This window comes from Pagrus major, chromosome 23, assembly GCF_040436345.1.
Source record: "Pagrus major chromosome 23, Pma_NU_1.0".
NCBI classification, from domain to species: Eukaryota; Metazoa; Chordata; class Actinopteri; order Spariformes; family Sparidae; genus Pagrus; species Pagrus major.
The window spans coordinates 28,669,155-28,741,243 of NC_133237.1; the positions used below are offsets into that span (position 1 = coordinate 28,669,155).

The 72,089-nt window shown below is 41.0% G+C and overlaps 1 protein-coding gene and 1 pseudogene across 1 annotated transcript; both read left to right on the plus strand.

Annotated features, from left to right (window-relative positions):
* The first annotated feature begins 40,450 nt into the window (after window positions 1-40,450).
* On the plus strand, window positions 40,451-45,171 carry LOC141020018 (uncharacterized). Its single transcript, XM_073495053.1, has 11 exons — window positions 40,451-40,559; window positions 40,688-40,791; window positions 40,872-41,144; window positions 41,292-41,385; window positions 41,551-41,618; window positions 41,723-41,941; window positions 42,050-42,109; window positions 42,210-42,350; window positions 42,662-42,742; window positions 42,843-45,068; window positions 45,163-45,171. The coding sequence occupies exons 1-11, from the start codon at window positions 40,451-40,453 to the stop codon at window positions 45,169-45,171; spliced, it is 3,384 nt and encodes a 1,127-aa protein (XP_073351154.1).
* Window positions 45,172-45,633: 462 nt separating this feature from the next.
* LOC141020019 (uncharacterized) lies at window positions 45,634-55,199 on the plus strand (annotated as a pseudogene).
* Window positions 55,200-72,089: the final 16,890 nt, after the last annotated feature.

A 72,089-nucleotide genomic window follows, 5' to 3' on the forward strand; every position in this document is an offset into this window, starting at 1 on the left:
CATAAAACTGACTCGTCTTGACTTTACAAAACTTCCTGCAGGTTTCTGCCTCTGCTGAGATTCTTCTGTCCCACTGAGAAACACACACAGCAACATGGACGAGAACACACTGATGTGTGAATCAGTACATCAGTGTTAGTCTGTCTCCATCAGTTGCAGAGCAGCACATACTGTGTGTGTTTGGGTGATGGAAACTGTGAGTAGGAAGTGAGCGGTGATCCAGTAAGATCACAGCCACACACCCACTGCTCTTATTAACATGGTGACAGCTCAGCCTGCTAATCTGTGTGAGGAGACTCATGAGGATTAGATGCAGACGAACATGATTATAATCATTATCCAGTCCTCTTAGATTTCTGTTAGGGATAATAAAACAAGGATTTTAATGTTTAATTCTGCTCCTTCTGTTCACACTAAGTGCTGATTCAGGTGAGCTGCTCTGTACAAACTCTTTAAACCCCAAAGGAATAAACTGAAGGTGTTTGAGCTCTCTGACTCTGATGTAGCTTCTGACACTACTGAGATGTTGCTGTGAATTCATATCAGTGGATACAGAAAGTGACTCAAGATCAACTGATTTGATCTGATTCATGAAGCTTTAATTTCACTGAAGATGAGAGAAGCAGCAGGCAAACAGGACACAGTGAGCTGGAAAATGTTGGTAAACAGGTAAAAAAGTGCAGAAATGACAATAAAGTGAAAGAAAGTGACAAAGTGCTGAAGGAAGAGCTGAGTACTGGGAGACTGACGAGCCAATCAGGTGCAGCTGGGGAGGCAGGTACTGTAACAGGTCACCAGGAGGCTGATGAGATGGTTGGGAACAGGTGTGCAGAGCAGCAGGAGGCCTGATGGACAGGTGAGACATGACTGATTCTGTCCAACAACACAAACATGAGACAGGAGGAGAGAGCAGCAGGAGCACGGCTTATATGATGTCCAACAAATATTAATCATCAGTAAACGTGTCAGATGGAAGAGACGATAAATATCTGAACTGAAGTCGTGACGTGAAACAAACCAAGAGCTTGTTTTGACGCCTCCAGCTGAAACATGTTCCTGCTCTGCTGACAGGAGGTTTTCAGCAACGTGCTGCAAAACATGAGTGATATTTAAAATGGAGGGTAGATTCTGGTGGATTGTTTGGTTGATCAATGTGGGTGGACAGTTTTCCTTTCAGATAAATCATTAAAATATCTCTCACTTTCTCTCTCTGTATCTCTCACATTCAGTTGTCATTCAGTCGGATAATTACAACAAGCAGAAAGGTGGAAGCAGAAAACCTCGACCGGCCTCCCTCATACCTCATCATAAATATTTATGAAGACATTTGAATAATGTGATTTTGTAACAACAAAATATCATTTGGAGGAAGGAAGAGTAGAGAGTGGGAAGGTGAAGAATGTCAACAAGCAGAGGAGGAAGAATCTGCCAGAGTCACAGTTTGGTCTTCTGGGGCTGATGAAGGAGACACAGCCTGGAGGTGAAAATCATTTGAGTTTTCCTGGTGACACACTTTGAAACCTGTTCCCATCTGATCTGCTCCTGACAGTCTGCTGTGTGCTTACAGCAGCTCTGCACTTCCACTGATACTGTAGTTTGAAGGTTTTAGACATTAACGCTCCACAACGAGCTCTTTTCCTCTGCATCAGCCTCAGGAAACTAAACAAAACTCTGATGCATGAGCTGGTGGTCAGTGGAGATCAGAACAGAACAAACAGGGTGTGAATGGTGATCATCACTGTCTGTTGTAGTTGTTGGGATAGAGCAAAAAGTGAATAGATAAATAAAATCATGACATTTTCTATGAGCTGATGTCCTGGTACAGAGGGTAAAAACAAATCGATTTTCAAAGCCAAGAGGACTGTCCTTTTTAAACATGTATTATATCTTCCCCCTGTTGAGAAGAGATATTCCTTTGTTTGTATTTGTTGATACCAGGTAGAGCTGAACATGGCGTGAGGCTGAGAGGACCTGAGATTCACTCTTTGTGAAACATTGAGAACAGCAGGAGGGCTGGAGATAAATCTGCTGTATGTACTGTATACAGAACAGGTCAGACAGGCTTAAAGTGGAAAAGGTGCATGACGCTGTGAATGTTACTGAGTTATGACCTGACAAAGAAAAGCCCATTTTCTTTATATGATAAACCAATAAACATCTAAAGAGATGATTCTCTGGTGGTTCAGGCTGTCACCACTCTCATTATTCAGGATATAATGACAGATGTGAGATTCAGTGTGTTCACTGACAGAATGTAAAATAGATGGTGGAGGAAAAAAGTTCTGACGGTGTCTTTGAAACATTCATTCCCAAGAAGAGCGAGGACAACCTTCATCACCATGACTCAGAGAGAGAGAGACACAGAGAGAGAGACAGAGAGACAGAGAGAGAGAGAGAGAGAGAGACACAGAGAGAGAGAGAGAGAGAGAGAGAGAGAACTGGACCTTTGTGGAGCTCTCTCTTCCTCTCTCTCTGTAGATATTATATTTCAAAAACAGCCCAAAGTATTTTGCTTCTTGTCTATATTGTGGTTTACATTAGTTATTGAGGCGTCACATAATCATGTGAATTGATGAAGTGCAGTAAGATTCATGCAGACTTCATTCAGGGTCTGTTTCATATCTCCAGGCCTGAACTTTCACCACAAATACAAGATTTAGACGCAGAATTTAAACAAAAACATAATAACAAGATTTACATTTGTATTATTCTATTCTATTCATATAAGGATGATTAGATAATAATGTGCGTGAATCTCTGCTCGAGTGAGTGGATGTGCTCGTTTCTCTAGTTTACCATCAGATATACAGGATGTTTGCTCTACTCTACTGAGTCTGATGTCTGCAGCATGTTCAACATTCACTCGTCTCTTTGTATTTTACACACATCTGCTTCACATCTGGAACTCAGGGAACTGTCAGTGAGATAAAATATTCCAGCTTTAATGGTAACAAATGATCATCAGTCTGAATGATTTCATCTGTACATTAATGTATCATTAACATGTTTGTTAATGTTAACATGTTTGATTCTGTGTGTTGTTGTGAATCCTGTATTTATTGTGTTATGATGAAGTGAAGTTTTGTGGTTTTTCTTCTTCATTGTGCTCATTTATGTCCCTCAAAGGTGTCAGGCTGTCATTTTTCCTCCTGTTCTGTGAGCTTGGCACATTTTGTAGATAAATATGTGTAATTTATGTATTAAAGAGAACCATTTGGATGATAGTGTTATCTTGGGAAAAGCACAGATACTAATTTCAGTGATTAAAATCATTTTAATTACTGGAGCTACTGGATAATACTCTGATGCAGTCATCCATTAAGCACAGTGAAATTCCCACAGAAACAAAATGTGGTTGTGGCCGTTACACAGAGCGGTTCTGCTTCTGCAACATGAAAGTGTTTGTTTCTGATCCATTTGGAGCTTTTAACAACATTTAGTTTGAGTCTTGTTGGACAGGGCAGTCTCAGTGGAGCGGTTTCATTTGATTTTCAGTGGTGGATTGATACAACAGAGAAGTGAATAATTAAATGTGTTTCTCAGTCACTAAGCTGATATTCTGTGTGCACACTCTATTGTCCATATAAGTAGGTGAAATGTAGATATGCTAGCAGTCAAAACATGTTCTGTTTGTTCAAACACATGCGTGCTGCAGATTCTGCTGGTGTGAATCAGATCGAGCACACAGGATGGTGTGTCGGTGAAGACTCATGGCAGCAGGATACAAACACTGGAGAAAGGAATACACCAATTCACAGCTGTTTGTTTCTGTAACATCTGTGACTCCAACAACACCAGCCTCCTACACATGTCAACAGTCGACGCTGCACTGAGACACCAGATGGACACAGTTTGATTTGTCACAGTGTTCAGAGGAGATCATTTCATGGTTTAGGTGACTGTGTGTGTGTGTGTGTGTGTGTGTGTGTGTGTACTATTGATCTTTTATGTTTCCGTCTCTCTTTCTCCACTACTGAACTCTGTGACTGGTTAAATTGCCTACAATGAGCCATGCTGATGTTTTCCTCTGGCAGTCATGTGACTAATATCTGTCCTGTGTAACACATGACGTTGCTTTGCTGTGAACAGACATCCAGCAGCTGTAATCTGTATTCACAGAGGAGGAGGAGGAAGGCAGAGATGATTGATAGACAGTTATCACAGAATAGTTGGATTTTCTCTGGACTTTGCTTTCAGTGTTTCACTGCCTGCAACAACAACAACAACAACAGAACAAGAAAAACAGCCACTAATGTGACGCTTCATTCATTTAAAAGCTGCACTCAGGAACTGGATGCTGTTACATTACAAACTCTGTCAGACTGTAATATGAAAATACATATCCAGGAGAAATTAAATGGCTCGAAGCCATTCATTATTTAGCAGCAGATCATTAAAATGTACAAACAGCACACGAGCCAGCCCACATGTATCAGTATTTACTGAACTGTGGTTCAGCTAACATCAGGGAAGATGTAGACGTTCCTGACAGAACGCTTTTAATAACCTTCTTCTAACTTACAAGTAACATCACCATTAAAACCTGAGTTTTACATGACATCATTCACATTGAACAGTTTGGCTTATTAACCTCAAACTCAGTGTTATTGCTGGAAAGAAAAATACAACTGTCTCATTTTCTGCAACATTGTGCCAGAAATGTTTGTGTGCTGAGTCGTCAAACCTGTAAATAAACAGATAAATAAATGAGTGCAGGTTTGTTTCAGTATTTGATGAGTCAGCTCCAGAGGTGAGATTTTCTAGGAGTGAACACTTTCTCATCATGACCTTTTGACACTGTTACTTATTTATGAGTCACTAAAAACTCTACATGTGTGTCGTTATGAACTTATACAATGAAATACTTCATGTGTTCATGCAGATTTCCTGAGCTGCTGGAAATCATATTTGACACTGGCTCCATTCAACCTCTGGATTATCACTGAATCCCATTTTCATTTTCATGATCTCTCTCTTTTTACTGCACTTGATAAACAGGATGGATGAGGAGTTAATAAAAGTGTTGGAGAGACAAAGACTAAACATGAAGAGGAAGAATTGAAGCACAGCTGAAGATAAATGCATAAACTCCATCCTCTGTGACAGAGACACGTCTCTGCTGTTCTCCATCACAGTGTCCCAGACACAGAGGTGGTACAGCTGAAGATTAGCCCAGAGTCTTCTCCTCCAGGACCAGAGTCAGTCCAGCAGGCCTCAGTGTGTCTCCTGGTTAAATGGCCACACAGCACTGTGACACACTCAGCCTTTAGTCCAGTCTCTGTGGAGGACAGTAAGCTATCAGCCAATATCTCAAGAGAGCTAAGAGAGGAAGCTGATAATAGACTTGGCTGATGGAGAGGACTGATGATGGAGGAGGAGAGATAACTGTGGAGAAAATGGTGAGATCCAGCTGTCTGCCAGTGGAGAGGAAGACGAGCCTGTGATTGTCTGAAAAATGAGTGAAAGGGTGGTGTGTCACACAATAGATGTCTTTCTCAGCCTCCTTCATCCACTGGTGCTGCCTGTCATCTCAGATGGATGCTGTCGAGCACAGTGACACACACACACACACACACACACACACACACACACACACACACACACACACACACACACACCTCTGTCAAACATGTGACTGTTGTATTTGTTCACTTGTTCATGTTGGTTTGGTGCAGTCCAACATAAAATGATGATCCCAGTGAGAGCTGCTGTTTAAACGCTGTGTTATCTCTGTCCTCTGTCACTGTTTCAGCCACTAAACTCTGATCAGATATTCTTTACGTGATGGCCACAGATGAGCGACGAGATAATTGCTTCCCTGATGGAACCAGGGGATTGTGGGTAATCAGATAAGTATTCTAATCAAAAGGTTTTAAAGGCTGACCACCTCATTACATGCTGGGTTACGACTCCATTATTGTCTATTAGCTTCTATTAGATTGTGTTCTGAATAACAAGCTGGTGGTGAACAGTGAGGATGAATACAGAGGCTTTAGTTTGAGTCGTGCACCAACACTCAGCAGTGTGAGTAGAACAGAGAGCAGCTCTTTATTTCACTGTACAGCAGGTTGGTTGTTGTTGAGTCATACAGTGGTTTGTGTTTGTGATCAGAGGCTGATTGATCGAGAGCAGATCTGCTGCTGTGTCCTCAAACAAGACGCATCATGAGGACATTAATAACATCAGAAAGAGCGTCTGTGTTGGGAATACATTATAGATTTAACATAAAAAGCACTGATCTCTATTATTCAGTGTGTGTGTGCTGCTGTAACATCCTGTCACACTCCATCTCTCTGTAGAATAAAACAGCAGGTGACACAGAGGATTAACTCGACTACATGAGTGTAGAAACCAGAGGAGCTCCGTCAGTGGAGCTGAGCCGAGCCTCATGTGGTCTTTCAGTCCAGGCTGGACTCGGTGCTCGTGTCCTCCGCTGGACTCTCGGCAGTCACATTGGTCTCAATAGCAGATGACAGCTGGCAGGGTCACAGTAGCTGTCTGTTTGTGTCTATAGCTGCACTTTGTTTCCCATCACACTTAAAGCTGTTTGACCCTTTTGACTTCCTCTTTACTTTTCTCAGTGTGACTCTTCTGTCTCACTGTTGGTCAAACTCCTTCATGAACCTTTCTTGGTTAAACACTCATGGGATCTACATGTTTTTGGGAAATCCAAAGGCTGCATTTATTTCCGTCCAGGTTTTTAAGTGACATTAGAAAGATGTGTCAGTAAGTCTTCATACTGTGTGTTTATATGTTGATCAGTCTGATCATGTTTCTGGTCCAAGAGGCCCTTGAATCATCCAAAGTGCCATTCAGCTGTGAGAAAGATGTTTTCTACACATCTGAGAATCTGTTCTCATCCCTGTTTCTCATCATTTTATTTGTCACATTAGTTTACAGTTTGACCAGTACCCTGCTGTTAATTCATGCTGAATTTAACAACAGTTTCAACACAACACTAATGCTCTAAAGTATGTGCAAAAACGTTATCATTTTGCTGATTTCACACATAAATATTAGATCAAAGCAAAGACAGAAGTTTCACCAGTTTCAACAGGAAGTTAATGTTTATCTCAGCGTGTGCAAAAATAGTTTAAAAACTTGGACTCATTTTACACATGTGCACACTCAACATGAAGACTAGATCCTCCTGTCTCATCTTACACACCATCGTATTTGACATGTACTGTGTCATGTATAATAATATTTCAGAGTATATTAGGTTTATATATCCTGTCCATTAAGAAGAGAGTGTACAACACCACATCTGACAGCTTCAGTGTCATTTTAATGAGCCAGCCACAGTGTGAAGCTCCCCTCTGTAACCTCTCCTGCCCTCATTTTATCTCTTATGTTTCAGTGAAGAGGAAAAAAAATGATGAAATGTTTTCTACAACATGAAATCATCTTGATTGTGTCCACTTTTATCTTTCCATGTCTACAGTAACTATTTCTTGACTAAGCTGCTCTCATGTGTCTTGTGTGGGCTCGGTGAGCAGTTCTCTGATCGTCATCACAGTATCTGAACACAACTGTGTTCAACATCAGGGACCAGTGAACATCTGACTCATTCTGCAGCTCATTTGGTTTGTACCAGACTGTGAAGCTGCAGCGCTCTAATTGAGACAAAAGGCCTGAAGTGAAACATCTTCACAAGAGATTCATTTAGAGTCTTTTTCACTTTCTTCAGACATCGTTCAAAACAGTTCAGCAAAATGCAGCGTATGTCACGGGTAAGGTGAGGACCCAAAAGCAGCACAGGCAGACAGGATGTCAGTCGGTAATGACTTTTATTTATCACTGGAGTCTTAAACAGTTTATACAGTGATGGGGAGAAAAGTCTTGGCTCACAGTGATCTGCGAGATCAGAGAAGGAGTGAGTCTGGTGTCGCTGACTGAAGGCAAAGCCGGCAACAGGTGGATTACCTAGCAGGCAGACAGGTCCAGTGGTGGGCTGTGTAGCCGCAGAGCCGAGCAGGTGTGTAACCAGGAGGGGATAGGCGAAACTCGTGGTCGAAGACAGAAGGCTGAGGTAATATCCAGGAGATCGGTCAGGCAGGATAGTCAGAGGCAAGCAGGGTCGGAACCGGGAGATCAGGCAGAAAAACGCTGGAGAGTCTGGTGCAAGCATCGAGAACAATCTGGCACTGAAGCAGAGACAGGAGCAGGCTTAAATGCAGCCAGGGCTGTCACAGGTGTGGAGAGTTGGCCTGATGAGGAGGTGTGGCTGACTGGCAGAGTGGAGCAGAGACAGGTGAGTGGAATAATACCAGGAGATGAGCAGACTGTGACAGCGTACCAATACTGAAAGGGTTGGATCTGTGAAACAGAATATACAGAGTAATATCAGTGTGAGGAGGTGGATCCTTCTGGGAAACACTTTGTTCAAAATGCATTAAGAGAAACTGCTGATCCTCTTAAACCAAGATTCATTTATAATGTGTAGGAACAGAAAAAAGAACAGAAAGTTGTCGACAGATTTAAACTTCACTGACAGAAAATCGTGAGTTGAACTTAAATGTACATCACCTTCAAATATTCTGTTTGTGTCACACTGGAGCCTGTTTTACATCATTAAAAATAATATATTTCTCTCACTTTGTGCATTGCATTTTATTTTGATTATTTCCTGAAACCAAGAAACTCTTTGTTATTTCCCTCCTCCGTGTTTTTCCACCTGTCAGCCTGTTTCCTCCTCTTTGGCCGTGGTTTCCCTCCAGTCACCATCACAGCTGCTTCCCAATGTAGTCCAATGATAATGAGACATAAAACTGGATTAAACAGCGCTCAGCATGTACAGTATGCATCCCACTGCTCCAGTCTCTGGAACACTAAATAGGATGTTTGTGTCTCTCGCCTGTAATTTGCTCTGTTGTGTGTTTTCTGTTATATTAATACAATGTTTTACTTTGTGCAGTCAACTGAGTGTCTTTATGAATAATATGCTTCATTACAGCTTTAGTGCGTGAGACAAACCTCTCCAGTCACTGTAAGAGCTGCTTGGCTGAATCTTTGTGTTTTACATTCTCACAAAGAGAATCAACTTAAGCAGGATTATAGTTTATGTTCTGTAATTATAAGTCATGAAGTGTCAGAAGCTTCTGCTAATGTTCTCTCTCTGGTCTCTGTTAGGAAATCTAATTAGAGCTTAATCTTGTAAATGATTGTCCTCATCAGAATGAGCTGATGTGATTACAGTGCAGGGGGCTCAGCAGGGTCCGGACCGGCTTTGGTTTGGTTTCCTAAGTCTCATGATGTCACCTCCGTCTGGTTAAAGCTCAGATGTGATTGGCTCATTTTGTCACACAGCTGCATTTCATTATTTGTCATAGAATAAACATATATAAGTGACTTGAGGCTTTGGAGCTTCTGTGTTTGTATCATAACGGTGTGTTTAAGTTGTTTCTGCTGCTGCTCGTCCTGCTGATGATGCATCTCACCTCCACCAACAACCAGCATCCATCTGTCAGCTGTTTGCACCTCATCTCTCTGTGCTGTCACTTCCTTTAAATTACAGCCTGTAGTTAATGAACTCAACATGTTGATCTCCAATATGTCAGCCATGCAGCTGTAATGTTGTCTATTAAAAACTAAACTAACAACTTGAACTCATTCATATCTGATGTTAAATCACAGTGTTTCATGCAGTCACACACTCGTCACAGAGCAGTTGTACCTCTGGAGATCTGCAGTGCTGTCACTGAGTAACAAGATGTTTTTGCTCCATTGATCTCAAGCTGTGTACTTCCACTGTCAGACGGGTCTGTGTTCAGCTTTAGCTGCAGTAATCCCTGTATTTACAGAGTCATTCTCATGTTGAGAGCTTTGCTCTGTTCAAGGCCACTGAGCTGTTGACTTCAGCCTGCAGGGACTCCACAGTGTCGTGTAATGTAAAGAAAACACATTCAGCTTCATTAGAGACTGACACAACTTGTAAAACCAAACTGTGAACTTGATTCCTACAAAAGTTCATCAGTTATCAAGATTTTTTTGTTGAGATTATCTTATTTGGGACTGCACTCCACCGTGTTTACCTGTTTGATGCTTATAAATAATCTACTTTATTTGTTGTTTGACACTTTTCTGTACAGCTACAAAGTTCTTTACCAAACAAAATAAATCCTATATTATTATATTATGTTATATTATTACTTAGAATTTAAAATATAACATTTAGTTTATATTAACTATTATAACTAGCATTTATACAGTAGATAAAGCTTTATAAGATATATTTATATTTAATCTAAAGAGAGAATATATTAAGAACAATAACTGTCTCCTCATCATAAAAGACAGGAAACTGTTCTGCCCTGTGAGCATGTTAAGATGATATTTTAAGAGCAGCCCTTTATATTCACTTAAGATTCAAATATTGAAATTTAAAGTCAAGCCTCGAGCTCAAAAGACAACTGAGAGATGAAGGTTACAGCAGCTCTACATTTCAATGAGGATTCCTCATTTCAAAGGTCAAAGTCAGACTTGAATGTAAATTAAGTTTTCCAACAGGGAGAACTCTGAAGAAGGAAACAGATTCCTCAAGTCCACAACAACATGAACGGACTGAAAGTTTCCTCCCTGGAGAAGATCGGAAGAGTCCGGTCAACACGTTCGGCTGCTGTTGATCAACTTTTCATTAAATCTCCACTCCAGATATTTTCTCTCTTTCAAAGCAGGTGTTGATTAAAGCAGCTGGACCTCTCAGGTAGCATATTCTCATTATTCAGAGTTTTGTTCAACAGCAAAGTAAACATGCTCTTATTGTATCAGAGAAACATCTGTAGACTCGTCCACCTCACATCTGTAACGTCCATCTGGAGCAGAGAGTCATTTATATGACAAAGGACGGACGGACAGTTTAACTTTTCATGCTGATATTGTGCTCATTGAAAAAAGTAAATAAGTGATAAACAGCACACTCCTACTGATACAGCCATATTCCCTCTGTTTATCACAGGTAGACACATGAAAGCTTCCCAGATGACCACACTGTATTCTTCCAACATATTAAACACTTGAGCACTCTTGAAGTAGATGAGACTGTATTCCTTAGAGTCCTCAAACTAATGTAATACTGAACTCTAATGAATAAAATATTCAGCTCACGTACTGTATATCACAACTGTCATCATGTTTATCTGTGAAGTCACTTTTCTGCAGGTGTTGAACTTATTTTCTCCTCATATTTGAAATGACTGTCAGACTGTTTGCAGGTTGATAATGACCCTCTCAGCTTGTTAAACCACGACTGTCACAGTGAATCACACGTCTTAATGGGAAATTAAAGTGGAGATCTCAGATTTAGCTTTAGCTGTGACTTCTGATTTGCATTTTATCTGCAGAGTCACACATACACATTTATACAGTATATTTGTGTCAGGTGGACTTTTTGTCAGTTTGGAAGATTTGTTTTCACTTTGTGGGGAAACGATGAAGGTTGTGCAGGATGTGTGTCTTTTATTAGATATTTGACCTCTGACACAAGACTTACAAGACTTCAACAATTAAAAACGTATTTTGCTTTCCTTCATTGGTGTCATCATACAGCTCTGTGAGCTTGTCATGCTAACATTTTGATAAGAGTTTGTCAGAGACGTGTTGACTCAACTTTAAGACACAGTTTTGAAGCCACATCTGTGTTGTTGAGTTCAGCAGTGTGATATCTCTTCTTCTATAACCTCGGCTGTGTGCAGCTGACAGATGTGTTTTCTGTAAGGCAGTGCTCAACTTAAATCTGAATGCATAGACCATATTCACAGTGTGTGAAACACAACAGACAGTGAACATCCTGAAGGACATCGAGCCAGACTTCTAGCTAAAACAACATATTTGATGACCTGTTAGCTTCTGCTTAACAACAGTTAGCATTCAATCACCTCCTAGCTAACATTACCATTAGTTAGTGTTACACAATATGATAGGAAAGGCGTAAATGAATTCTAAAATAATTAGTTAGCTAATGGATGATTAACTATGTTGTTTTACCTTGAAATATGTCTATATTCTCTGTGTTTATTCGACTTGCAGCACATTATACCAGCATTCAAGCTTCCCACCCTGAGCATGACTTTGGAGCAAAATGGCCGCAGTGCGATATATTATATTATATTATATTATATTATATTATATTATATTATATTATATTATATGTATGTGGTCTATTGCATGATATCTTGTCTTCTGGAGACTCCTGCTCAACCACACAGCTGAACCACAAACTGCTCACTCTCTGATGAAGTGATAACATGTTTTTTTTCTCCCCTTCTTTATTTTATCCCCTGAAACCTCTACTATCACTTTTTAAAAAATGTGTCTCATGTAAGATTTTACAGTTAAATCTCATCCCTCCAGCTACAGAGAAGCTTATTATTCTCAGCACTGAGACACATTACATTTATTTCTTGGCTTTCTGCAGACGTGCAGCAGCAGATGTGAGAAATGTGATTGGACTCCTGCTGCAGGGGGAAAGGCAAACAGGAAGCAGTGAAAAGCTTTGGCAGCAGAATGAGTCTGAGTGGAGGTCACATGTCACAGAGCAGAGGAGAGAGACAGCAGCAGGACCACCACTGTAGACCAACACGTCCTGTCTGCTCATATGAGAGGCTGCTAAACTGTCTGATGGACTATTGATGAGGATGAGAAGTAATACACATTTACACTGAGCTCAGCACAGAGCTGCAGCAAAACAAAATAGGATTTTTTTATGTGAAACAAAGAGGACAAGCTGAACCGAAACAACAACATAACATTTGGATAATTTTCTAAATAAAACACTCCGTGTTGATGCCAGCACAAAAACCTAAAAAAAGAGACAAATACAAGCTCTTCTTCTAATCCTTCGGTTGGGAACACTTTGTGTTGTTGTGTTTATAACACATATGTATAACTGCGGTTGCGCGTCATTATGTAATTATCGCGGGAACTCCTGGGTCTCGTAACTCCAGCTGTCCTGCGGTGCTGGACTCAAAATGCAGCCGGTGGGGGTTGACGGACGACGGAGCAGTTTAATTACCATCACCATAGACGGTACATTTACCAACCATTCATTTATAATGAGAACAATTCTGTGTTTAATTTTCCAGCTGAGCTGTTCCACATGCAGGAGGTACCTGAACGTTTCCATAATTTCAGCTTTTATTCAGACTGGAGTCAGTGAATCATCTCGGCCCTGACTGATAGCTGAATAAATAATAAGTCAGTGTTTAAAACAGGATGCTGGGAGCACAGCTCCACCTCTCTGCTGGAGTTGAATACAGGGAGGACAGAGGAGATGATAGACAGCTTGCAGTGACCGAACCTGTCCTCCAGCTGCAGGTGTTGAAGGAGCTCAGAGGACAGGCTGCTGTGGCTGCAGAGCAGACTGACAGAAGTGAAGTCAGAAACTGCAGAGAGACGAGGAAACAGACAAATAGTTCCCAAAGACACTTCAACAGAGACAGTGAGGAGATATTTAAAGGACAGCTGGTGCTGTTTGTTCAATTACCTCCATTTTCTGTTGTTATGAGTCACTGTCATGTTGTTAAATTCAGCCTCCATCTCACATTTCCAAGTCTCACAGTGGTTTAAAGTCAGCCTCATGGAGCTGAGCTGCTGAGATCTGTCTAGTGTATCAGACCTGCTGATTATTATCCAAAAGTACAACAATATTATAATCATCAGGTTTGTCATTTATCTTCCACTCTTTTTTTAAGTAGATGTTACAGTGTGTTATAGTATTCTCTTAAAAGAAAATATAAGATATGATAATGATAAGTGGGTGAAAGTGATGAACTAAGAGCACAGAGCAACATTTTGTGGGTTTTTTATGATCAGAATGACTTTTATTCAGTTTTTATATACAGCCTTGTGTAATCTAATGAGGACACAGGTCAAGGCTGAACTTTAAGGCTCCCTACCTTGAGATGTGAAGTCTTAATGTAGTTTGTTACTGTGAAGAAACATACAATAATCTGGAAGGTTTGACGTTCATTACTTTGACTCAACAATCAGACGAAGCATTTGTTTCCTGATGTGAGTGAATGTCAATGATGGTGATTCTTCAAATGGTCCCTCCTGTTTCTGCCTTCTGGTGTTGTTGGCTAATAGATGCTCTTCCACAGGACTGTCACCACCGGCCTCCCTTTAAAACCTCATCACAATTATTCATGAAGACATTTAGCAAAGAGTTTTTCTAATGACAAAAATGTATTTGGAATATAGAACAGCAGAGCGTAGAAAGACAAAACCGCTGAAGAAGAGCTGATCTTTTAGATGCACATATGAGTTCCTGGGGGCTGAACATTTGGTGCTTCACAGTGGTGTAAACAAAGCTCTCTGAAATGATCAGTCACTGTGACAACAGAGCCGGTAGAGTGTGAAAGAAAATGAGGAAAATGGAGAAAGGCAGTGCAAATAAGTAGAAAAGTGACAGAACCACAGGTGAGAGTTTCTCCTCCCATGAGAAGAAGAAGAAGAGAGATAGAAAAAGACAAACAGTGAGGCAGAGAGATGAAATGTAAACTGTGAGGAAGAGAGAGAGATGTGTGGTCCTCACACTGCGTCGCTGCATGTGGACAAAGTTGACTGTAAATCTACAGTGAAAAAACACAGACGTGTTCACACAGTTAAAATGGCTTCAGTTCACCAACAGACCAAAACAAGTTTGTCCTTTGATGAATTTCTTATAATATCTGAAATCTTAAACATTAAAAAACAAAAACATCCAGAACATCTGTCAGTAAGTCTGACCAACAGAACCACAGAGTTTCTCTTATTGAGTCATTGTCTTGGACTGTGTGTGAGGTGGAAACTGTTCAGGCTGTTTAGTTGTCCGATGCTGATCATCCTGCTGAAAGCCTCTCCACTCTTGTTCCGTCTTTGAGCCTCAGTTACACAGTTCAGGAGAGAAGATGACTTCATGGCTTTGTTGAAGGGTGGACGGAGAGAAAAAACCCACAGAGTCACAGCTTCTCTCTAAACCCAAAGCAGCAGTTAAATCCATTCAGAAAGGGAGATATCATCAGCTCTTTCTCATATCGACTGGATTTTCTGGGTTTTGGCCGGCTGAGTCTCACTAAAGACAAAATCATCTTTGTGTGAAAACCTTCACCTTCACCTGGACCTGTGAACAGAATCAGAACCTCACGAGTTTAACTTTAAAGACTTATGTGTGTGAACCACCGTGAGTGATCCCATGAGGGGGAGATGTGAGTCTGGACAGAGCTGGAAAATGTGTCTTATGAGCTCCGTCCTTCAGGGAAAATGATAAATGGGATCAACAGCAGTGTGTTGATGTTGTTCTGCCTCAGTGACACAGTGACTCAAGAGCTGCTTGTCTCGCTAAGAGCCTCTTATCAGGCTGACTGCCCTCCACATATTCACACGTGTGCACACACACATACACACATACATAAACTCACCCTGTCCAGACTCCCTGCAGAGGAAGCTCATGTTATCCAGAGTTTATGATCACTGATGAAGGTTTGAATGCAGATTTTGAGCTGAAGTCAACCTTTACGGCACTGGTTTAGCCACCCAGGAAGCTTGCAGACCAGTTGCTACTCAGGCACTAAAAATGGTGTATTCAGTCCAACTGTCCAACTGTTCAATTCTCCAGATTGTTATTTATGCATTTTGTTTTTTAAAGCGCATGCTAATAGGTGAACCGAAGCACCCGGTGAAAACCTGTACAAAAAAACAGCGACCATGGTCACTCCATTCAAGAGATCACTCACACAAGCATCATTAGTTCATTTCCTTGTGAAGCACAATCGTCTCCAAAATGACCTTGGTTGTCTAACCATCTCTTCTGACCTTCTTCGTGCAAGCGTTTCTCTATTGCACTCTCAAATCAAATTGACTCCTTCCTCTTCTATTTCCGTTAGCCTCTTAAGCAATGATTCTTTCTCTTTAGACCTTTCAATCATGATCTTCTTCTTTGACTCCCAAGCCTGTATTTCCTGGCGATTGTTCTCACACTTATCAAGGAGCTGCACTTGTTTTTCAATGCTCACCTTCAGCTTGATGGTTTCTCTAATGAGGCCTCTCAGTTTCTGGCATTTGTCTTTTAGCTCTTTATTTTCCTTTGCGGCCTTCCTATGTTTTAGGCTAAAACAAAGTGCAAACAAAAGCAAAGTACAAATCAAAAGAGAAACTAGACACAAAAACTACAAACATACCAAAACGGGAGACATGAGGAGTCACTGAAGGAAACACTGAGGAAGAAGCTGGTGGAGAACACAGGGTGACATCACGGAGAAACACGGATGAACACAGAGGAAGACGGACACAGGCTAACACAGGCTAACACAGGCTAAAACGGAGAAAGTCTAGAATGGGAAATCACGGAATGTCACGGAGGGGAAAGGAAACAAACTGACCAAGACATGAGGGAGGACAAAGACTAAATACCGACAACACTAATGAGGAACAGGTGGAGAGAGGAGGGAAACTGACAGGTGAGGGAAGTAGAGGAAAAACACCGGGAGGGAAAAACACAGGAACTGAAAAGCAAGACAAGACACATGAGGGCAACATTTCCAAAATAAAACAGGAAACCAGAAAACACAAACTAGGATCGTAACACCCAAGCCTGGGCTGCACGTGTTTTTCAATGCTCACCTTCAGCTTGATAGTTTCTCTAATGAGGCCTCTCAGTTTCTGGCATTTGTCTTTTAGCTCTTTATTTTCCTTTGTGGCCTTCCTATGTTTTTTCCAAAGAAGAAAAAATATGTTTCTCGGTGGGACTATGCGTGTCTTGTCGTCCCAAGCTCCAACTGAAGCTCTTGTATGTCTTGGGACAACACCTCTATGCGTTGGAGACAGGACTCTTTCTCTTCCTCCCAGGCCTCATATACTCTGTCCTTTTGCTCCTCCGGATCGTCTAAGGATTCAGTTAGCACTTCTATCTGCTCTGTCGATGACATTCTCGTTAAGTCAGATGACTCCATGATTTCTGAACCTGTGCACTGTGTATCATCTTCTTGGTACAAGTCACTATTTTCTTGTAAGAGGTTTTCCTCCTGGCTGGTTTGGCCCTGGCTGGTGCTAGCTTGGCTGGGCTCCTGGTTGTTTTCCTGGCTGTTCATGTCTCCGCGTTTGTTGAAGTCGGTCAATGAAAACGTTCCCCTGTAATGGAAATGTAACCAAAACGTGGCCTTTTTATAGCAGTAGATGTCATGAAGCCTCAAAAAGCTTTGATGTTTTCGAATATTGATGTATGTCCAGCACCATTCTAAAAGACAATGACATCACGATGACATCATTTATGATATTATTTTTTTGAAACTACTTTTAATAAAACAACATTCTGCTGGTGAAAACAATGTTTCCTGTGATGCTGCTTCATCAGAAAAGTGTTTCAATGACTAAATAATGGGGGCTTTTATTGTGGAGAAGTTACAAGAAAAAACTTATCGGTGTGAATGCTGTAGGCTGATGGTCTCGTTTTCTGTTACAGGTCATTTATAATCATCAGAGGAATCACAAGACTGTTTCATAAGCACTTAAAAGTTCCTCGCTGTTACGGCCTCCATTTTCAGAAGTCAAACTAAAGCTCAAAAGGGGTTGGAGGATGCAACATATAAAGGACACCAGTTAACAGTTAACTCAAAAGTTTTATTCAATTCAAATTATTGCCAACAAAGAAAGCGAATAACTGAACCACCGGTAACCTCCAGTCCAAACTAACACAATAAACTAAAATAACAAAACCCCAGCACCTAAATGTGTATGGAGGGTGAGAGACCAACCTGTTAGAGGAGAGGAGAAAAAGGTGAGGAGAAAACACTCCTCACAAGAGTGCTGCTGCTCATGTGTGCGTCTCCAGCTCACCTGTCCCTGCACTCTCTGCCCTCTTATCACCTCCCCCACTCCAGCCAAGCACTGATCACACTCAGGTGTGCTCAGGTAGAGAGGGAGGAGGGTGGAATAAGAATCAGGGAGAGAGAGAGAACAGAACACACACACAACAGAGGCACACGTAACACTCGTAGTGACTTTAAGTACAAGGGTCTGTTATATAAAGCAATATGTTAGAGCACTTTATTCATATAATATCAATTATTTCATGAGTTAAAGATTACTGACTCTTTTCTATTTCGATTTATTCCTTTTATTTACTGAGGTGAAGATGACTTTAGGAGACACAGGAATGTAAGTCGTTAATAATATTATCGGAGGTTTCATTATTATTAAATAAATTATTCTTCATGTTAGTTCATGTTGTTCTCAGTCTGTTGTATGTTTGTACTTGTTGCAGATGGCTGTAACTGGCAGAGGTGTGCTCATAATAATTAACAACATCAACTAAAATCTCTTGCGGATCTGAATGTATTAATTTACAATTTAAAGATGATGTCTCTCACTTATTCTATTGTTTTTCTACAGAGATGCAGGAGGCTGTAACATATAAATGTATGGAAATAGTTCATGACAACATTAACATGTGCCTCCTTTTAATGAAATAATTCCCTCTGTGGTGTTTTTATGTTCCCTAAGCTGCTGACAGTTGGAAGTGCAGAACAGAGAACTGAACATGTTTCTCAATTCAACAATGAACAATTTCATCTTGTTGTCTGCTGAAAAGACCGAGCTGGGCCTGGACCTGAAGAACACACTGCAAGAAAAGACGGAGCTGAGCCTGCTCTTGAAGGACACATTGCAAGAGAAGACACACCTGGAAGTTGAGAACAGAGCGTGACCTTAGCATGTCTCTAAATTCGGCACTGAACAACTTCACCTCATCTGTTGAAAAGACACAGCTGAGTCTGCTCCTAAAGAACACATTGCATGAAAAAACCCAGATGGAAGAGGAGAAGAAAGAGTTGGCCATGTTTCTACATTCAATGGAAAGCTGCAACCATGTCGAAGCAGAGAGCAGACAACTGCACCTCCATCTGAACACGTCTCGGCGCATCATCAGCCTGGTGTCTGCAGAGAGCGAACGTTGGTGCCAGCTGTTAGATATTGAACGGCAAACCACCATGCAGCTGGAAGAATTAAATAAAAGCCAGCATTCAGTCCTGTTCTCCAGCAAGCTGTCCCTTCTCTGGAGATTCTGCAACAGGAATACACTCCAGTTTTCACGCTGCCTGCCCGGCTGGGTCGAGCACCCTTCACGCAGCTTCTTCCTGTCCAAAGACTCAAAGAAGTGGGAAAAGGCTCGCAGGGAGTCTCTCGACATGGGGGCTGACATGGCAGTGGTTCTGAATGCCGAAGACCAGGCATTCTTGACCAACATGACTTTTCAGTTTGTACAGCAGCACCCTGAAGAGGGGTTCCCTTCGGCCTGGATCGGGTTGCAGGACATGGCAACGGAGAGTGACTACTTCTGGGCTACTGGCCAAAGAATCCATTCAGATGTGACTTATTGGAGGAGTCATGAGCCAAACAATGCCATGGCCTCCTGGGACAACAGCCAAGTGGGACAGGACTGTGTTGCAATTGAGTAATAATAAATAAATAAATAAATAGTAATAAATAAAACAGGGCACTAACAACAGGTATTGCTGAACTGAGGAAATGCTATCGTTGATGTATTTCACTGAGGCGACACTAGAGGCAGTAAAATAAAGATTAAAAAACTCTAAAACTAAGTGATAAAATACTAAAGGAGGTTAAAAGTCCTAAACTGCTTTTTAATCAATAAAATAAATAAGTAAAGAAATCATAAATAAAATATAAAACAAGATAAAACAAAATAATTAAAATAAATAAATGAATAGTAAGTGAATAGATAAATAGAATAAAGCCAGGTTTAAGCAGGATAACAAACAATAAATAAATAGAATTCAGCTAAAAGCCAGCCTAAAAAGGTAGGTCTTAAGGTTGCTCTTAAAAGTATCAACATTCTCCAGTGCCCTCAGGTCCTCTGGGAGGCTGTTCCACAAACGTGGACCGTGGTACTGAAAGGCGGCCTCACCGTGAGCGTCTGATTGATTGTCCATGTGCACATTAAAATCACCTGAGATAATGACCCTCTCATAGTTAGTGTAAATGATTGTGAGTAGTTCTGAAAAATCTGAAATAAAAAAGGTGCATCGTTTGGGTGGTCTGTAAACTGTCATGCAGAGTATGGGAGGGTTGCTGAAAACAAAAGAGTGATATTCAAAAGATGTGTAGTGTCCAAATGTAATGTCCTTAAAACCAACTGATGCTGAGTGGATGGTTGCCATGCTGCCACCTTTTCTGTCTATTCTGCTGGAGAATGAAAATTGTAATTTGGTGTGAGGCTTCAATGAGGGTTATTGGTCCATCAGTGTTAAGCCATGTTTCTGTTAAAAACATGCAGTCAATATTATTATCTAAAATCAGGTCATTAATAAGAAATGTCTTATTTAAAAGACATCTTACATTTAAAAGTGTCATATTCAGGGTCAGGGGTGGATTAGCAGACGACTGTGTGTGTGTGTGTGTGTGTGTGTGTGTGTGTGTGTGTGTGAGAGAGAGAGAGAGAGAGAGATTAATAAAATTCACCCCATGAGTTCATTTACTGTGGTGGTGTTTCATGCTAACTCTGTTAGTTATGTGGACAGGAACAGGAAAGGCTGCATTTTGATTCTTCCCCAAGGGGGAGCTAGTGGCATCAGGTGGGACATGGTTTGGTGTTGTTGACAGAGGAACCTCTTCCTCCCCTCCTTCAGGTGAAGGAGGGGAGGAAGAGGAAGAAGAAAAAGTAAATAGTAAGTCACGTGCAGCGGATTGTACAGCATACTGTAAATTAGCGTGTTGGGATGGTTGAACGCCCCTAAAACAGGTTAAAATTGTCAATAAAACCAATGTTGAGGGCTCTGCAGGCAGACTGGAGCCAGCTGTGGAGACTGAGTAATACACTTTGTGTTCTCTACAAACATTCCTTCATTTCACACCAACATGTTTACATTAATATTAACTGTCAATGCTCAGACCACAGAGAGACCTCATTAATCGGTCTCCATGTCTCAGTTACACACCCTCCTGTCTTTGCTTTCTACAGGAGCTCAGGAGGGTCATCAAATGGACCTGCCTGTATCTGAGAGGTCGGGGTGGCTCGCAGTATATAAGTCCTGCTCCTGAGGGTCCAGTCACCCCAGAAACCAGCAGAGAGGACGTCCTTCACATGTTGAAGCAGCTAAAGTTGACTGTGAGTCATGAGAGGAAGCTGGAGAGGAAAAACCTGCCGTCTCCTCTCTGGCAGATAGAAAAGTAAAGGGGCTGAAATGAAAAATTCATTTGTAGCCTCTTTTAGCTCATTGTTAGATTAGAAGGAACCAACTGTTTTATAGCCAGTGATGTGTCATCATGATGTCATCATGATGTCATCATGATGTCATCATTTTGGAATGTTGCCGGACAAACAGCAACATTTGAAAACATCAAAGCTTTTTGAGGCTTCGATCTAAAAGATCAAAGCCTTTTGAGGCTTCATGACATCTACTGCTATAAAAAGGCCACATTTTGGTTACATTTCCATTACAGGGAAACGTTTTCATTGACCGACTTCAACAAACGCAGAGACATGAACAGCCAGGAAAACAACCAGGAGCCCAGCCAAGCTAGCACCAGCCAGGGCCAAACCAGCCAGGAGGAAAACCTCTTACAAGAAAATAGTGACTTGTACCAAGAAGGTGATACACAGTGCACAGGTTCAGAAATCATGGAGTCATCTGACTTAACGAGAATGTCATCGACAGAGCAGATAGAAGTGCTAACTGAATCCTTAGGCGATCCGGAGGAGCAAAAGGACAGAGTATATGAGGCCTGGGAGGAAGAGAGAGAGTCCTGTCTCCAACGCATAGAGGTGTTGTCCCAAGACATACAAGAGCTTCAATTGGAGCTTGGGACGACAAATGCAAACATAGTAGTCCCACAGAAAAACAATTTTTTTTTTCCTTTGAAAAAAGATAGGAAGGCCACAAAGGAAAATAAAGAGCTCAAAGACCTATGCCAGAAACTGAGAGGCCTCATTAGAGAAACCATCAAGCTGAAGGTGAGCATTGAAAAACACGTGCAGCTCCTTGGTAAGTGTGAGGACAAACACCAGGAAATACAGGCTTGGGAGTCAAAGAAGAAGATCATGATTGAAAGGTCTAAAGAGAAAGAATCATTGCTTAAGAGGCTAACAGAAATAGAAGAGGAAGAAGTCAATGTGATGTTAGAGTGCAATAGATTAACGCTTGCACGAAGATGGCCAGAAGAGATAGTTGCTCAACCAAGACCATTTTGGAGACGATTGTGCTTCACAAGGAAATGAACTTATCATGCTTGTGTGAGTGATCTCTTGAGTGGAGTGACCATGGTCGCTGTTTTTTTGTACAGGTTTTCACCGGGTGCTCCGGTTCACCTATTAGCATGCGCTTTAAAAAAACAAAATGCATAAATAACAATCTGGAGAATTGAACAATTGAACAGTTGGACCCCTGAGCCGTCCATGGAGGGGGTATCTCTCTTTGAGCCACAATGTTCTCTGGATTTTTGTACGGGTTTTCTCCGGGTGCTTCGGTTCACCCACTGGCACTCGCCTTAAAAAAAAATAATAATAATGATAATCTGGAGAACTAGAAGTTTTTGCAGAAGCGGTTTTGTCATATGATCCCACTCGCCAATGCTTGTCTGAATACACAGATTTGAGTGCCTGAGTAGCAACTGGTCTGTGAGCTTCCTGGGTGGCTAAACCAGTGCCGTAAAGGAAACCTTATTAAAATTTTTGTTCAAAATGCTCTTTCAAAAAGTCATAATTCTCAATAGTTTAACCCTTTGATGCACAACATATGCACAGGCTATTTCATCCTGGCTGAGTTTTTCTTTGTTCTATCTTTTGAAATCAATTTATTTTATGATTGAATATTCCAAGTATTCTTTAAATATCTTGTTTTTGATTACAGCCGATCATTATTTCCATTTTTCTTCTCATACTTTATGAACAAACATATTTTTTGTATTACTACATCAAGTTTACACACATGGGTCATGACCCATTCATCCAAGTGTGATTTAAAATTAAATGACTTAATACTATAACAATAATTTGTTTCAAGTAATTGCTTCAGCAGTGAGTGGGGCCAAACACTTATGTTTTTAATATTTGCAACATGTTTATTTGTCATTTTGTCACACATACACATACCTCTGCTATTGAACTGAGCTGTATATGTAGTCTAACAACTGTAAACTGGTGAAATGTTACCAAACAAAATAAAATACAACTGAACACACCACTAGAGCACAAATTGCCATCTCAATTTTGACATGATCACAAAACGATCACTAAGTGTTTGTGCTCCTTGCACACAGGCCTGGTGCACTGCAAACAGGAAACACAGGAACAAACAGACACTGAACCATGACAATGCTAAGGTCTTTGTTCTCCACTTCCAGCTTTCTCTTCTCTTGTGACGCGTTCTCTTCCAACTGTGTCTCGTCTTGCAATGTCTTCTTGAGGAGCAGGCTCAGCTTGGTCTTTTCAGCAGACAACGAGGTGAAGTTGTACAGCACTGCGTCAATGAGCAGTATCATATGGCCACACTCGCTGGAGTTTTGATGAGTAGAGTTCAGGAGTGGCTTCAGGTGGCTGTTCTTTTTTGAAGCTCTTGAATGAAGAGGTAGCTGGTCACAACACAGAGGAGCATCGTCAGAACCCCAATCAGAATGGTATGCCAGCTGGATCGCAGTCTCTTCATGCAGTTGTTTTGTGTCTCTTCTTGGTCATTTTTATGTACAGCTTCTGAGGCACTTCTTTCTTGTTCCTCATTCAGAGTTTCACCTACAAAACGATGAGAAAAAAGCAAAGTATAAATCAAAAGAGAAATAAGAAACCAAAACCAGAAACATACCAAACGGGAGACACAAGGAGACACTGGAGGAAAATATACCGTGAAACCGTTAGAATTTTGAAAAATACCGTGATATACATTTTTGGTCATACCGCCCAGAACTAAAATATAGTATGTACAGTTTAATAAATTAGACTGTTTACAGTTAATGAACTTAAAACCTTTATATATATTTATCTTTTAAGTTTATAAAATATCTGTGATTTATCTGTGTTTACTTCTACTGAGGAAGGTGTAAACCCTGACTATATTTATCACAACTCCCCAAATTTTTACCCGATTTTCACACGGTTTGGTTTGTTACAAACGGCAGAGATTCAGTTATGATACAGGACGCTGTCACACATTAAAAACACATGCTTTTGTGCTGAAAGACTCTGTATTATGCTCTTTAAGACATATGGTATGGCATATTGATAAATGTATAAATTAATTAATTTTATATTTTAATAAAGTTTTTTTAATTAAACAAGTTTGATTGTGTGTGAGAGAGAAAAATAAATTCAAATGAACACACACACACACACTCTCTCTCTCTCACACACACACACACACTCCCTCTCTCTCTCAAACACACTCTCTCTCTCACACACACACATTCTCTCTCTCTCACACACGTTGATTACGTACAGTACTGTTGACTGTTGCCAGGCAAACTTCTGTAACACATATACATACATACATACATACATACATATATATATATTGTACCAGCTTTGTACATTTTTTTAAAGGCCTGGAAAAGTAAGCATTACATAATCCCAGGTCATTCCAGCACCTTACACTTCCCTGTTAGGCTTGCAACTGGGGCTGGGGAGCTAAAACCCTTGAAAAAGAACTGTTTTGCACAGCTTCTTGCGTGTGCTGGCACTCTAACTCCAGGGTAGTTGATTTTGCGATGTGGTGCAGCCTTACTTTGTGAAATACAGACACCACAAATGACACAAGCATGAAATGATGGTTCTCAATTCCAAATTGGGTTTCTGCAATGTGCTCCCTGAGTAAGAACACATCCTCTGAACCAATCTCTGCTCGAACGAAATGGTTGACAAAGGACACACTGACAACTTGTTCTTGTGAGTTTTGGCGAATCACACGCTCTGCTGCTCTGACTACCTTCACTCACCTTTCCCTCTGAGGGGATCATCAGCCCACCACTGTTTTTAAGTTCAAGCAGGTGGTAGCTCTGGTCAAAGGATGAGGGTACAGCAGCTGTGACAAGGCTTGCACGACACACCTCACAGGACAGTTTTTTCAGAACTTTTCTGACAACAAACCCTGAAATGTAGACCAGGGCATTGTCCACTAGACCACCAAAGCGGGTGGGCAGGTAACTGGTCACATATGACTGCAGAAATGTTTGCGAATGGGGACAGGATCTCTTCCTCTGCCATTAAAGCAGAGTACATGTCTGCAGCTGATAGGGACACAGTTTCATCTTGTGCTGCCACGTTGCCTGACCAATGTGGTGAGACACCACAACAGACCATCAGGCGGCCATATTTAGGCCATATTTAGCAGGGTCTTCTTCACGTCTTCTCTGCAACATGTCCATCATCATTGTGTTGAGCCCAGGCTTGGCATCAACTGATTGCATCCACCTTTACAAAAATAAAATAAAAAGCTATTTAAGTGCTTTAACCATTGGATCTCTATTTTGGGCACTTTTTAATTTTTTTTCTAAGATTGTTCTTTTTTCCAAGACTTTCAAAAAATAGTGAAAATAGCACATACACGCTCAAAACTTCTACATCAGTTCCCTGTTTGTTGTATATTATGTAGGGCTGAAGTGTTTTAAGTATTTTAACCCGTATGTTTAAAAAGTGTAATCAAAAAAACATGTACTACACCGTTGCAATGTATGTGGATGTGGCAGGGGAAGATGCAGAGAATCCCTCAGGTAGCTGTATGCTTTTGGACCATGGAGGTGCAGTGTCAGGGCAAACTCTCTCTGGTCCTTTGTGTATTCATGGCCCTGCTTTGAAAAGAGGTCTATCTGAAGTCTGAGTGTAAACAACATAACATTCAAGGTTGTATTATTAATTTATTTTACCTGAGTGGAAGTCCAGCCTTTCTTTCAAATCCTCATTGATAAGGTTCTCTTTCTTCAGATCTTCCAGAAGACTCTTTACAGTTTTCTTTGCTCTCTGTTCTCGGACCTTTGCATTTTGCTTCTCCCACTCTAGACTCTCCACTCTTGCCAAAGCTTCACTGAGTCTGGCCTTTAGACGAGTAGGAGAATTGGGCAATGCATAGGAGTGGTCCTAGTAGAAAGAAGGATCAAAATATTTTCCGTGATGTTTATATCATACCACTCGCAGGTGTTTGGTGCATAGCATTGCATATGTGCAGGCACAAATTCTTAATTTCATACCCGTAATATCACTGCCAGCACCATGAGTATGAGAAACAGAGAAATGGTGCGTGTGTGTGTGTGTGAGAGTGTCAGTGAAAATGGGTGTGTATGTGTTCACGTATTTATTTATTTATTTATAACATATAAAAAGTGTGTTATGCGAGTATGCCTGAGAAGAGTTAAAGAAAGCAAGGGAGAGATTTTGATATGACCAGAGCCATGATGCTCACAGCTGTATGAGACATATCAAATAGCCCACAAATACTCACATCATTGGGCTGAGGTTCACTTTCAGGGAAATGCTGAGAAAGGTCCACTGGTAGGCTCTCTTCAGCTTTCCTTGAAGTTTGTGTGTTCCTTGTCACTACAGGCTAAGATATAAGAAATGTAATACTTAAAAACAACTTCATCAAAAACACTTGAAAAGGTTTTAGTATCCCACAGTGTATTGTAGGAGGCTGACTTTGTGGCCTTTCTGCACCACTTTGCCAGGCACACCCGCATCACCCAGGAGTCGAAGGTGCTGCTGCTCCTGGACAATCATTCATCCCACCTGTCATTGGAGGCCATAACAGTCTGTAAGTCTTATGGCATTGTGCTGCTGTCTTTCCCACCGCACTGCTCCCACCGTCTCCAGCCATTTGACAGGAGTGTCTTTGGTCCTCTGAAGCACTACATTAATAGTGCAGCAGACACCTGGATGAGGTCAAATCCAGGAAAAACAGTATCAATTTACGATATCCCACAGCTTGTGGCCAAAGCACTCCCTCTCGCAGCAGCACCTGATAACATCATGGCTGGGTTTTCGTGCACTGGCATCTGGCCTTACAATCCGGACATTTTTCAAGATGTGCACTTCTCACCAGCATATGTCACAGACCGTCCTGCACCAACTATCCATGACCAGCCGGGTCCAGTTGAGGTCCCTTGCCAGTCAATAACAGCCCCACGACAAACGTCCAGGACCAGGAGTTCAGCCCAGAACTGGTGCGTCCTTTCCCAAAGGCTGGTCCTAGGAAGGATAGAAAAAGAGGAGGCAAGAAGAGGTGAGCAGAATTAGTTTTTTGCTTTGTCTTTATTTTCATGCTTGTCACATAAGTGTAGTCATTTAAAAAAAAAAAAAGATAACTGTGCCTGTAAATGTAAATAAATGTTGACAACCATTGTTCTCACATTCAATGTTGCAGGTCAACAGAAATACTTACAGACACACCAGTTAAGGCTGCTTTGGAGGAGGAGCAGCGCCAGAGGGCCCAGAAGAGCCAGAGATCAGCCACAGGCCCGAAGAAAAGGCTGTACCCCACCCCACAGCCTACTGCACCCACAGCTTCCCAGGGCAAGGATGAGGAATGTCTTGTGTGTGGGGAGACGTTCACCTCATCCTTGCCCGGGGAAGTGTGGGTGCAGTGTCTCTTCTGTCAGCACTGGTCTCATGAGGCCTGTACCGAGGGAGGCGAACACTATATATGTCATAACTGTTATATGGAGTAAAGAAAAAAAAAATAAAAATGTTACACATCATCACACACACCATCACACACTTGCACACATTGTTTAGAAAAAGTTAGAACTTTTACTGTTCACACTGTTTAAAAAAAGATTAAACGTTTTATTGTTTTCACACTGTCACACATTCACACAGTTTAAAAAAGTTGTAGCATTTACTATTATCTGTTCATATCACTGTCTCACTGTGGGGAAAAAAAGATGAAAATGTTTTATTATCACACAGTCACACCGCCACACACTCACACACACTATTTGAAGTGAAAGCTGTTACTGAAGCTTTTCACAGCACTGTCACACACCATCACACACTCGCACACACTGTTTAGAAAAGGTAGAACTGTTACTGTTCATACTGTATATAAAAAAGATGAAATGTTTTTTTGTTTTCACACTGTCACACACTCACACATTGTTTAAAAAAAGTTTTAGCATTTACTGTAGCCTTACCTGTTCATGGTTTGGTTTACAGGCTGTGTCCTGTGACCTCAGGTCTGTGGGGGAAAAAAGATGAAATGTTTTATTGCTGTCACAGTCACACACTGCCACACACACACTCAGACAAAACTGGTGAAAAAACTGTGACAGAGAATAAAAAAGATTAAATATGTTATTTTCATACTATGACACTGTCAGATCATTTTTAAAGTTACTGTTGACTGTTTCTTCACATGTAGCCTGTTAGCTGATGTTTTCAATAGTGAAACATATCCCATGTAGGCTAAAACTCGCTGTGTGCCATGTGGCTGATTAGCTTAATTGTAAACTGCTGGTGACCTGGCCTATGTGCTGCCTCGATTTCATTTGAATGTGGTGACCCATTTATTTTCTTGGTCATTTCTGCTCACCTTAGTAGCCAATGCCTCCCGGAAAACCAGTGTTCTCTTCGGCTGTGTGTCCTTTTATCGCCATGGTGGGCTACAAGAACGCAGCCACAGGGTCACACGGTCAGAGGCCGTTTGTCTCCCCTCTCACCTGCAGCTCGTTACCTGTGTCTCACGCCACTTTCCCTGCCGTGATGCTCCACCTAGTGATCAAACGTGAAAACTACACCGCTCCAACAGTGAACCTTGGCACTTGTTGCATTTAATGATGTTGATTATCACAAGCTTTGTTCAAACAAGTTATCCTACTTACCGTTGTGGAGTGATTTCAGTGGCATCCGCATGTTGGGAAGGTTTTTACGCATGAATGAACGGCAATGGGAATATAAAGGTGAGGCAGAAAGTGAATGGTTGGCCTCATCTTAAAATGAATAAGCCTATATTTAACTGTAATTCACTCAGTATGCTTGGGCATAACATGTTTGCTGCAACATATTAGCAGGGATATAATCATACATTTTAAATAAAAACAAGAATAATCCGATCAATTCAAGTTTATACCATTATGTTACTTTTGACCCACCCCCGTTACTTTCGCCCCGTCGGTGGGTCAAAAGTAACAAATCGCAACTTCCGTTCAAGATCAAATTATACCGAAGTCGTTTTACATTTGTACAAAATAGGGCCTGGTTTTGATAGAGCACACATATGAGCTGTTGATCACAATAAAAAACAGTTTCTAGCAACAGTTTCCCCAAATTCAGGGGCTGCATCCTTCGAAGGGCGCATTCGAAGGCCAATTTAGTCACAATGCTGCGCGAAGGCTGTCCAAATTCGAAGGCTCCTTCAAATGCAGCCCACAAATGCAGCCTTCTTCTCCCTCTTTTTGGAGGACGCACCGCTACTATCCTTCGCGGCCTCCCATATCCCAAGATCCTTTGCGCGCCGCTGCTCAGTCCCGAAAAAGAAGAGGGAAAACTGAACAATGGCGACATCAAGTGGCGCGGACATGACATATAAATGTAAGTATTGGGTTTATACTCGGTTTTTACTCATTTGAACATCCAACGCCAGGTATGTTAAACTTCAGGGGACTTGGAAAACCTCCAAATTTTAACTTTCAGTTAAAATACGTGACGCTGGTAATGCATTAGCATACGGCATAAATTAGCATTATGCCGTTGGAAGTAAAGCCTTAAAAGCCTTCACTTTCAAAATGTTAGACGTTCAGAGGTTGACAAGACTATTTTTACTTCATGTACATAAATGGACCAAGATGAACAAATTTAGATTAGGCTGTGATCCCTGCTTTATTTCCTAACTGTAAAACTGTAAAGTCTAGTTAAACGTTTGGATTGAATGAAGAGCTAAGTTTAGGATTACCATCATCATCATTATTATTATTATCATTATTATTATTATTATTAATATATGTTTGCTATATCAGAACCCTTTTGTCTGTTGACATAACACAACACGTGTTTTACATTTCATTTTGTTTTAGGGAGCAAGGAGCAAATAGAAAAATTCATCGCCCTGAGAGGCCAGAATGACCACCTTTTTACAGGGGCCAAACATACGGCGGCGGTTGGGTGGAGGTAAGGCAATAATAAATAGCTCATTTGTCAGTGTCCTGATGTCACTTTTTGTAAATCTTTGCATCCCTGTGTTAATGTGTTCCTGTGTTTACCTTTTCTCTTGCTTCTCTCTGTGTTTAGAACAATTCTAGAAAAAATGGGCCTGCAGGGCAAGGTCGAGACCCTGCAGGCAAAAAAAAAAAAAATGGGATAACCTCAAGAAAAAATATAAGGTAGGTGCAGGTGTGAATGATGATGTGGAAACTACATTTTATTTGTTTTACCCATGCAATTTAATAAATACTCTGCTGGAAATTGCTGACGTGATTGATTTCCACTGCCTTAGGATTGCAAATATCCAACGACTGGAGAGGGGGTAGGCGGGAAGCCCACCGCTGCTACCTGGCCCTGGTTTGTCCTCATGGATGAGGTGTTAGGACAGAGGCCTTCCATTGCCCCCCCTGTCCTAATTGCCTCCATTCCTGAGGACACACCAGGGCCAAGTGCCTCGGTTGGTGACCAGGAGGAGGAGGAAGATGTTGAGGAGAGCCAGCCAGGGCCAAGCAGGAAGAGGAGGAGGGAGGATGAACTCCTGGAGCTAATTAGGGAGGACATGAGGCTGCAGAGGGAGTCAGAGGAGAGGAGGGAGAGAGAGAGCAGAGAGAGGATGGAGAGACTCTTCTGTCTGCTCGAGAGGATGGCCGATCGATAATGCATTTTTTGTTTGTATTGTTACTATATTGTTATACTGTTCTCTTATTTTGTTAATTTATTAGTTCTATGTTTTTATTGTTATATATTTCTTATATTAAAATCTTGTTAAATTGTTACACGTTGTCTATTCCATTTAGTATTTACAACTTAAGTACAATTTATAACAGGGTTAGCAAACAGCATCAAGTGCTACTTTTCAGGGACAACAAGGGATTGAGTTTGTCCTTTTATTGTCAAAGGATAACTATTTACAAAATTACAGCACAAATAACTATTTACAGATTATTATAAATAGAATAGAAAATAGAAAAATTATGTACAATTTACAACTATTAACAACAACAAAAAAAACAATATTAAAACAGGCTGAGCAGGAGTCCCTGGCAGTGCTGCTGGGCTGGATGGGATGCCACAATAAAGACCTGGTGTCAGTGGGACATCATCTGGGGTGGTATTCAGGGTGTTTGGGGGTGTAGTCTCCACTGTCCACCACATCGTCCATCAACAGGGTTTGCAGGGCTGACCGGATCGACGGCTGCCATGTCACTAAGAATTTTTTTAAGAAAGAGGCAAGAATTATAATTTCATAATATAATTATAATAATAATTCGAAGTTCGAAAAAGTAGGTTTGCGACATTTTGCGAGCTAGCGAAAAAAAACGGTAGGCGGAAATGGGGTGGCCTATATCAGGAGATTCAGCAAGATTCACTGAACGCGTGGATATAAGGTTTTTGAATGTGCGACAAAGTATGTGGGAGTTATTAGCCAAAACGCATGTTCCTTGATTATAGTGCCACCTAGTGGTGAAAATTCACAACGACAACAGATTATAAAATTTTTCGCCAGGCCTAATGTGTTTGCCAAATAAAATCGCGTTTTCATCCATGTTCAGGCAGTGAAAAATGCGATCATTTGCGACAAAGAAAAACAAATAAATTAAAGCTGCAAGCAGCGATGAACGGGCCCTCGCAGTCCACGCGCGTCGGGGCGTGCTGCTGTCGGGGCGTGCTGGTGTTGCGGCGTGCTGCTGTTGGGGCGCGCACATCCTTTCTTTAGAAAATTTAAGACAAATATCATTACAGTTGTGAATAGATGTTTGGCAAAATGTTTGAGCAGAGCTTGAAATGTGTTGAAAGTAGTATTGTCAGACTCCTCCACAGTTAGTGAATAGCTTTACTGCTTTCTTTCCACAGCACCATCAGGACCACATTGTCTAAGAATAGGGTGACCAGACGTCCCGGATTTTTTGGGGACAGTCCCCGATTTGGCCGACCTGTCCCCGGTTAAAGCTGTCCCCGAAAATGTCCCCGATTTGAATGGGAGAGAAAAAAAGTTGCGCACCAACACAAACTCCAGTTATTACGGTAGCCAGTAAAAAGTTGCGCACCGACGCAAACTCCAGTTATTACGGTAGCCAGTGAAACTAACGTACTGACGTTACGTCGCAGTACCCGGAAACAGAATATGCAGCAGAGTTGTTTACTTTTTCTTCCCGAAGAGCAGAAGATAGAAGAGAATGTGAATGCACCTGTGTTAAGGTAAGTTTTGTTGTATGAACCCATTTATTTTCGGAGCTTGAACTAGACTTGGCTGTGTGTAGGTTAGGTGAAGTAAAATAAGGATGATTATCACAGTGCGTATGTATATCTGAATTGAAGATAACTAATGGCAAACTGTCACTGGTGTTGGTGAAGTTGTAATGTGTATTAGATAACCATGAGATCACAATATAATATTACCTATTTTTTGCTCTGTTGTAGAATAAGAGAGTGTAAAGGAAGAGTGGTGAGTGAGGGAGAGAGAAGATGAGGAAAAGAGCAGAAGAGTGCAGGAAGTGAACTGAGTAAAGGCAGGAGAGAGTGAAGGGGTGATGTGAAAAGTGAAGAGAGAGTAAGGAGAGAAGAAAGAAGGAGAAAAGAAGTGAGATAGTGTGAAGGAAGACAAGCAGACAGGAAGTAAATGTTAGTAGCATTTTTGTCATGTTGTATTGATATAGCACTTTTAAGACAGGCAATTACATTGAGCAGATAAGGAAAAAAAGGAGCACAATGACTAAATTATAAAAGTATGTTATCAAATCTGATGTTATTTCTTTGTTAAGAAACAAACTTCACCTACTATTGCATCTGTTCTTTCAGTTTTGCTCATGTTCTCCTCTGCTGTTATTCCATCCAGGCCAAGGAAGCTGAGACTACTGAGGGAGAGGACTGTGGTGGACCTGCTGAACCTGGGTTCATGGATCCAGACATTTAGGACCAGAAACCATTTTGTGTTTGAAAAGTGCAAAACATTCCCTACTGTGATGTGAGATGTGGTCATAAAATCCATCAGCTGGTTATTATTTTGGTTTTCTGATTGACCAGCCCCATTTAACATAGAAAATTGTTATATGAAGTGCTTTGTTTTTCTAACTTTTGTTCTATGTTGTTACTTGAAATGTGGGGTTTTGAGATCTTTGTACCTTGTAATCAAATATGAAAACATATAATTGAAAAAAAAGGATTGATTTTGTTTTGTTATCTATTATCTGGAACTATTATTGCCTTTTTATGGATGTATCATAACATGTTTTGGTACCTAGAGGTTATGATTAATGTCAAATGAGTTGATCTTGATTTATCTGTTTGTGTTGCAATGATCCAGTCATTGGAATTAAAAAGGTGGAAGACATAATACCTTCTTACCTCAGGCCTGAGTAGACAGGATTGTAATATTGTTGCTCCGCACAATGAATTCACAGCATTCACAATTTTTCTATAACTTTGAGAAGACCTCTTTTAAAGTCAGTTGTCTGCACTGTGGTTCTTCATATGTGCACCATCAAATGTGTTCTTGTTTTCTCCATAAAGCTTGTGAACTGAAAAAAAAAAAATCATCAGCTAAATAATAAATAAGTTGAATAAGATAAGAATCTGTTTTGTTGTTTTTGTTTCATCTGTGGTTTTTACAGCTCTAATGTTAATTGCTGCAGACTGCTTTTACAGATTAAAATTAACATGTAATTGCCCCTGTTATTTATTTCATAATGATAACATTGGAATTTTGACCACCGCGCTGGAAATGTCCCCGATTTTCATTTCAGAAATCTGGTCACCTTATCTATGAAACACCAACTTGCTGTCCCTTCTAGCAGAAAGAGAGTGTTGCAAAGATGAGAGGAGAGTGACATGTCATTGCAAGTGATTATAACAACAAGCGCCGTGCCTTTCTCCTTCCAAGCATTGGGTTATATTTCAGATGTTTAGTAGTTTACCACAACTACGTACAATAAGTCTAGTGTGTGACTATTTTACTGTACTGTAATTTGTCTACATTGAAGAGCTGTTTTTGGAGTCATGCAAGTTAATAAAGGTTGAAAAGATTTTGCAGATGAGCGTGTTTCATACTGTCAGGACTTGTATTTCCTTTGCATTAGTTTTGCATTTAGAGTTGCTGTGAAAAGGCTTTGACATGTGCAGTTTGCTTGTAAGAAGATATAATGAGTTTAAATTGAGAACTGGGAGGAGTCCAATGTCATCACTGTTAATCTTGGCTGGGAGTGTCCTTAGCTTTTTATTGATTGTGATTGTAAATTGTATTGGTCACGAAGAACAAGTTTATTGTGGTATCATAGAACTGTAAAGATATTCAGTGTTTTGTGTTTTATGTAGTGTCAGATTAAAGAATGTACATAATTTCCTTTTTAAAGACAGCTCCAAATGATTATGTTTGTTATCAGAAGAAGCTGTAAATACGTTTTTGCCCTGTTTATCAGTAAGTTGTTATCTGCGTCGCCTTGGTCTTAACAGTGGTGGTTGTGCTAGCATTTGAACATATAGTTTTGCAGCTACATGTTATTTGTTTGAAATGTTCTATATAAATAAAGTGTGATTGATGGATATGAGGCTGATTTCTTATTTGCAGTGGGTGGTGCCATGGAAAGGTGTTTACTTAAATATGATACATGTTATCCAAACACAACAGTGACACTTTTCATCTGCAATGTGTAGGAGGAGGTACTTACATTTCTACGTGTGTTATGTGTGAGAGAAAGTGTGTGTGTGTGTATGTGTGTGTGTGTGTGTGTTTGTCTGTCTTTGCTTTTGTGTGTCTGGCTTTTGTTGTATTGTTTTGACACTTTGAAGAAAAATCACTGGACTACACAACACACTAAGGACACTGCACTACACACTGACCGTTTTTATATGGAGACTCATGTGTTTCGCCAATTGTCCGATGTTGTTTGTACACACATGGCCAGCACCTCCAGCGTAAAGGACTAACCAGACTGTAATTCACACAGCAAGCCAACACTCCTCCTGCAAAAGGTGCGTCACGGTGCACGTCATAATGATGACGTGTGTGTTTTTCTCAAGGTGGTTCCCCGGTGTCCTCCTGGTAATTTGAAAGTATACTCGCTGACTGTTTTAAATCATAGAGATGTCTTTTAATGTGTTGACATTGACGTCCTCGCCCACCAATCGTCATGGAAAGTGACAAAGTGATGATTTGCGTTTTAAATTACATAATAACATAATCGCCATCAGTGAACATGACGCTGTCTGACTCATTCTGTCGCGGGGAGGGAGGCTGTTTTCTGGGGGAAACTTCACTGAAGTGAAGGGAGGGATAATCGTCGCGGTACCGTGACAAAGACTTTGTGAGTTAGAGTGTTATGGCGGGGATTGACGTTGTTTTTCTGGCAGACATGTCACTAAGAGTGTGTCGAACCGACAGGCTGAAAGACACTTCTCGACGTATAACTGCGGTATTTTTTACTCGCATAAGTTGCCAAAGACGGTATGAATTACTACGTCACTGGTGTTTTGTCCTGTAAAGTTGCTTTTTGGGAAATTTGTCTGTATTTTGTTGAGTGAACGACATGTTTAGTTATCGGACTGTCAGATCGACTACGCCTCTGACAGGCTACCACCTCCGGAGTCGCATCAGAGTCGGATGCGGATGCGGAGAATTAGCTCAGCGTTCCCGCATGTAAATGACAGTGTGAATGTGGTAACTGTACACTCTTAACAGGGTAAATTTCCCAGATCTCAGAAATTACTTAGCTAGTTATCGCTATCTCGTCGCTATTGTTTTCACTCTTTCGCTGACGTCACTTTGACAACTTTCCGCTGTTGCTGAGCAACCAAATACCGTGCGCTGCCATGTCATTTGTAGATTGATTAATGTGTTGCATTTCTCCATCAATAATCACAGGGTGTCGTCATTTTCATGTTCTCGCAATCAATTTCGTTTGCGAGCACTGTCCTGAGAATATTTATCGTTTTTCCTTCAGCAAACGCACATCAAACGTGAGTACAACATATTGTCATTATGTAAATTATTTTTCATAAGTGTGGTTTTACTTTGCTTAGCAGCAAATGCAAGAAGTGGTATATAGTCAGAAGTAGGCACTTTCGATACAAGTTGTGGAAGACAACGATTCGGCTGCGTTTGGTTGCGTATGGTTGTTACGTCAAGTGCGACGTGATTGTCAGTCAACGTTGTCTCCATGGATTCCAGAGATTTCTGATAGGTTGTTTGAAAAACGTCTACTCCCATGTTCTAGCAGGCTATAAATTTCGCGGTACCTCTGCTTTGCCGGTCTTTTTCTCTGCGGAATAAAAGGTAAGTACCTCACCTCTCATTCACCTGTAAGACAACAGCTAATATGACAATATTAAAGGTTAACAACGACACATACCTATTAGTAACACTGATAGTTGTTAAGTTAGGTTGTTTTATCTTTTGGAAATTGTGTTGAAAGTGTCTACTCATGTTGCAAGTTATTGCTGGTTAGCTAGTTATCTGATTAACGTCAGCTATGACGTGGCAACGTTTGCGTTGGGTGAACACAAATTAAAAAGTGCATTTTACAAGTAATATTAATATTGGTGTTGTTAGTGCTGTGATTGAGTGATATGTAATAATTGTGGATGGGTTGTATTTTTCTACAGAAAATGGCCTTTCTAAATTCTCCAACGAAGCTCCCCAACAGCGAGGACCCTGAGATCAGGCAGCTCAGGGACAAATTTAGTCTTTTTGCTGTAAGTGTGCCTATTTATGTTGCTTTGAGTGAGAGTGGTGTAATGTAATGCATGGATTAAAGTTTTCGGTCGCTACGATTCAAACTTCACAGAGGCGACTTGTGAGATCAATGTAGATTAGAGTAGAACTGTTGGCTGATATTTATTGACAGAGTTTTGAACTGTACAGCCAATTGTATCGTTAACAGCGTGTTTGCGCCTGACCAATGACAGTGCAGTTACCCACACAGAGCGGGATGTCAGCACGGAGCGGCGCTATAGTGTAGATGCTTAGCTAGCAAGGATTCGTCTCGCTGCTACGTTATCAATTGAGTTCAGTCAGCACGCGAGAACTCGTGTGACACGGAGATTCTCATGTTGTGTGCTACATGTGTGAATTAACAACTGTCGTCTTTGTGTGCAGTGTATGTGTGTAAATGGCTTCAATCAGCATCTCTCCCTTACCTGTGGCACTGTGCGTTATCATGGTTAGAGGAACGTCCTGAAACTTTATAATTATCAATAAGAAGTTTCTGGTTAGTTTGACTGTACAAAATCATGAATGTTGCCTGTTTGTAGCTCAATGCTTAAATCTTGTATTATAACATATACAACAAAGCGTCAGAGCTTCCTTGAGTACTAACAGTATGTTAGTGATGACAGAAACGTCATAACTCCCCTTCACACTGACAGGGCTGCTAAAGTTGTTGTTTGTTTGATGTATTTTTATGTGAAACGATGAGAGGTTCACGTTAAACAATATTATTAATAATAATAATTAATAGTGATGCGAAGAAGAAGTAGAAAAATAGCTTTCTGAAAATTTGTGTAGATTGTTGATTATGTAAAAGAGTAGAACTTGAGAGAAGCTTGGCAAGAAAAGGCACAAATTGATTTCATAGATAGAAAATGACGTTGAAAAGACAAAAAACATTTTAACTGTGAATACAATAGTTTTTTAGATCATCTTACGACAAAACAGTGTTGGTCAAATATTCAACTGTCATTTTTGCACTACACAACATGGTGTAGGGTGAGGTTGTAAATGTTTTTAATTTTTTTAGCACTTATCTAGTAAAATGGTGTGTAACATGTATGAGAACTTACAAATTGGGAATATGATTTGGCTACAGCTTGACGAACCATTTCAGTCAACATATTTTTCTTTTTCTTTAATACATGTGTAATGTGTGTTAGTGTGCGAGTTGTTTTATTTGTGTGTGTTGTTAGGTAAATTTGTGTACGTTGTGTATGTTGCAGTATGGTTGTCTCGACCCGGCGATAACAGGGGATGACCGCTATCGCCAAGTACTATCACTTGGACAACAAAGTATCAGTATTGCCATGAGGCATAAACGCAGGGCCAGCGCTGCTTCCCAGCAGGTGGCGCTTCTAAGAAGGGAGTGCCAGAAGAAGGAAGCAGCACTCCTCCAGCTGCAGGCACAGCTGGAGGAGTGCAAGGAAAAGCTGCAGCCTGTTACAACTGGTAAGTATGGTCATTGTGTAGGAAGCGCAGTACAGCGTTAGTGCTGGTAAGTAGAGTTACTGTGTAAGCTAGCAATATAAGTGTATGGAAATGAAGTGTGGGAATAACTTAATGACTTCATGTAACAGAATGGTGATTGTGGGTATTTTCAGAAATCAGTGACGCAGAGATGCTGGCAGCATGTGAGGACGGTAAGTGTTAAATTTGCCTTTATATGTGAGTGTAATTGAAGTGTAATAAGTTATTTGATTGTGTGTTTTATGTTGTTGTAGGAGCAGAAGGTGGCGGTCCTGCAGCTCCTCCTGGCTCTGCTGCCATGTAAATGTTGTATATATTATTAGTTCATGTTCATGTTCCTGTTCGTGTTTGTGGTGTTAAATAAAGTTATTGTTTGAAATTTGGATGTATGTTTGTTTACTTCTGTATTTTTTTACTTTTGATTTGACTTAGCTTTTGAAATGGATTTGAACACATCAACCAATCACGTCGTGAGAAGAACGTGACGTCACAGCTGCAACGTTTGAATGTCTTTGTCTGTTATCTGGATTCCGTCCTGTGCAGACTCATCTACCTTGGCTCTACTGATTTTTCACCACATACACCGAGATTTACAAAGATACATTTCCAAAACCTTTCGGATTAAGACAGCAGCATTCTTTCAAGGAACCTCAACTTGCTCAACACGGTGAGTTAATTTTGATTAAGTTCGCTGTTTGCCGTCGCGGCACACAGAGGGCTTCTGTGCCGCGATACGAGCTAACATCCAGGCTAGCTGCCTCATCGACCTGTAATGTTGAATGTGTAGTTCTGAATTTCTCTAAAATACTGCTAACTTTAGTAAGGTTAATTGCGTGTATATGGTTTGGAAATGAGTATTATCAGTGCTGTTATTAACACTTTTGGCTGGTTTGCTGTAATGACAGAGCTAGTTAGCAAACTTTGTTAGCATTGCTCGGCAGCAGAAACCTTTGGGTGCTTTGTTCTAAACGAGCTGAACGTTACCGAGCCTTCTCCTGCTGTAGCTACTGTAACCAGCTGCCCTGTTGTCATAGTAGAGGTGGTTGGCTGTTAGCACAGTTATAACCACATGTTTGTTAGCATATGAGTGCCTTTGGGGACTATAACCACGTCTTTGGTAGCATATGAGTGCCTTCGGTTTGTTTGCTAACACAGCTACAAGCTACTAGCAGTGCTAGTCTTTAGACAATGTTCATTTATTTTAATATCACAAGTCATTTCAAGTGTCACATCGACGCAATGGTAAACAACTACGTTATTGCGCTGCGATTGGTGCGAGTAATTTCAAATTTCGCTGGTGTTGTCGCGCGGTGGTTGTCGGGAGTACATTTTCAACGTCGAGGCGTTTTCCGCCATGATTGGCTGGAGCACAATTTTGAACTTCGCCGGTGTTGTAATGCTTCACTGCAGACAGAGAGAGAAAAAGGTGTGTGTCTGTGTGTGTGTGTACATGTATATATGTATGTATATATATGTGTGTGTGTGTGTGTGTATATGTATATGTATATATATATATACATACATACATACATACATACATACATACATACATACAGCAAGCATGTATTTGGGAGAATGTTACTGTAAAATGGCTACATGAAAAGAATTTCTGTGTTTTCCTGGTCAAAATGACTGGCACAGGAAATGAAAGGATCCTAGATTATTTTCGTTCTTCTCTCTGTGTGTCTGTCTTTCACACATTCACTCACTCAAATTTCTGATGTTCTGTGAATTTGGTTTGTGTTTTGATGATTGTTCTAATTTTCAGTGTCTATTGTTTGGATGTTCACTGCAGTTATTGATGTTCACTGCTAGTTAGAAACATTATTTACAGCATTAAAAGGTGTTAAATAGAATTTGGTGCTGATTATGTTTGAATGATGTGTTTTTGTAATGTTATTGTAAGAGCAGTTAAACCAGAATGGTCAAATTTGAGTGGGAACACCAAAGTAGTGGGGGTGAAACAAACATCATACAAGGGTTAAAGTAAATTATCACCATTTTAGTGTAGTATTTTTGTGTGTATGAATATTTAAAGTTAAGTAACAATTTCATACTTCTTCTTCCATCACTGGTTTCTTGTTAAATGTGTGTTTGAGATGTATTTGTCCAATTATTGCAGGCTAAAGATGGGTTGTAATGTCAATATTAATCAATTGTCTATATGTTATTAGATGCCACGGGGCGAGTCTTATCGTCGTTCGGAGGCAGCCAAAAGACGCATGGCAGAACGGCGAACGGTTGACGTGGAACCGCAGCAGTCCGCCAATGTCTCTGTTGCACGTATGTACATTTTTTCCTTGTATGGTGTATAGATTTGCCTAGTGGCAAGGTGTGTTGTGTTTACATGATTTGTAAGGTTTCATTAACAGTGTGATCTTGATGTATTTTTTTTCTCTGTGTATTAATAGAGCACGGTACTGGTTACCGCAACCCTGTGCGACAATGGCCAAAGTCGTCACTGACGGGACGACAGCACAAGTTGGTCATTCCACGCCAAGTCCCTGACGAGAAGGTAAAATAATGATAATAACAACAACAGCACTTGTAATAATTAGTGCATTTCATTCTATAACAGTACAATTTTTTTTCCAGTTCGTTCTTCTTGTAGGAGATTCCCATCTGCGTGCTATTGCAGATGGCTTTGTCCCGATGCCAGAGGGCTCCCTCTCCTTTGGCATCATGTCCACGCCCGGGGGCTGTGCGAGGGAGCTGAGGACCGAGTTGCTGCATGCTGCTGTTCCTCGGTCTCCTGACGCAGTCCTGGTCTTGGCACCTAGCAACAACCTGACATCCAGCAGGACCATTGACGAGGCAGGGGCAGACTTCGCTAAGCTCCTGCACGCTGCCTGCGATCGATGGTCTAACGTAGGTTTTTTTCTATTGTATGTATTGATATATTACCATAGTTAATGTAGTTGTATGAACTGTTGCAGAATAATGTATATTTATATTATTAGTTATGGCATTTTCAGACAAAATGTATTTGTTATTAACAACCACTTTGCTCTACAGGTGTGTGTCGCAGACTTCCCACCTCGTTTGGCCGCTGAAGTCCTTCAGCAAGACTTCATGCGTCAAGAGTTCCGCCGTGTGGCAGCACGTATGGGTAAGCTTTAAAAAGACTAGTTCGACCACAGTTCCATGTATGATGCATGATATGTTGTTAGGCAGACTGTTTGAATGAATATTATAATTTCCATAATCATTCCTTTAAAATGTAGATATTACATAGAGAGATATTACAATAATGTTTGTTATTTTTCTGTTTTAGGTGTCAAGTACTTCCCTACAGCTGAGCATTTCCCGATGAACCGCCGTGAGCTGTGGAGCAGAGATGGTGTAAGTAGAACACATAGTGTCATCTCCACTTTCTCTGTAGTTGAATGACAAGTTTATTGCAGATCCATATCATTTAATCTGTTTCATTTTTGTTATTTTCACAGGTTCACCTCAGCGATAGTGACGGCATGCCCATTCTAGCTGAGCTGCTGTGGACGGCTGCGTTCGAACAACTGCAGCCTCCAAGACCAAAGCTACTGGTCGCTCCCAGAACATCGCCGCCTCGTAGGCACGTCGTCCCAAAGGTGGTTGTCACGGGACAGGTCACCGTACCTCGTCCATCAAACCCCTTTGGGTGGACAGCTGTTGGCAAGGGTGGGAAGGTAATTGTTTACACATTGTAGCGGTGTGGTTGATGTAATATTGATCAGCTGACCTCTGTAATGGTTGACAGGGTGTTTAATACAGAATATCTTATTTTGTCATTACAGAGGAGAGCACCTGAGGAACTTGAGCAGTCCTCTGGTGCAGAGAGGGTGGTTCAGCAGCAGGTATGTTACGATCGATTGAACCTGGACTGTTTTTTGACATGATTGTTGAGAAGATGATGGCGATTTGACAGAGCAGTCGTTCTCTATATGTATTTCACAGGTTGACGCAAGTGCACTGCAGCACTGTTTCATCCAGCCAAACCCTGTTTGGTTCAGCAGTTCAGTGTTGGCTGCGATGGATGCTGCTGTTCCGTCCCATCTTCCTAGCCCTGAATCAACTGATGTTCCACGAAGCTCAAAGGTAAACTGCATGCAAGTTGTATATCTTGGTTTGTTGAAGTCTGTTTAGTATCTCCTTTTTGCTGATACACTCACAACAACATGCAAAACTGCACAATATGTTCCACAATGACTTTTGCTCAAATATGGCTTAATAAAGTGTATTTTGTTTTTCTTCCATTAGCGTCCAAAAGTGGAACATCGTCGGACTTCTGCAAGCCAGAAGGTTTGTCTTGATTTTATTCAATATTTCAGTTATTGTGACTTTTTTTTGGTGCGTGTCTGCAGTATTACGGCAATAATTGGATAATCATTGTAAAAAATCTTCTCTAGGTCCCGGCGAGAGCTTTGCCCGTGGTGAAACGTGTGCCACCGCCTGCAACTGCTCGTGTGAAAGTGGACGCCAGGGGGGAGGTTAGTACAGTTTGTGCAAAATGTGTGTGTAGTACCTTTTTATAATAATAGTAGTATAGTTTATTTATCCAGATCATTTAATGTTTTTTTTTTCTTCTAGGTCACCACCGCCGTCGCTGCCGCTGCCACCGTCGTCGCTGCGCCGGGGGGGGACCTTCAGCCTGTCGTCGATCTTGGTGTCTCGCCGACACCAAGGTCCAACAAAGGTAAGTGTGACGCTAACCCCGTTTCTTGCAGGTGTGCAGAGTCCCTGCAGTCTGTTGTTCCTGGTATTTATGTCAGAAGTGCACCAGTCACTTATGACATAAATACACCCATGGCATGTGGTGTTGCAGCAGTTATGCAACATGTCATTTCTCCAGTGTGTACATGGAAAGGGACAGATATTGATAACATAGGCGTAGAAGGTGGCAAACTGGCCAGTTACATTGAAGCTAGGCAGAAGAGCGGTGCTAAACAGGAGTTGTGCAAGTTGATTGAACAGCACAATGTGTTTGGTAGGCAGTGGCAGGTAGCGATTCCTCCTCCAGCACGTAGTGATTTTAATTGGCTGGATGAGGACACCTTGATGTACGAGAAGCTGCAAGAGCACTTGTTTAACCACGGCACGTGTCTGTTGAACCTCGGGGGTGCGGTTAGTGCCATTATTCTCCATAACGAGTATTTTGTGGTTGTTGATTGTGGTACGCGTGATGCATCTGGGATGGCATCTAGTATTGGCACATCTGTGGCTGTTTTCAACACGTGCCTTAATGACTTGATGCTTCACATCAGTCATTTGAAGGAGTCTTTAGGTGCGAAGTGGTATGCCGTCCATGGCATTTCTGTCGTGTTGTGTCCAGTTGATGGTGACAGGGAGAGTGCTACATTGTTTGCAGGCGAGACTGTTGATGTCGGTGTTGCAGCAGAGGTCCAGGATAGCATTTCAGTAAGGCCAGATATTGACGTAAGTTCCATCAGGGGAACTTTTCATCAAGGGGACGATCGGTTCCAAAACGGAGGGCTCCAGTGTATGGCTGTAAGTTTGGTAGCTTTAGCCAAACACAGCATCGATTCTGTGTTTTCGTGGCAGTCTGGCGATCTGGATAAGGTTGTAGAGTTAGGGGATGAGCTCTACACGTCGTTGCGGGAAAGTAATTCCATCAGTGGAAGATCTGAACTGCTGTGTGTTCCAGATTTGCCCAAAGAGTCAATTATTGATGGACAGAAATTTCAGTTTGACTATGGTGACTACGTTTCTGGTGATGTTGATGTGGTTGACGGACAGCTTATTGATGCATGTGTGTACACCACTCTCAGGAATGGTTTGAGAAAGATGTGTAGTAAATATGACACATGCTTTCTGACTGTGAGTGGCACCACGTGTGCTATCATTGGTCGAGATGGGCAGTATGCCGTTGTTGACTCCCACGCACGCGATGCAGATGGCATGGTAGATGAGAACGGGTTAAGCGTTGTTGTGTATTTTAGTTGCCTTGACCGTGTGTTTGATCACATATGCAAATTTGCCACCGCAATGAACGCTCCAAAGCTGTTTGAGATTGCCGGTGTTTATGTCACTCACAAAAGTCAAAGTGCAAATGAGGAGAGCAGAGAGGTTGAATTTGGTTGTAGCTTACCTCTTCAGCCAGCACTTAAAGTGTCGGCTGAACAGGTAACACTTGACAGCAACGGTCAGAGAGGTGTGAAACGCAAGATTTCAGTGGGTAATCGTGGACGGAAGAAGTTGAAAAGCAGGGATGTTAATGTGGTAAATTCAGACGTTGTATTTGTCAGCGATGTGACAAGGAAAAGTCTTGAGTTTAATCCGCTGCGTAGTGACGTTGCACAAGCTTTGTGCAAAAAGTTGAACGTAGAGTCGGAGAAACTTGATCTGGTATCGACAGAGGTCGGTGCATTAGGGGCTCCTTGTAAGAACGAGCAGATAGTTGGTAATGGTAATTGTTTCTTTAGAGCGGTTAGTCAAGCTGTGTGTGGCACACAGAAGAATCATAGAAAAATTAGATTAGCTGTGTTTAAGAAATTACAGGCCAATCCTCTAGCATATACTTTGCGTCCCGAGTATTCCTCGATGGCAGATTATCTCAGTAGATCGAGAATGCGCTATGTCGGTAGTTGGGCCACTGAAGTAGAGATTCAAGCAGCAGCAGATTGTTTAGGAGTGAATATTTTCACGTATTGTGGGGATCGCTGGCTTGAATACAGTTGCAAGAATAGGCAGTTGTCCAATCAGGCAGTGTATTTAGAGAATTGTAACGGTAACCATTATGAGACTGTTGCTTGTGTCATGCAACCTCAGATGCAGACTTGTTATAGGTACTGCAAAGTGAGAGCGTATTGTTCTGGAGGGTACAATTTTAGACGGCAAAGTAGAGAGAGTAGTGTTTGTGCTGAGAGTTTAAGTCCAGTTGTAGCTTCAGGTTGTGTAGCTGAAGAAGTTATCAATATTGAAGATAATGGTCTAGAACAGCAGGATAGTACTGTGTCTACGCAAGAGCAGACTTCATTTACATTTAAGTCAACTAATGTTAATTCTTCTAAGTATTTGAAAAGTAAAAAGAACTTAAAACGAAAAAAAAAATACCAGGAAAATGATTTGCATAGGGAGAAAGTCAAGGAAATTGGTAAACAGAAATATAAGACAAATGTGTTTCATCGGATGAAAGTCATTGAAATCAATAAAAGGGAAATATCAGGAAAATGTAGTGTATAAGCATAAACTTATTGAAATGATTAAAAAGAAATATAGGGATAACGTAGTGTATAAGCATAAACTTATTGAAATGATTAAAAAGAAATATAGGGATAACGTAGTGTATAAGCATAAACTTATTGAAATGATGAAAAAGAAATATAAGGAAAATGTAGTGTATAAGCATAAAGTTATTGAAATGATTAAAAGAAAATATAAGGAAAATGTGGTATATAAGCATAAAGTTAAGGAGATGAGTAAAAGGAAATATAGGGACAGTGAAGTGCACAGGCAGCATGTAAAAGCCATGAGCAAAAGCAAGTATCATGGAAGTCTGGAGCATAAGAAGTGTGTTATAACAGCAACCAAATTGAAGAGGGAAAAAATTAAGAAAAGGCAGAGCAGTTTGATTATGTTAGAGAACAGTTTTGGGAAAAAGTTAAAGATGGGCCAGATTTTGTGTGCTGCGTATGCCACAGAGGGTTGTTTAAGAATCAGGTTTTGAAATGTAAAAGAGATTATTATACTAAAAGGAAAGAAATAAGTTTAATAGCAGATAAATGTATTAGTGAAAAGTATTTACATAAATGTAATGAAGACTGCGTATTGCCGTGCAAATGGTTGGATACAGCTAGAGGTCAGCTGTGGATTTGTAACACGTGTCATTGTAAGATTAGTAAAGGTGTAATGCCACCTGAATGTGCATTGAACAATTTGGCAGTTTGTCCCATTCCACCAGAATTGGCGTGTTTGAATAGTTTAGAGCAACATTTGATTGCGTTGCATATTCCATTTATGAAGATGTTGGCGTTGCCCAAAGGTGGACAAAATGGAGTACATGGACCTGTAACGTGTGTTCCTGCAAATATTGTGCAGACGAGCAATTTGCTGCCACGTACAGACATGGAAGGATCTTTGTTGCCAGTAAAGTTGAAGCGGAAGCTTACATATAAAGGACATTATGAGTATCAGTTTGTTGATAGTACGCGCGTAAGGCAGGCCTTGCAGTATTTAAAAGGGACCAATGTCCATTATAAAGATGTAGAGTTTAATGAAGCGTGGATAAACCAGTTTTGTAGGGAACCGGATACTGATTGTAATGGTGGTGGTGAAGCATCTGCAGATGTTGGGGACGATGAGCTTCTGCACGATAGACAACAACATTGCATGTTCCAGGACACTTGTCTTATGCCTGTAGATATTGGTCAGGAAACACTGGATCAATATTTTGATGATATATTGAATTTGGCTCCAGCAGAAGGGAACTCTCCTGTCAGGTTGTTGTCTGATCATACAAATTAAGCAAAATGCTTCCCGGTGTTGTTTCCTAGTGGACTTGGTACATATCGTGATAGTAGACAGCATCGATTAACTTTGTCACGTTATTTTAATAACAGGATTTTACATGCTGATGGTAGATTTGCACAAAATGTTGAATACATCTTTTTTGCTCAGTACTTATCTGAGGTAGAACAGGTTGTGTCAAATGTATCAATAGCATTGCGGAAGGGTAAAGGAGGTGCTAGATCTCAAAAAGTTAGCAGAAATATTTTGAATGACGAGGAATCTTTGAAGAAGTTGTTGCAGTTTGATGATGGGTTTCGTTTTCTTAAACCTATTCGAGGTACGCCATCTTTTTGGCAGGGAGCCCAGCGTGATTTGTTGGCTTGTGTTCGTCAGCTGGGTGTCCCCACGTGGTTTTGTTCGTTTTCTTCAGCTGACATACGGTGGAAAAATCTCCTCAATAGTATTAGATAGGTAGAACAGAGACAGCGGAACAGTTAGAATGGGCAGATAGGCGTCAACTTTTGCGTGGCAATCCGGTCACTGCTGCCACAATGTTTGATTTTCGCTGGCATTGTTTTTTGAGAGAGGTGCTCATGTCTCCATCTAATCCTATTGGCAAAATAAAGGACTATTTTTATAGGGTGGAATTCCAGCAACGTGGATCACCACATGTTCACTGCCTCTTTTGGATAGAGAACGCCCCAATAATTGATAAAAACACAGATGAAGAGGTCATTAAATTTATTGATCAGTATGTCACATGTGAACTACCAGCACAGGATGAAACATTATTGGACATGGTTACATCTGTGCAACAACATTCAAAACGACATTCAAAATCTTGTAAAAAGAATAAAACTGTTTGTCGTTTCAATTTTCCTAAGCCGCCGTCCGCAAAAACTTTTATTTCACGTCAAGTCGGTGAAGAGGACGGCACAAAATCTTGTAAATGTAAGGTAGATGAAGCACAGAAATTGGACAGCTGTGCATGCAAAAATGAGGGGCAGAAAAAAACAGAGATCATGAAAAAAGAGATTGCAGTTGCCATTATGACAAAAATTAAAACAGCTCTTTCAGATGAGAGTGCCAGTTTTGATAGTGTGGAAGAGTTGTTTAGACATTTAGGATTAAATCAAACTGTTTTTGAGGCTGCGTACAATCGTGTTGGCAGGAAGACGCATGTTGTTTTGAAGAGGCAGGCGAACGAGGTCTGGATCAATCAGTATAACAAACCACTTTTAAAATGCTGGAATGCTAATATTGACATCCAATATGTTGTTGATGCCTATGCTTGTGTCGTGTACATTATTTCTTACATCTCCAAGGCAGAAAAGGAGATGGGGTTGTTGTTAGGAAATGCTCAGAGGGAAGCAGCTAAAGAGGGTAATAGTAGTGCTAAAGATGCATTGAAAAATTTAGGAAGTGTGTATTTACACAACAGGGATGTTTGTGCTCAAGAAGCGGTGTATAGATTGACAAACATGCATCTGAAGGAGTGCTCTAGGAAAGTTGTGTTTGTGCCGGTAGGGGAGAGTACAGTTAGAATGAGTTTGCCTTTAAGTGTGTTAAAACAAAAGGCATCATCACATGATCTTACCGATGAAGATATGTGGATGAAGAATTTTGCTGACAGATACAAGAATAGGCCGAATGATGGTACGTTTAATGACATGTGTTTGGCAAGATTTGCATCAGAGTATCGTGTTTTGAGTAAAAACGAAATGTGTGTCAATAGGGTTAAATTAAACAATAACTGTGGTTTTGTTGTGAAAAGAACACGTACGCAACCCGCTGTTGTTCGCTACGTGCGCTTTTCGGAGACTAAGAATCCGGAATTGTTCTATCAGAGCATTTTGCAGTTGTTCCTGCCGTATCGTAAAGACGGGCTGCTCAAACCGGCAGGGTTTGAGACGTTTGAGCAGTTTTATGGTCATGGTCGTGTGAGATTGGGTGATGAACCGCTACATTCGGTTAAAGCAATTGTTGATCAGAACAGATGCAAATTTGAAAGAGATGCAGACGAGTTGGATGATATACAAAATTCAATCAGTAGTGATGGTGTTGTAGAAGATGCTTGGTGCGAGCTGTGCCCAGAGCAGGAGTTGGAGCGTTTAGAGTGTATAGAGGAACGTAGGGAGAGCGAGCAGATAGTGGACGAACCTGTAGATAGCATTCCAGATTTAGCGGTAAACAGTAAAGATGTTGCACATTTAGAAAAGAGGAACATTAGCTGTGTCCAAATTCAGGGGTTGCATCCTTCGAAGGACCCAGCCTTTGTGGACTCCGAAGGCCGGGTCCTTCGGAGAGTCCTTCGACGGCCGCGCCAACCGTTGTTACATTGGACGGTCTAGCCTTCGGAGTATTTCCTGGTTGCGTCACCAGATGTTCCCGCCCTTACCCTTACGTCACGATTTCTGCAGCCCAGGCCCGCGAAAGACAGATAATTAACAAAGACAGAAGAGTTGGAGACAAAGATGTTTGAGGCTATGGATGTTTTAAATTTCTTTTTAATCTTCCTCATTTTGGAGGAAGAGGAGATGCGGGTCCGTCGGCTCCGTCGGCGCCGCCGGCGGCTGGTGTATCTCCGGCTGAGAGAGGAACGTGGAGAGGTAAACCTGTTATTTGAACCCATAGTAATGTTATTATTATCATTATTAGCTAGCTAACAGTTAGGGGTCATTAACATACCAATACATTACGTTAATGCTAGACATATAAACTGTAGAACGGCACATATGGTTAATGCCATATAACCTTGACAATTGATTAATAGTTAAAGAACCCTGAGCTTAATTTAATATTAAAATATTTTGTCATGAATCATCAAAACCAGATTGAGAAGATGGACTGATAAGTGGATTGATAAACAGATTTAGTATTATCTACCAAAGCTCTAAAATGAACTAGAATTATCTTATTAACTAAAATTATGTAGCTATTGTCTAATTAACCATTTTTCTTCTCCTGTTCTGCCTCTCCCTTCCCAATCCAGACCAGACCCCTGTACTGCAGGGTCAACCTGGCTGTTCCCGTCCTCGACAGGTTTTTCGAGGACGGGGACACCAGGCAGGATTTCAGGCTGAGCAGAGAGTCCCTGGCAGTGCTGCTGAATCTTCTCAAACAAGATCGGAGACACGGATGGGGTGCCACAATAGAGACCTTGGTGTTCCTCTTCTGGCTGGCAAGTGGGGCGTCATACAGGGTGGTCTCAAGGGTGTTTGGGATGCCTCGCTCCACCGTCCACTGGATCGTCCACCGAGTTACTGGGGAGGTGGTGGCCATTCGCCACAAGGTCATCCACCTCCCAAAGACCGCTGAAGACCTGGCTGCAGTAACTCGGGGGTTTGCAGGGCTGGCAAGACATAGAGCTTTTTTAAAAGCTGCTGGAGCGATCGACGGCTGCCATGTGAGGATCAAGCCACCAAGCGGCCCTGATGGTCACTGCTACAAGAACAGGAAACTGTTTGCCTCCATCATACTGCAGGCAGTATGTGACCATCAGGGCCGCTTCGTAGACACGTACGTGGGCTGGCCGGGGTCGGTGCACGACTCCAGAGTACTCCGGCACAGCCCACTGTACAGGCAGGCTATCTACCCTCCTCCAGGGCACTTCATCCTCGCAGACGGCGGGTACCCGTGCCTCCAACATCCCCTCCCCCTCATCACTCCCTACAAGCGGCCTGTACAAGGTGTGGGACCCCAGCGCTTTAATGTCCATCATTCCAGGGCACGCTCTATCATTGAGCGTGCCTTTGGAATGATGAAGACCAGGTTCAGGTCCATCTTCCTGCAAGCGCTGGAGGTGCACCACACCTTTGTGCCTCAGGTACGTCATAACACAACAGGAGTCTTTTTTTGTTTCTTTGAGTACTGAAGCAGAGTAAATGAAAATTAATGAATATTTTTTTTCATTTCAGGTCATAACAGCTTGTGCCGTCCTGCACAACATCTGCCTGGGGGCAGGTGACATCATGCCCCCAGAGGACGAGCTGCAGGACGTCATGCCGGAGGATGAGGGGGAGGGGATGTTGGAGGCAGCCAGTGGTGCTCCATGGCGGGACCAGCTGTCTGCGGAGGTGTCTGCCCTGGAGGAGGTGATCCCTGACCACGACTATCTTTAGTTGGCAAGTAAAATAATCTTAAAGGCATTATTCCAATTTAAAGTGTTTGGTTGATAGATTTGTTTGTTGTAAGTCTTTATTATTATTATGCTCACATTATGAAATCATAATTCTTTCCTCTTTCTTAAAAAATTCTTAGTGACATGGCAGCCGTCGATCGAGTCAGCCCTGCAAACCCTGTTGATGGATGATGCGGTGGACAGTGGAGACTACACCCCCCAAACACCCTTAATACCACCCCAGATGATGTCCCACTGACACCAGGGTCTTTATTGTGGCATCCCATCCAACCCAAAAGCACTGCCAGGGACTCCTGCTCAGTGAGGAGAAGTGTGGAAGTGTGCCTGTGTGCCACACTGCCTTGACAGACTATTCCTGAGATGTTTGTTGGCCAGTGCCGATTAATGTTTAATGTTTTTATGTTTGTTGCATTAAAGTCTGTTTTGTTTCGAATCTATCGTGTACATTCATTTCTGTATCAACATTACAAAATAAACATTAACCCATTGGTGAATAACAACTATATTTAGTATGCTGAAGGTGCAATATGGGACAGAAAGTGAAAGAAAGGTTTGATGTTTTAAAAACCTTGTGAATACTAAATGGAATAGACAACGTGTGAAAAATGACAATATTTAATTAATTAATAAAATAAATAACAAACAATTATAACATTGAACAAATAGAACTAATTAGAACAAATGAACAGAATAAATGAACGTCAAAAGAAAAAATCAGCGCTCAGCCAAGCGCTCAAGGAGCGAGAGCAATCTGTCCATCCTGGCGCTACTCCTCTCTTCTGCCTCCCTCTGCAGCCTCATGTCCTCCCTGACTAGGTCTAGCAAGTCATCCTCCCTCTTCCTCTTTCTCCGCCCGGGCTGACTCTCCTCCTCCTCATCCTCATCCTCCTCCTGCTCAACCCCTCCACTTGGCCCTGGTGTGTCCTCAGGCAACGAGGCAATCAGGACGGGGGGGGGGGGGGCAATGGATGGCCTCTGTCCCAACACCTCGTCCATGAGGACAAACCAGGGCCAAGTGGCAGCGGTTGGCTTCCCGCCGAACCCCTCTCCACTCGCTGGATATTTGCAATCCTAAGGCAGTGGAAATCAATCACGTCAGCAATTTTCAGCAAAGTATTTATTAAATTGTATGGTAAAACAAATAAAATGTAGTTTCCACATCATCATTCACACCTGCACCTACCTTATATTTTTTCTTTAAATTGTCCCACTTCTTTTTTGCCTGCAGGGGCTCGACCTTCCCCTGCAGGCCCATTTTTTCTATAATTATTCTAAACACAGAGAGAAGCGAGAGAAAAGGTCAACACAGGATCACATTAACACAGGGATGCAAAGATTTACAAAAAAGTGACATCAGGACACTGACAAATGGGCAATTTATTATTGCCTTACCTCCACCCAACAGCAGAGGAGTGCTTCGCCCCTGTGAATAAGTGGTCGTTCTGACCTCTCAGGGCAATGAATTTCTCCGTCTGCTCCTTGCTCCCTAAAACAAAATGACATGTAAAACACGTGTTGTGTTATGTCAACAGACAAAAGGGTTCTGATACAGCAAAAATATAATAATAATTATTATTATAATTGATGATGATGATGATCCTAAACTTAGCTCTTCATTCAATCCAAACGTTTAACTAGACTTCACAGTTTTACAGTTTGGAAATAAAGCAGGGATCACAACCTAATCTAAATTTGTTCATCTTGGTCCATTTATGTACACGAAGTAAAAATAAAATCTCGTCACAATAAGATATTAATAATAAGTCAACCTGAACGTCTAACATTTTGAAAGTGAAGGCTTTTAAGGCCTTACTTCTAACGGCATAATGCTAATTTATGCCGTATGCTAATGCATTACCAGCATCACGTATTTTAACTGAAAGTTAAAATTTGGAGGTTTTAAGGTCCCCTGAAGTTTAACATATCTGGCGTTGGATGTTCAAATGAGTAAAAACCGAGTATAAACCGAGTATAAACCCAATACTTACATTTATATGTCATGTCCGCGCCACTTGATGTCGCCATTGTTCTCTTTTCCCTCTTCTTTTTTGGGACTGAGCAGCGGCGCGCAAAGGATCTTGGGATATGGGAGGCCGCGAAGGATAGTAGCGGTGCGTCCTCCAGAAAGAGGGAGAAGAAGGCTGCATTTGTGGGCTGCATTTGAAGGAGCCTTCGAATTTGGACAGCCTTCGCGCAGCGTTGTGACGTAACTGGCCTTCGAATGCGCCCTTCGAAGGATGCAGCCCCTGAATGTGGACACAGCTAATGTCCTCTGCAGACGTGACGGTGTGGCTTTAGTTAGGTCTCTGAATGAGACACAGATGTGTATTTTTTATCAGATTAGGCAGTGGTGCTTAGATAGGGTAAATGGAGCCAAGCCAGATCCGATACATGTCTTTATTACAGGCGGTGCGGGGACAGGTAAGAGCCATTTGATCAAGGCCTTACAGTACGAGGCAATGAGGTTGTTGTCGAGAGTGTGTCGTGATCCGGACGACATTTGCGTTCTACTAACAGCTCCTACGGGGATAGCGGCGCACAATATAAATGCACCTACTATTCACAATGCATTTAGCATTGGTAAAGATGTACGCTTACCTTACACTCCATTGGGTGAGGAGAAGCTGAATTCTTTACGTGCTAAATATAGTAGCTTGCAGCTTTTGATAATAGATGAAATCTCCATGGTTGATCACAAACTATTGGCTTATATCCATGGAAGATTAAGACAAATTAAGCAATCTGGTGACTATTCCCCGTTTGGAAATGTTAGTGTAATTGCAGTTGGAGATTTTTATCAGTTGCCTCCAGTGAAAGGGAGAGCTCTGTATTTAGATGACGTAGGTGTTGATTTGTGGTCTCGGTTGTTCAAGATTGCGGAATTGAAAACAATCGTTCGTCAGAAAGATCATGTATTTGCAGATTGTTGAACAGAGTTAGAAGTCGTTCAAAAGGTACCCCGATGTTGGACAGCGACATTGAAATATTACAACGTTGTGAAACCGGTGAAGACAGCTCAGCTTTGCACATATTTCCCACAAATCGACAAGTAAATGAGCATAATGTACAGCAGTTGTTGAAGAGTTGTCCGGATTATGTCGAGATAGAGGCTCAGGATTATGTGAACAGTAAGAAAACAGGCAAGCTCGAGTTGATAAGCGGACATCATTCCAGAGCATACGACACATGTCTGGATGAGACGCTGCTTTTAGGGAAAGGTGCTCGTGTAATGTTATTTAAAAACTTAGATGTAGCAGATGGTCTAGTTAATGGGGTGTGTGGCACTGTCACACACATAGTTTATCCAGAGAATGACGGAACAAGGTTTCCTCAGATGGTGTATGTTAAATTTGATGACGATAGGGTAGGCGTACAGAAGAGGAAACGCTGTGCATTTGCCTCTGCAGTGGAAATGGGTTCCACGGGCATCGGACCTGAAGAGGACAGGGTAACTAAAAAGGGTGGAATGCGTAGGCAATTTCCACTGAAGCTTGCCTGGGCTTGTACAGTACATAAAGTACAAGGCATTACAGTAGATAAAGCGGTAGTGTCGCTTGAAAGGATTTTTGCAGCTGGACAGGCGTATGTAGCTTTGAGTCGGGTTAGAAATTTGTCAGGGTTAGTGATTAGGGATTTTAAGGAGAAAGCCATCTATTGTAAGGACACAATTAAAGATGCAATTGAAAACATGCCTCCCTTCATGGTTGAGAATATTACAAGGCACAAATTCAATACGCAGACCTTTACTGTGTTTTTGATGAATGTGCAGAATTTGACCCAACATGTATACGATTTGGCATTGTGTACACAGCATTTGCAGCTTAACTGCATTGCTGTTACAGTAACCCTAACCCTACAGTAGCAGCAACCCAATATTGACAGAAATTCAAGGCCAACAACATGGTGGAGTTGGCCTTTATAGTGCAGACAATTTGGCATGTAATGTTCTCCAGGTGCCAAACGTAAATTTAGAATGTTTGGTTTATCACTGCACTACATACAGCATATTGATGGCAGTAATTTACAGACCACTATCTTATCCCATGACTTTGTTTAAACAAAATTTAGGCAAATTACTTGATTGGCTGAATTCACAAAGTGACACAATTGCTGTCATGGGAGATTTCAATGACGACATTTTGAGATCATCGTCAGTCGCCAAATTCATGACAAACAAAGGGTTTGTTCAATTTGTGAAACAACCGACAACAGAAAACGGCACACTTATTGATCACATGTATGTGAAAACAGCACATTATATTGTTGAATCATTAGTGGTGCCAACTTATTTCAGTGACCATGAGGGGATCATGTGTTCTTTTACATCTACGACCTAGAAGAACAGTTACGGACAAGAGAAGAAATAGCAGTAGACCAAAAAATAGTTGTTGATAACGTTTATATTGTAGTGATTTTAATATATATACATGTTTCCTTGTAGGAGTTTTATGTTGTGTGTTTTAATATATAAAAAAAACAAATAAAAAGTTCTTCATAATGTTTAGTTATTTATATGTGCATGTTTCTTTAAGAGGTGTGTAATTCTATATTGTGTGTTCAATAAAAAAAAAAAATATATATATATATATATATATATATATATAAAAACCCCCAAAAAAACAAAAACAAAAAAAAGTTCTTCATAATGTTTAGTTATTTATATGTGCATGTTTTCTTGGGAGTTTTCTGTAATTGTTTATTGTGTTTTCAATTAAAGAAAAGGAAAAATATTAAAAAATTTTTTTTAAAAAAACACAAAATAACCAAAAAAACACAAAAAACTGTTACATATAAAAAGGGTTTCCTGCATTACAACAGCATTTTAAACTAAAACATGTTATGACAAATAGTAATAATAATTCTGATCACTAATCTCAATAATACACATTTGAAGTTTTATAAGTCAAACATGTTATTGAAAACGTTTAAGCCTATATATAGCTCTTACTATAGTGCAGTAAACGCATTATATCAATAGCTGCCAGTCTTGCTGTTGCTAATGCAGGTTTTGCTTTACCTTTCATGTAGCCTCAAAAAGCAAAAGGCACTGGTAATGGTACTCCTGGTTTACTGGGATGGGGTTCGATTCCCTGCGGTGTCCTGCTGATTTTGTGGCATTTACATGAAAGCTGACATTTTACTCAATAACAACTGTCACTGAACTCCATAAGACAAGATCAACATCAAATTCAATACGTACGAATATGTTCCTAACAGTGAGTAACACTGGTTTCTTTTCCTATAGCATTTTAACTAAAACATTTGTCATACAAAGCACTTATAGAAAACTGCAGTAAGCACATATTTATCGTTGTTGTTTTATATGTTGGGCGTTCTTTGGACTATCACAAATCTTTTAAGAACTTTTTGTCAAAAGGGTCGACAGATGCTGTGTGCAAAGTTTGGTGTAAATCTGAGAAATTGCCTGGGAGAAGTTGGAAAAAGTAGGTTTGCGACATTCCATGAATTTGCAAATGGAAATGTAGCGTGAAAGTGGGCGTGGCCGACATCACACAATTCAGCTGAATGCAGGGAACACATAGATATAAGGTTTAACAATGTGCACCATGTTATGTGGGAGTTATTAGACAAAAATGGTTTTGTGTTGATAATAGCGTCACCTGCTGGTGATTTTTGGTGTGTGAGTTACAGGGGCCAGTCTATACCACCCCTATGAATTTCATATCCATAAGTGGTACGGTGTGGGCACAGTGCCAAATTTAAAATGAAACTGCCACCAGAGCACCACCTAGTGGTGGATTGGTAACACCTTTATCAGTTGTCCTCAGGACGGCAGTGTGAACAAGTGCACCAAGATTGGCGTGAATCCGACCAACCGATGTCGAGATATAGAAAAGTTGAACTGAAACAGCGCCACCTAGTGGTCATGGCAAAAAATTTTGCACAGAGCCTTAGGTGCTCCTGGGGAAGTAGGAGTCAGAGTTTCATGTCATTGGGACAAACCAATGTGGAGATATGCAACACTTCCTGTTTGGAAGGAAATCAGGAGGAAGTTGTTATGTAATAACTTGAGTAATCTTTGGCATATCAAAATTCTTTTAATAACTTTTTGTCAGGAGGGTCCACAGATGCTGTGTGCAAAGTTTGGAGCAAATGGCTGAAATTGCCTGGGAGGAGTTCGAAAAAGTAGGTTTGCGACATTTCGCGAATTTGCAAATTGAGTTCTGGCGAGAAAGTGGGCGTGGCCTACATCACACAGTCCAGCTGAATTCAGGGAACACGTAGATATAAGGTTTAACAATGTGCACCATATTATGTGGGAGTTATTAGGCAAAAACGGTTTGTGTTGATGATAGCGCCACCTGCTGGCGATTTTTGGTGTGTGAGTTACAGATGCCAGTCAATACCACCCCAATCAGTTTCATATCCATAAGTGTTATGGTGTGGGCACACTGCCAATTATAAAATGAAACTGCCACCAGAGCGCCACCTAGTGTCAGATCGGTAACACTTTCGTCAATTGTCCTCAGGAGGCCATTGGCAATCAGTGTACCAAGTTTTGTGTTAATCCGACCAACCAATGTCGAGATATAAAATACTTCTGATGGGCCAAGATTTTGCACAGAGCCTTAGGGGCTCATGGGGAAGTAGTATCCTGAGTTTCACGTCATTTGGACACACCAATGTGGAGATATGCAACACTTCCTGTGTGGAACGAAATCTGTAGGAAGTTGTTATGTAATAACTTGAGTAATATTTGGAATTCCAAAAGTCTTTTAATAACTTTTTGTCAGAAGGGTCCACAGATGCTGTGTGCAAAGTTTCATGCAAATCGGTGAAATTGCCTGGGAGGAGTTCGAAAAAGTAGGTTTTCAACATTCTGCGAAACTGCAGAAAAAAACGGTAGGCGGAAATGGGCGTGGCCTACATCACAAGAGTCAGCATAATTCACTGAACGCGTGGGTATAAGGTTTTTGACTGTGCGACAAAGTATATGGGAGTTATTAGCCAAAACGCACTGTCCTTGATTGTAGCGCCACCTAATGGTGAAAATTCACAACGACAACAGATTATAAATTTTTTCGCCAAGCCTAATGTGTTTGCCAAATAAAATCGCGTTTTCATACACGTTCAGGCAGTGAAAAATGCGATCATTTTGGCAGAAAAATAATAATTAAAGCTGCAAGCAGCGATGAACGGGCCCTCGCAGTCCACGCGGGTCGGGGCGTGCTGCTGTCGGGGCGTGCTGGTGTTCTGGCATGCTGCTGTCGGGGCGTGCATGTCTTTCCTTTAGAAAATTTAAGACAAATATCATTTCGGCTGTGAATAGATGTTTGGCCAAATGTTTGAGCAGAGCTTCAATGGCTTTAAAAGTAGTATTGTCAGATTCTCCTGTCATTTCAACTAAAGCGAATTTGTAACAACTTGTCAAATTTCCAATACTTATTGAATTGTTTTTCTGCTTTCTTTTCACAGTATAACCAAAATCAGATTGTTGTGAAACACAAACTTGCTCTGCCATTCAACAGAAAAGACCGCCATCAGGTACACTTGAAGTGTTTATTAATGTACCACAAATACATCCAATAATTTTGGCCTACTGGCTGACTATGTTACTGTATTGTAACTACTCTACAGTGATTTAATTTGATGTAGTGCTGTTTTTTACTGATGCATGTCAATAAAGGTGAAAAAGATTTAGCAGAGGACAGCAGTTTGTATTGTAAGCACTTCTGCCTTCTCTGCATTACTGTTGCATGTAAATGTCCTCTGAAAGGGCTATGACATTTGTTTGTCTGCTTGAAACAGGATATAATGAGTTTGGATTTAAAACTGTGAGGAATCCAGTGTAGTCAGTAGGTGCGTTTCCATCAGCTGTTTAGATGCGCATCTAGATGTATCGCATCGGGAAAATGGTGATGGGAACGCCGTGATTCGCATTAAAATCCCCTGATTCGCACAAAATGAAATACGCTCGCTATGGCCGGGTTTTGGTTGATTCGAATGGGATGGAAACAGCTGTATGCGAATCAAGAGTGACGTAGCGCACTTTCACCCCGACTGCTTCCGGTGTTTGCGGGTCACTCAGAAGACAACAAACAACATGGCGGATACAAGATTTCTGTGGACGGAGGATGAGGTACTAAGTTTGTTAAGACTGGTAAAAGAAAAAAACATCATAGCGATCCTGGACAGCAAACACCAAAGAAACGCCACCATATATCAAGAACTGTGTGGGGAAATGCTTCAATTGGGGTTCGATAAACCATGGACGGCCTGCAGAAACAAGTGGAAAAGCCTCAAACAAAAGTACATGGCAGAAAAACGGATGCTGAGCCGAAGTGGCTCGGGGTCGAAAACAAAGTTTAAATATTTCAAAGAGATGGACGACATCCTTGGGCAGAGGCCGAGTGTTACATCGCTGTCGACGATGATAAACAGCAGCAGCGAAGGTCAGTAAGTTAAAGGTCTGCTAACGTTTAGGCTACCCTGTTTAGCTAACGTGTAAGTTAACGTTAAACAACGGTTAGTTAACGTTAGCTTGCTAACATTACTTCAGCCAACACCAGCTAGTTGTGTGGGTCATTTCACGTTACCCTTGGCTTTTCTGTAAGGTAAACGTTATGAGGAAAACCCATCAATTAAGCACCGTCAGATTTTGTAAATGATTCAATTCAAGTTAACTTTTTAAATGACCACCAAACGTTTCCATCAGAAATGAAACTAGCGTTAACGTTACTCAGATATGTGTAATTTATTTTATTTTATATCCAGGTTAACCTAGTTAAACCACAAACATCTTCTTATTCTAAATTTCCCATTTGTGTGTGTCAATAGTGACTAATGAAGACCGAGACCATAGCATCATTTCGGCTTGTATGGCCCGGCATACGGCATAGAGGGACCGATGGACGCTGGTCTTACTTACACCGAATACCTCACCCACCACTCGGTATTCGGCGCATGTGGTCAATTTATATAAGGCAATAGCGATGCGTTTATCTGTTGGGATAGGACGCCGTCCTGGCCATGGGATGGGGGCAACTAAAGGACCAATTCTTCTGCACAGCGTCTCAAAGGTGGCACGGGACATGCGAAAGTGTGACAGCCAAAGGTTAGGTGTGAAATGCTGGCCCACCACCACACTCCAAAAGTCCCTCTGACGCCTCCTTTCCCACTCATAGGGCCGTCGGCGGCGGAGACGGTTCTCTCGCTGGGCCAGGGCATTAATTAAGGCAGCTTGCTGTCTTCTCCTCCTGACAGCCCCTCTAATGGCCAGGACCAACTGCGCCGAAAGATCGAGCACCACTTGAGCGAGTGTAATTAATGACTGAAGTCCTCTCTCCATTGTAAACCATTAAAACACCACATCAAAACACCGGCAGGAAGACGACGGAATGTTTACAGGCTGGTTGCCATGCCAACCCGCGGAAAATCTCGCGTGACTTAGAAAACTCGCGCGAATTTGTAGTTTTCACCAAAGTCCGTTCTTTTGATGGAAACACACATGATTCGAATTTCTTTTAATGCGCATTGCCCAGTAATGCGAATCACTTTGGATGGAAACATGGCTAGTGTTAATGTTGGCTGGGACTGTCCTTAGCTTTTTAATGATTGTGATTGTAAAATGTAGCAGTTATGAAGAATACATTTATTGTGTCATCATAGAAATGTGAACATTGTCAGTGTTTTCTGTTGTATATAATGGCAGATTGAAAATGCATATAATTTTAACAATGTCCACATGATTAATTTTGTTATCACAAAAACCTGAAAATAAGTTGTAGCCATGTTTATCAGTAAGTTGTCAACTTTGTTGCCTTCTCCTTAACGGTGATGTTTCTGCTTGAATGTAAACATATAGTTTTACAACTATATGTTATTTGTATAAATGTGCTATATCAATAAAGTCTGATTGATGGATGTGAGGCTGACTTCCTATTTTCAGTGGGTGGTGTCTTGGAAAGGTGTCTACCTAAATATGATACATGTTACCCAAAACACAACAGTGACGGTTTTCATCTGCAATCTGTAGTAGATGTTACTTAAATTTGTGCCTGTGTTATGTGCGTGTGCGTATGTATGTGTGTGTGTTTGTGTGTGTTTGTCTGTCTTTGCTTTTGTGTGTCTGGCTTTTGTTGTATTGTTTTGACACTTTGAAGAAAAATCACTGGACTACACAACACACTAAGGACACTGCACTACACACTGACCGTTTTTATATGGGGACTCATGTGTTTCGCCAATTGTCCGATGTTGTTTGTACACACATGGCCAGCACCTCCAGCGTAAAGGAATAACCAGACTGTAATTCACACAGCAAGCCGACACTCCTCCTGCAAAAGGTGCGTCACGGTGCACGTCATAATGATCACGTGTGTGTTTTTCTCAAGGTGGTTCCCCGGTGTCCTCCTGGTAATTTGAAAGTATACTCGCTGACTGTTTTAAATCATAGAGATGTCTTTTAATGTGTTGTCATTGACGTCCTCGCCCACCGATCGTCATGGAAAGTGACAAAGTGACGATTTGCGTTTTAAATTACATAATAACATAATCGCCATCAGTGAACATGACGCTGTCTGACTCATTCTGTCGCGGGGAGGGAGGCTGTTTTCTGGGGGAAACTTCACTGAAGTGAAGGAAGGGATAATCGTCACGGTACCGCGACAAAGACTTTGTGAGTTAGAGTGTTATGGCGGAGATTGACGTTGTTTTTCTGGCAGACATGTCACTAAGAGTGTGTCGAACCGACAGGCTGAAAGACACTTCTCGACGTACAACTGCGGTATTTTTTACTCGCATAAGTTGCCAAAGACGGTATGAATTACTACGTCACTGGTGTTTTGTCCTGTAAAGTTGCTTTTTGGGAAATTTGTCTGTATTTTGTTGAGTGAACGACATGTTTAGTTATCGGACTGTCAGATCGACTACGCCTCTGACAGGCTACCACCTCCGGAGGCGCATCAGAGTCGGATGCGGATGCGGAGAATTAGCTCAGCGTTCCCGCATGTAAATGACAGTGTGAATGTGGTAACTGTACACTCTTAACAGGGTAAATTTCCCAGATCTCAGAACTTACTTAGCTAGTTATCGCTATCTCGTCGCTATTGTTTTCACTCTTTCGCTGACGTCACTTTGACAACTTTCCGCTGTTGCTGGGCAACCAAATACCGTGCGCTGCCATGTCATTTGTAGATTGATTAATGTGTTGCATTTCTCCATCAATAATCACAGGGTGTCGTCATTTTCATGTTCTCGCAATCAATTTCGTTTGCAAGCACTGTCCTGAGAATATTTATCGTTTTTCCTTCAGCAAACGCACATCAAACGTGAGTAGAACATATTGTCATTATGTAAAATACCACTTCTTGCAGCAAATGCAAGAAGTGGTATATAGTCAGAAGTAGGCACTTTCGATACAAGTTGTGGAAGACAACGATTCGGCTGCGTGTGGTTGCGTATGGTTGTTACGTCAAGTGCGACGTGATTGTCAGTCAACGTTGTCTCCATGGATTCCAGAGATTTCTGATAGGTTGTTTGAAAAACGTCTACTCCCATGTTCTAGCAGGCTATAAATTTCGCGGTACCTCTGCTTTGCCGGTCTTTTTCTCTGCGGAATAAAAGGTAAGTACCTCACCTCTCATTCACCTGTAAGACAACAGCTAATATGACAATATTAAAGGTTAACAACGACACATAGCTATTAGCAACACTGATAGTTGTCACGCTAGGTTGTTTTACCATTCAGACATTGTATTGAAAGTGTCTACTGATATTGCAAGTTATTGCTGGTTAGCTAGCCATCAGACTAACGTCAGCTATGAAGTGGCAACGTTAGCGTTGGGTGAACACACAAATTCAAATGTGCATTTTACAAGTAATATTAATATTGGTGTTGTTAGTGTGTGATTGAGTGATATGTAATAATTGTGAACGGGTTGTGTGTTTTTATAGAAAATGGCGTCACCGATGAAGTTTGCCGAAGTGCAAGACCCTGAGCTCGTGCAGCTCAGGCAGGACTTCCAGCTCCTTTGTGTAAGTATTTAATGTAGCATTTGGTGAGAGTGGTGTCATGTAATGTGTTTGAGTTGTTGTAGTTGTGAGTATTGTTAGGTAAATGTGTGTATGTTGTGTATGTTGCAGTATACTTCTGTAGATCCCGAGGTGTCCCCACAAGACAGATACGCACAGTGCGTCAACGTGGGGCACCGCACTATTTCAATTACCTCTAAGCATTTGAAGAGGAGCATTGCGGCCAGCAAGCAGGTGGCCTTGCTGCGAAATGTGGTGGAGCAGCAGGAGGCAACAATTCAGCAGCTGCGGGCAGAACTGCAGCTGCTGAAGGAGGAGCCTTTGCCTTTTTCAGCTGGTAAGTATAGCTGTTGTGTCAGTCATCAGTACAAGTATATGGAAAGTATGTGTGGGAATAACTGAAAGACTTTGTGTAACAGAATGGTGATTGTGGCTATTTGCAGATATAAGTGATGCTGACATTGTAGAGGCCTGTGTGGATGGTAAGTTTTAAATGTGGTAGTTTGTGACATTTGGTCCCTGCCTTTATATGTGAGTGTAATTAAAGTGTAATAACTTAGTTGACTGTGTTGTTTATGTTGTTTGTTGTAGTAGCAGAAGGTGAAGAAGCAGAAGGTGGCGCCATTTAAATTGTTTTCATGTTGTTTTGTTCATGTTCATGTTCAGGTTTAAGTTATTAATAAAATTATTGTTCAGAACTTAGATGTGTGTTTGTTTCCTTTTGTATACATTTTGTATGGTGTTGAGGATGTTTGAAATTGTCATAAGTTTTCACACAGAAAACAATCATAATCTTACAGTGTTGGAAGTCTTCCAGATGTGTTACTGTTAGCCATTAGTTATCTTTGTGTGTGTAAAAGGTGGAACTCAATTTTTGTGATGTTTGACTAGCATGTGAGAGGTGGTTGGTTTTGTAATGAAAAACTTAACATCATTGATGGAGGCAAGTAAGCATTATTTGAAGTATAAAGTTAAGTTTATATTTCTCCTTAAAAGCTGTTTACTTTGACTTGTTTGGTGCTATTGTTTTCAGTACAATTTCAATTGTGTGATTTTAGACTTTAGACTTTGATTCATCCCACATTGGGGAAATGTAATTGTAATACAATAGCAGGTACACAGACCTCCAACATGTACAGGGGACAACAAACAAGTAGACTTAAAAAATACTGAAAAAAGATTTAAATAAGACAAAGAAAAAATATAAAAATGTAGGGAAAAAAATATTGCACACAGTAATTGCAGAAGATGGTGGAGGTAGAAATGTTAAGTAGTGCAAGATAAGAAAGGTGCTTATGGTGATACATTACTTTTCCTGTAATATTTTCATTTTGACATGTTGTATTAATATATTTAACTTAAAATCGCACAAAAAATACAATGTCAGTAGGAAAAAGTGCGATTTATTACTGTCAACACATTGTCTTTTTCCACCAATAAGAACAGGGGGTTATTTTGCCTGCATGGAGTGAGGCTGTGTGTCGCTGCTACGTTATGTAAAATCTGTCATCTGCCACCTTCTCGTCATTTTTGGTGTGTGAGTTACAGTCGCCAGTTTATATTACCGATGAATTTTGTTGACATAAGTGTTCTGGTGTTGGCACATGGCCAAATGTTTAATATATCAGACTGAAGAATTAGGTGGCATTTATGGTAATCTGTGTCTTTCTCGCGGTAATATGCCTACCTGGCGGCCATAGTCTAACAATGTATCATATCTGTTGTTTATGGAAAACGCTGCGAAATAGCAGCGGAGTTTGATTTGACTTAGCTTTTGAAATGGATTTAAACGCATTAACCAATCACGTCGTGAGAAGAACGTGACGTCACAGCTGCAACGTTTGAATGTCTTTGTCTGTATCTGGATTCCGTCCTGTGCAGGCTCATCTACCTTGGCTCTCCTGATTTTTCACCACATACACAGAGATTTACAAAGATACATTTCCAAAACCTTTCGGATTAAGACAGCAGCATTCTTTCAAGGAACCTCAACTTGCTCAACACGGTGAGTTCATTTTGATTAAGTTCGCTGTTTGCCGTCGCGGCACACAGAGGGCTTCTGTGCCGGGATACGAGCTAACATCCAGGCTAGCTGCCTCATCGACCTGTAATGTTGAATGTGTAGTTCTGAATTTCTCTAAAATACTGCTAACTTTAGTAAGGTTAATTGCGTGTATATGGTTTGGAAATGAGTATTATCAGTGCTGTTATTAACACTTTTGGCTGGTTTGCTGTAACGACAGAGCTAGTTAGCAAACTTTGTTAGCATTGCTCGGCAGCAGAAACCTTTGGGTGCTTTGTTCTAAACGAGCTGAACGTTACCGAGCCTTCTCCTGCTGTAGCTACTGTAACCAGCTGCCCTGTTGTCATAGTAGAGGTGGTTGGCTGTTAGCACAGTTATAACCACATGTTTGTTAGCATATGAGTGCCTTTGGGGACTATAACCACGTCTTTGGTAGCATATGAGTGCCTTCGGTTTGTTTGCTAACACAGCTACAAGCTACTAGCAGTGCTAGTCTTTAGACAATGTTCATTTATTTTAATATCACAAGTCATTTCAACTGTCATATCACCGCACCGGTAAATAACTCTGTTATTGCGCTGTGATCGGTGCGAGTATTTTTCAAATTTCGGTGGTCTTGTCGCGCGGTGGGTGTCGGGAGTACATTTTTAACTGCGGGGCGTTTAGCGCCGTGATTGGCTGGAGCACATTTTTGAACTTCGCGGTTGTCATAGGAGAGGTGGTTGGCTGTTAGCAGAGGTTATTAAGCACATGTTTGGCAGCATATGCCTTTGGTTTGTTTGCTAAATCAGCGACAAGCTACTAGCAACGCCAGTCTTTAGACAATATTCATTTAATTTAATATCAAAAGTCATTTCAACTGTCAAATCGGCGCACTGGTAAACAACTCCGTACATTTCATATTTCGCTGGTCTTTTCGCGCGGTGGTTGTCGGGAGTAAATTTTCAACTTCGAGGCGTTTTGCGCCATGATTGGCTGGAGTACATTTTTGAACTTCGCGGGCGTTGTAGCGCTTCATTGCAGACAGACAGAGAAAAAGAAACAAGCAAGTTACTGATTGCACCCTCTACTGTACTCCTAATTTAGCAATATAATCAAACTGTAGAACAACAATACACTAACTGTAAAGAGCTTTTCAGTAATTATTGTTTTCATTAATATAGCTATGTATTGGGGAGAATGTTATTGTAACATGGCTATAAATTGTATTTTTAACCCTCCTGTGCTGTTCAGGTTAAATCTGACTGATCTATAACTTCATAATATCATACAAATGTGATTTTTCCTCTGATTGCCTCAAAGCCTTATGATGTCCCCCACACTAGGCATTTGTATATAAAATTGTTTATCATCAGTTTCATTGAATTTTGAGTGGTCTAATCAACTTAGTAACAGCTGTGGTTGCCACTCCAAAATTACTGGAAATGAAAGGGTTAGTATTAGATTATTTTCATCCAATAGATGGAAAACATCCCCATGCACACTCACTCACTCACACACACACAAACACACAGTGAGAGAGAGATGACTGTTCATATTGATTTTCTGATGTGCTGTGAATTTGGTGTCTGTTTTCATTATTATTCTAATTTTCAGTATCTGTTCTTTGGATATTCACTGTAGTTATTCATGTTCACCGCTAGTTGGATACATTATTTACAGCATTAAAAGGTGTTAAATACAATTTGGTGATGATTATGTCTGAATGATGTTTTTTGTGTTAATGTAAGAGCAGTTGAACCAGACCGGTCAAATTTGAGTGGGAACACCAAAGTAATGGGGGTGAAACAAACATCATACAAGGGTTAAAGTAAATTATCACCATTTTAGTGTAGTATTTTTCTGTGTTGTATGAATACTTTAACTTAAGTAACAATTTTAGTTCTTCTTCTTCCATCACTGCTTGCTTGTTAAATGTGTGTTTGAGATGTATTTTATCCAATTATTGCAGGCTAAAGATGAGTTGTAATGTCAATATTAATCAATTGTCTACATGTTATTAGATGCCACGGGGCAAGTCTTTTCGTCGTTCGGAGGCAGCCAAAAGACGTATGGCAGAACGGCGAACGGTTGACGTGGAACCGCAGCGGCCCGCCAATGTCTCTGTCGCACGTATGTAAATCTTTTCCTTGTATGTGCACGGTGTATATATTTGCCTAGTGTTAAGGTGTGTTGTGTTTACATGATTTGTGATGATGATTTGTAAGGTTTCATTAACTGTGTATCTTGGTGTCTTTTTTCTCTCTGTGTATTAATAGAGCACGGCACCGGTTACCGTAACCCTGTGCGACAATGGCCAAAGTCGTCACTGACGGGACGACAACACAAGTTGGTCATTCCGTGCCAACTCCCTGACGAGAAGGTAAAATAATAATAATAATAACAATAATAATAATAACAACAACAGCACTTGTAATAATTAGTGAATTTCATTCTACAACGGTCCAATCTTTTTTTCCAGTTCGTTCTTCTTGTAGGAGATTCCCATCTGCGTGCTATCGCAGATGGCTTTGTCCCGATGCCAAAGGGCTCCCTCTCCTTTAGCATCATGTCCACGCCCGGGGGCTGTGCGAGGGAGCTGAGGACCGAGTTGCTGCATGCTGCTGTTCCTCGGTCTCCTGACGCAGTCCTGGTCTTGGCACCTAGCAACAACCTGACATCCAGCAGGACCATCGACGAGGCAGGGGCAGACTTCGCTAAGCTCCTGCACGCTGCCTGCGATCGATGGTCTAACGTAGGTTTTTTTCTATTGTATGTATTGATATATTACCATAGTTAATGTAGTTGTATGAACTGTTGCAGAATAATGTATATTTATATTATTAGTTATGGCATTTTCAGACAAAATGTATTTGTTATTAACAACCACTTTGCTCTACAGGTGAGTGCATTTTACAAGTAATATTAATATTGGTGTTGTTAGTGCTGTGATTGAGTGATATGTAATAATTGTGGATGGGTTGTATTTTTCTACAGAAAATGGCCTTTCTAAATTCTCCAACGAAGCTCCCCAACAGCGAGGACCCTGAGATCAGGCAGCTCAGGGACAAATTTAGTCTTTTTGCTGTAAGTGTGCCTATTTATGTTGCTTTGAGTGAGAGTGGTGTAATGTAATGCATGGATTAAAGTTTTCGGTCGCTACGATTCAAACTTCACAGAGGCGACTTGTGAGATCAATGTAGATTAGAGTAGAACTGTTGGCTGATATTTATTGACAGAGTTTTGAACTGTACAGCCAATTGTATCGTTAACAGCGTGTTTGCGCCTGACCAATGACAGTGCAGTTACCCACACAGAGCGGGATGTCAGCACGGAGCGGCGCTATAGTGTAGATGCTTAGCTAGCAAGGATTCGTCTCGCTGCTACGTTATCAATTGAGTTCAGTCAGCACGTGAGAACTCGTGTGACACGGAGATTCTCATGTTGTGTGCTACATGTGTGAATTAACAACTGTCGTCTGGACTTTGTGTGCAGTGTATGTGTGTAAATGGCTTCAATCAGCATCTCTCCCTTACCTGTGGCACTGTGCGTTATCATGGTTAGAGGAACGTCCTGAAACTTTTATAATTATCAATAAGAAGTTTCTGGTTAGTTTGACTGTACAAAATCATGAATGTTGCCTGTTTGTAGCTCAATGCTTAAATCTTGTATTATAACATATACAACAAAGCGTCAGAGCTTCCTTGAGTACTAACAGTATGTTAGTGATGACAGAAACGTCATAACGCGCCATCACACTGACAGGGCTGCTAAAGTTGTTGTTTGTTTGATGTATTTTTATGTGAAACGATGAGAGGTTCACGTTAAACAATATTATTAATAATAATAATTAATAGTGATGCGAAGAAGAAGTAGAAAAATAGCTTTCTGAAAATGTGTGTAGATTGTTGATTATGTAAAAGAGTAGAACTTGAGAGAAGCTTGGCAAGAAAAGGCACAAATTGATTTCATAGATAGAAAATGATGTTGAAAAGACAAAAAACATTTTAACTGTGAACAGAATAGTTTTTTAGATGATGTTACGACAAAACAGTGTTGGTCAAATATTCAACTGTCATTTTTGCACTACACAGCATGTTGTAGGGTGAGGTTGTAAATGTTTTTAATTTTTTTAGCACCTATCTAGTAAAATGGTGTGTAACATGTATGAGAACTTACAAATTGGGAATATGATTTGGCTACAGCTTGACAAACCATTTCAGTCAACATATTTTTCTTTTTCTTTAATACATGTGTAATGTGTGTTAGTGTGCGAGTTGTTTTACTTGTGAGTGTTGTTAGGTAAATTTGTGTACGTTGTGTATGTTGCAGTATGGTTGTCTCGACCCAGCCATAGGACCTGATGACCGCTACCGTCAGGTCCTTCAACTTGGTGAGGAGAGCATCAGTATTGCCATGAGGCACAAGAGAAAGGCCAGTGCTGCCTCCCAGCAGGTGGCAATGTTGAGGCGGGAGTGCCAGAAGAAGGGCACTGCACTTCTCCAGCTGCAGGCACAGCTGGAGAAGTGCAATGAAAAGCTGCAGCCTGTTACAACTGGTAAGTATGGTCATTGTGTAGGAAGCGCAGTACAGCGTTAGTGCTGGTAAGTAGAGTTACTGTGTAAGCTAGCAATATAAGTGTATGGAAATGAAGTGTGGGAATAACTTAACGACTTCATGTAACAGAATGGTGATTGTGGGTATTTTCAGAAATCAGTGACGCAGAGATGCTGGCAGCATGTGAGGACGGTAAGTGTTAAATTTGCCTTTATATGTGAGTGTAATTGAAGTGTAATAAGTTATTTGATTGTGTGTTTTATGTTGTTGTAGGAGCAGAAGGTGGCGGTCCTGCAGCTCCTCCTGGCTCTGCTGCCGTGTAAATGTTGTTTATATTTTTTGTTCATGTTCCTGTTCGTGTTTGTTGTTTTAATTGTTAAATAAAGTTATTGTTTGAAATTTGGATGTGTGTTTGTTTACTTCTGTGTACATTTTGTATGGTGTTGAGGGCGTTTAAAATTGTCATAAGTTTTCACACAAACAATCATAATTTTACAGTATTGGGGGGTAAAGTCTTCCAGATGTGTTAGTGTTAGTCATTAGTTATGTTTGTGTTTGTAAAAGATGGAAGTCAATTTTTGTGATGTTTGACTAGCATGTGAGAGGTGGTTGGTTTTGTAATGAAAAACTTAACATCATTGATGGAGGCAAGTAAGCATTATTTGAAGTATAAAGTTAAGTTAACCCTCTAGGCGCCAGAGTTTATTTAGGAAAATATTCCGTTTGGATTGTAAGATTTCAAAAGGCTGTAGCTTGGAAGTGATGAGAGATAAATTCATAGTGTAAATGAGAAAAATATTCATAATGACCTAAAGTTTGTGATGGGAGTAAATTTAATCATCTAATTTGCATATTGTGACGTCACCAGGTGACTGAAAGTAACTTTCAGTAAAACTGATTTTTGAACATATTTACACAGAAAAAAAATATTTATATTGTCATCTCATCCTCAAAATAAAGGAACAGGAGTTTGATTGGAGTAAATTTACTAATCTAATTTGTATGTCACCAGGTAAAATTCAGTAAAACGGAATTCTGAACATATTTACACAGTAGATTTTTTTTTTTTCATCCTCTCATCCTCAGAGTAAATGAACAGGAATCTGATAGGAGTAAATGTCCTAATCTAGCTTGTAAAAAGAAAAGAAAACTCTCGCCGTGATCAGCGTGTGTTGCTTGTGTGACAGTGTGCGCAGCTGCAGCATCGTCAGTCACTCGTCTCTGACGAGCGATCGTCATCAGAGGGCAAATCGTCCCCTTCTGAATCGCGATCAGCAAAGATCTGTGCAAGCACCTCATCCACACTGTAAAGTCTTTTGGGCATTTTGTTTTTTATTACAAAAATCGCTGTCTGTCTCTCGATCTGTCCAGCACACTTCTGCCACCGCTCCGCGGCTCTCTCCCCTCCCACTCTGCCCGCTTAGCCGCTGCCGCTCCGACAGCCGGTGTCGGGTTTCAAACTTTTTTTTCTCAGGTATTTTGCATAGAAACACACCCCGAAATGACGTCAGGATTGAAGCTGAATCTATTGGCTATCTAGTGGTAGCAAGCAGTAACAGCACAAGGCAGTAGATTTAAAGATATGGGCTGTTTTAATGAGCAATGTTGCCTGTCGCAATAATGCGACTTTGGCGCCTAGAGGGTTAAGGCATTTTGTTTTTTTATTACAAAAATCGCTATCTGTCTCTCTATCTGTCCAGCACGCTCCTGCCACCGCTCCGCTGCTCTCTCCTCTCCGATCTGCCGCTCAGCCGCTGCCGCTTTGACAGCTGGTGTCGGGTTTCAAACTTTTTTTTCTCATATTTTGCATAGAAACACACCCCGAAATGACGTCAGGATTGAAGCTGAATCTATTGGCTATCTAGTGGTAGCAAGCAGTAACAGCACAAGGCAGTAGATTTAAAGATATGGGCTGTTTTAATGAGCAATGTTGCCTGTCGCAATAATGCGACTTCCAGAGAGAGATTCCAGAGATTTCTGATAGGTTGTTTGAAAAACGTCTACTCCCATGTTCTAGCAGGCTATAAATTTCGCGGTACCTCTGCTTTGCCGGTCTTTTTCTCTGCGGAATAAAAGGTAAGTACCTCACCTCTCATTCACCTGTAAGACAACAGCTAATATGACAATATTAAAGGTTAACAACGACACATACCTATTAGTAACACTGATAGTTGTTAAGTTAGGTTGTTTTATCTTTTGGAAATTGTGTTGAAAGTGTCTACTCATGTTGCAAGTTATTGCTGGTTAGCTAGTTATCTGATTAACGTCAGCTATGACGTGGCAACGTTTGCGTTGGGTGAACACAAATTAAAAAGTGCATTTTACAAGTAATATTAATATTGGTGTTGTTAGTGCTGTGATTGAGTGATATGTAATAATTGTGGATGGGTTGTATTTTTCTACAGAAAATGGCCTTTCTAAATTCTCCAACGAAGCTCCCCAACAGCGAGGACCCTGAGATCAGGCAGCTCAGGGACAAATTTAGTCTTTTTGCTGTAAGTGTGCCTATTTATGTTGCTTTGAGTGAGAGTGGTGTAATGTAATGCATGGATTAAAGTTTTCGGTCGCTACGATTCAAACTTCACAGAGGCGACTTGTGAGATCAATGTAGATTAGAGTAGAACTGTTGGCTGATATTTATTGACAGAGTTTTGAACTGTACAGCCAATTGTAT

Coding starts and splice junctions, on each gene's coding strand:
- LOC141020018 (XM_073495053.1), top strand. CDS start 40,451: ATGCCACGGGGCGAGTCTTATCGTCGTTCGGAGGCAGCCAAAAGACGC. Junction 41,386..41,550: donor CCGTGTGGCAGCACGTATGG/GTAAGCTTTAAA, acceptor TTTCTGTTTTAG/GTGTCAAGTACTTCCCTACA. Junction 42,743..42,842: donor AAGTGGACGCCAGGGGGGAG/GTTAGTACAGTT, acceptor TTTTTCTTCTAG/GTCACCACCGCCGTCGCTGC.